The sequence below is a fragment of the Adiantum capillus-veneris genome, chromosome 27 (genome assembly GCF_014529385.1).
Source record: "Adiantum capillus-veneris isolate H3 chromosome 27, ASM1452938v2, whole genome shotgun sequence".
NCBI classification, from domain to species: Eukaryota; Viridiplantae; Streptophyta; class Polypodiopsida; order Polypodiales; family Pteridaceae; genus Adiantum; species Adiantum capillus-veneris.
Genome location: NC_140957.1, coordinates 45,166,431 through 45,238,519, shown reverse-complemented (window position 1 = coordinate 45,238,519; position 72,089 = coordinate 45,166,431). Strand labels below are relative to the sequence as shown.

At 43.3% G+C, this 72,089-nt stretch overlaps 1 protein-coding gene and 1 pseudogene across 8 annotated transcripts; one reads left to right on the top strand and one right to left on the bottom strand.

The window, feature by feature from the left end:
• Window positions 1-34,771: 34,771 nt before the first annotated feature.
• Window positions 34,772-50,249, bottom strand: LOC147421882 (pentatricopeptide repeat-containing protein At3g53360, mitochondrial-like). Of its 8 annotated transcripts, XM_086502534.1 has the most exons (9): window positions 48,108-50,249; window positions 47,962-48,017; window positions 47,878-47,906; window positions 47,738-47,803; window positions 47,544-47,610; window positions 47,393-47,460; window positions 47,217-47,245; window positions 47,037-47,129; window positions 41,559-46,914 (listed from the first exon to the last, which is right to left on the bottom strand). In XM_086502534.1, the coding sequence occupies exons 1-9, from the start codon at window positions 50,014-50,016 to the stop codon at window positions 46,805-46,807; spliced, it is 2,427 nt and encodes an 808-aa protein (XP_086358660.1). In that variant the 5' UTR covers window positions 50,017-50,249; the 3' UTR covers window positions 41,559-46,804. The 8 variants fall into 8 exon arrangements, 2 of the variants coding, with proteins under 2 accessions (XP_086358660.1, XP_086358659.1); XR_015186732.1 differs by lacking the exons at window positions 41,559-46,914; window positions 47,037-47,129; window positions 47,217-47,245; window positions 47,393-47,460; window positions 47,878-47,906 and adding an exon at window positions 34,772-34,967 and having other exon boundaries at window positions 47,738-47,867; window positions 47,962-50,246; XR_015186730.1 differs by lacking the exons at window positions 47,037-47,129; window positions 47,217-47,245; window positions 47,393-47,460; window positions 47,878-47,906 and having other exon boundaries at window positions 47,738-47,867; window positions 47,962-50,246.
• A 5,701-nt stretch (window positions 50,250-55,950) lies between these two features.
• LOC147421881 (endoplasmin homolog) lies at window positions 55,951-71,527 on the top strand (annotated as a pseudogene).
• Window positions 71,528-72,089: the final 562 nt, after the last annotated feature.

Sequence of the window (72,089 nt, the reverse complement as noted above, 5' to 3'; positions counted from 1 at the left end):
ATACTTTTGATTTTGAAAATCTTGCCCTCGCTAGGCCTATTATTGCACCATAGCTGGATACTCTCATGGAGGGTACCGTAGAGCAATTAGCACAGACAACAGCATAGAGCTGCTTGATCTTTAAGAATTTAGAGCATTGCAATCATGCATGCCCATTTTGGAAATGAATGTGCATGTTTGAATGAGAATGTCACTAAAATCTCTAATCTAGAAATATATGCATGAGTAGGCCAAGGGCCTTGCAAGTGAGCAATCTAGGAATTTTTCGGCCTCTAGGCCTGAAAATCCAATCCCAAGCATGCCAGAGATGAGATTTTGAAAAAACATGAAACCATCAATCTTTTCCAGAGAGGAAAAAGAATGCAACAAAGATATTTATCTATGTGGTCAGGGTTTCATCAAGTAAGAATTATGCTTGCTAATTTACCTTAAAAGTCTTTTTGAACAAGGTTTGGAATTTAAGAATTTTTGGTTATGCCTGTTGGTTTGACCGATGTGTCATCTGCTTTTAGGACACCTATGGATACTGCCTTGAAACGATACTATATAGACGGGAGGGCCCATGGCAATGTCTTTAGGTAAATGCTTACTTTTGAATATTCTCCTTATGGATGGCTTTTACCTTATTGGGTTGCAAGGTCTAATCTTGCACTTTATCCCATAGAGATGCTTAGACCTTTTAGATTTGTATAAGTTAGTCTGATTTAAGGAACAACCCTATTGCTGCATTGTACGATCAAAGAAATTCTGGCTAAATACTTAATATACATGTTACTCTTGTCATGGCTTTGGAAGTGCTTGGATTGTAAGCATGGCTTACTAACCCCGATTTATTGTTTACCAATGGGAGTCTTTACTATATGTTTTGATGTGCATTATTTCAAATCTAGTCCCATCGGGTAGATAAACCTTTGGCAAAGGTATCTTTGGTGGTGACTCTTGATGATGTTTGATTGATTGATTCTCTAATAACTCTTCAAGCTTCTTCCTCCCTCCATTGATCTTCTATGTTCCTTGTTACTTAGAGACTTTAAGATAGCTAGTCCCTCTTGGGTAATTAAGTTCACTCTGATTTTTAATTGATACCATTTGCCTAAATATGTTAAGAGTCCCCTTGAATCAACTCCAAAACTTGTCGCCTTCACTAGTTGACCATAATTTAATAGGTTGATAGTTGCACTACTCTTTAGTGTTGATATGAATATAATAGTTCTCTTTTTTACTTGCTATTCTCAAGAAGCATGAAGGGTTATTTGTAACGGTAAGGGAGTAATTTGTGTTGCTAGGGGCTATAATAGACCTGTTCTTTAACAATATTTTTCTTGGACACTCCTGGGAGTTTGTGATTTGAACACTACTCAAATCATGAGTAAAGATTTATTAAGCTATTGAGGTATTCTTAACGGGTTGTTTTTTTTTAAAGTTGATACACCACTTTTTAATTGGGAAATCTTGGTAAGTGTTCATTTTGGAATACTGATGATTTTTAACCTCATCAAATTGACTCTTAAGTATTCTTAGAATAATTAAACTTGAAGAATCTGTTGGTGGTTTTTAAGAATCATAGCATGGTGATGACCCAAGATTACTTAAGTTGAGAACCTTAAGAAAGTAATGACCGTATGATTACTTAAGCTGAGAACCTTAGGAAAGTATGAGTGGAAAGGTTTTGTATTGCAAATTTGAACTTGTATTTAGTCATCGAAGCTTACCTGACACCATAAGGTAGTGACACCTATAGCACATGTGGATAGATTATGGCACTTACAATCCAACATTAATAAAATATGTTTTGATGGGGATTGGTAATAGCTCTCCCAGTTTTGGCTCCAAGGTCTTTGTTGTGCTACTCTAAGATCCATTTGATTGCAAGCTCCTCACTACTACTTTTGTTTCCAAAAGAGTTGCATCCAAAACTTAGCACACCTACTTGGATTTTGTATCTCCTTCTAACTCTATAATTCTAAATGGTTGAATTTATTGATTCTACGTATTATATGGCCCAAACTCAAAAGAGGCAACAACGTGTCATAAATTTAATGTGAGCTTACATTACTCTCTGGTATACGATAACAAACACTGAACAAAATCTTCCCCAAACACAACATCTAGTGAAACCAAGATACGTTTTGTTTGTGGATAGTATAACCTATAACCTTTACTTTCAATACTATAACCAACAAAAATACATCAAAGCATAAGCTAAACAACCAAAAACGTGCATGTGATCAATAGATGGTTTCTTATCATGTCATGCTTCATAAGGAGTCATAGTCTACAAAGCTTTTGTAGGACATCTGTTAAATACATAAAAAGCACACATGATAGCCTCAAGCCAAAATGAATGTGCCAAAGATTACCTCTTGATCATACATCATGACATCTCCATAAGTGACCTGTTTTTTCTTTCAACAACAACATTTTGTTGAGGTCTATACAGAATTGTACATTGGTGTTTATTCCATGACTAGCCAAAAATGCATTAAACTCATGAGACATACACTCCCCCCTTGATTCGAATAGAAGGTGCCCATGCTACATTTAAAGACATTTTCAGCCATAGCCAGAAATTGCTTGCAACATATGAACACTTCAAACTTAGATTTAAGCGGATACACCCATGCATACCTGGAGTAATCATCGATGAAAGTCACAAAGTATAGGTAATTGCCTAAGGACGAAGATCACATAGACCCACAAATGCATTAAACTCATGAGACATATACACCCCCCTTGATTTGAATGGAAGGTGCCCATACTTCATTTAAAGACATTTTCAGCCATAGCCAAAAATTGCTTGCAGCATATGAACACTTCAAACTTAGATTTAAGCGGATACACCCATGCATACCTGGAGTAATCATCGATGAAGGTCACAGAGTATAGGTAATTGCCTAAGGACGAAGATCACATAGACCCACAAACATACCTATGCACAAGTTGCAACTTGCATGTATCCCTTACTCAAATGACTTTGGTTGCCAAAAAGAGTTGCTCATTCATATCCTTGATACCAAAGAGACTCCTTAGCTATAGGCAAAACAACTCTAGCAGTCTTGCCACCAAAACCCTGTATTCACTGAAGACGGGACATACATTAATGCCTTGCACAACATTCTAAATACCCTTTGACACAAGAATAGGTTGCATCAAGTAAGCCCACGTTGGGTAACTATCCCCATCCACTTTATCCTCATCAGCGAATATCTTGAAAACATTTGTGTTGTTGTCAGCCATGGCGAGCGACTGCACCTAATGTGAAAACTACTCGAAAAGAGGAAAAAAGGAGTAGGACCAACACTTCCAATATAGCACTAACAAAAAAAATTCACAAAAGAACGGAATTTCCTGCATAGTATTGCCTATAGTGGAAACAGAGGCCAAAGTAATTCTCAACCATCTGACACTCACCAAAGCTCACCCATATCGAAGAAAGTGAGCAAGTGGGTGATGGCAATGCTAGTGACCATGCACGGGAGGACACAACTTGCTTTGATACCAATTGTTGGAAATAGGGTTTCACAGGAACACACACAGCTTGAAGAAGATGAAGAATCTCAAGGCACACTACAGAGGGTATATTGCTTAGTGCACAATGGAAAGTATGTTAGCCTTAGAGTGATGAGTGCATATACAATGCACGGGGGATATTCAAACCCATGTTGTAAATGCACACCTTGCCACCACAAACGAGGATGCAGCTAAACTTGCCCACAAGAAGACCATTAACAACATTGAAGAAGAATTGCTCTCACTCCCCAAGGAACAAACCATCAAAGAACTTGTTGAACAAGTTGTCACGAAAAAATTCCATTCATTACCCCCCAAGTATCAGGCCTCCCCTCCCGCCTCCCCACCTAAGCCGCTCTTGTCGCCCCCCCCAAAAATCCACCCAGCCATATCCTAAAAAACCCTTTCTATCTCCAAGAACATCCCTCCCCCCCCCCCCCCCCCCCCCCCCCCCCTTTACACACCACCACCCCCGTCCCCAACCCTTCTATGTAACCTCCAATAAACGGCCTCTTCAACCATCCTCCAAACCCGCCCTTGTAAAACCATTCCCCTTATCTAAAAAACCTAAATTTTCTCCCTCCCCCAACACCCCTGCCTATCCTATGTACCCTCTTAAAACCCTCAATCCTACACCCATCTCTCTTGGTTCCCCCTCTTGTTTTTCACCACAAAAAATCATCAACCACCCTTACCCGCACCCACAATAAGAATCACTCCCGTAATGCTACCATCTACCACAAGGCAAACCACTCGGGAAAAGACAAAGGGAGGAGGGATTAGGGTTTAGCCACCCATACACTTGGGTACACCTCTACTTCTCTAAACCACCCCTCCTCCCGTATATATGGATCTCTAAAACCACTCCCGAGCTCCCATTTTACGAAGGAAGAACAAGAAGAAAGATGTGGCTCCCACTCACTAATCCACAAAGCTACAAACTCATGCTCTTTGGCAAATACCAAGTCTCTACTTTAGAACAAGACATCTCTAACTTTAAAATCCACAATTTGGCACCTCGAGCTCTCTCTCTCTCTCTCTCTCTGAAAGACGATGCTTGGCCTTAGGCTTAAAATACATCCCTCCCCCTCTAAACCCCTTCCCCTCTCTTACTCCGTAACTCACACTACAATTTGTCAAGAAATCTCAACCTCAAGTTCTTTTTCAAAAACCTAAAACCCTCCTCCCCCTCTCCTTTTAAGGAAACCAACCCCCTTTGGAAACCACCTCTTTTAAATCCAAACCTTAACCAAATTTTGTCCTCTAACCGACATAACTTTAACCTCATTTTGAATGCTTGCAATTTTCCCTTCTCAAAACGACCCCGTTTTGTCAATGAAGCTTTATCTAGCCTCTCCCTGGACCCTTCAATAATCATAAAACCTGCCGACAAAGATCTTGGTATTATTATCCTACCATTAGATTGGTATGAGAAAGAAGCCCTCTCACATCTCAAGGACTGCTTCACCTATGAGCCTTGCCTTAACATTCCTTTTGCCTTCTTAGCTTCCCTTCTTTCCTCTATCACACTCCGCTACTCCACCCTCCCCTCTATTGAACGCAACTTTATCCTCTTCCTCCTTAACAAACCACCTAAACCTTGTCCTATCTATTTCATCCATAAACTACAAAAACCATCCATCGTCTCTCGACCTATACGTTCTTATAAAGGCTACCTCTTTGAGAAAGCCTCTATTTGGCTCCATGTACAGCTCTATCCAATCCTCCTCTACCAAAAACAACACCTACAAATCTCCCTCGCCCTAATCCAAGACTTGGACAAACTTCCCCTTCCACCTAACACCCTCCTTTTTACTTTTGACATAGAAGCCCTATACCCTAGCATCCCCATTTCTCAAGGCCTCACCGCTCTCAAATCTATCATCTCTCATTTTTTTGACCCTCACAAATCCTATTTTGTCTTCTCGCTTGCCGCCCTTATCTTATCGCATCATTACATCACCTTTAAAGGAAAACTTTGGAAACAAACCAAAGGCACCGCCATGGGCTCAAACTTTGTTGTAGTATATGCTTGTCTCTTCCTTTGTCACTTGGAAACCTCTTGCCCCGTCTTACTTAACCCTAACCTCCTCTATTTCAAGCGCTATGTTGATGATGCTTTTGGATTATGGAAAGGATCCCGCAGTACCCTTACCCATCTCTTAAACTCTTACGGTAAACCTCTTCAAGAACACATTAAAATCTCTAGTACCATCTCCCATACCCGTGCAATTATCCTTGACATTGAATTCTTTAAAGGTGCCAACTTTACGTCATCTAGCCTCTTGGACTCCCACTGCTATCAAAAACCTTTGAATGCATACAACTACATCCTTGGATCTCCTGGCACCCTACCCATCAAAATGTTGCCTTCATCATCTCAGAGCTCAAAAGGTATATTATTCGAGAATGAACCTTGAAGGGATACCTCCACCTTCGCAACCTTTTCTATCTTCGCCTTCGGGCTAAGGGCTACCCGGCTAACTTTCTTCTAAAAGTTTTTATCAAAGTCTCTTACCTCAATCGCACCTCACTCCTCCTACCCTCGCACAAAATAACAAAAAATCCACCCACTGTGCTCAAAATTCCCTTCACACCCACCACTAGAAAAATGCTACCCTCCCAATGTATTAGCAATCCCATTTCTAAGGCTTGCCAACTCAATGCCGATCTTTCCCACCTCCCTAGACCTACCATATGTTGGACCTCCAGACTCAACATTCATAGCCTTCTGGTACATAGTTTACACCCCCCTTGATACAAACTTTTCACCCCCCAAGTTTTCTCTGTATGCCTTCCACACCACCCCAACCCCTCTGGTCTACTCTTTCGGTTTCTTAAAGCATTTTCAGTTTTTCCGTATCTTCTCTTACACTTTAACCCTTATAGCTAAAAAAACTCTCAAATTTTTTCAGATTTTGCGTCCATCTTTCCTCTTAAATTATACCCCTTATAGCTCAAATGTTAAACAACACTTGATTCCTTACCCCTCTCCCCTCGTATTACCTTCTGACTCTTTATGCCACCCTCATGAAGCTCACTTTGAACCACTTTAATTTTTACATACCCTTCTTAGCTGAAGAATCCCCTTATGCACTTTTCTACCCCACCCTCTCATTTCCAAAAAATCCTACTCTCAAATTTGTACTCAAAGTACCTTGGATGTTGACCTGCAAATCACCTTAACTCCTCTTAACTCCTCCATGTACCCCAATACTTAGTCCAAAAAACCTTTCCTCTCCATGTACCCTGGTACTCAGTCTTAAATTCCACTCCTTTCAAAATTTTGTTAGCCCTCAAAAAATCTTAACCAAGCACCCTTTATAAAACCCTACCTCCTCCCCCTCCCTTACAAACACATTTTACCAACACCACCACTGATGAGCTCTTAAGAGCGAAACGCGTTTGGTGGTATTTCCCCTAACTTTACCAGCCATTTTTAACACCCATCAATTCGTGCTAATCTTATGCAGTCGTTTCGCACGCTTGAGTATTGTCATTTTTTTAACAAATACATTAAACTCATGAGACATATACTCCCCCCTTGATTCGAATAAAAGGTGCCCATGCTACATTTAAAGACATTCTCATCCATAGCCAGAAATTGCTTGCAACATATGAACACTTCAAACTTAGATTTAAGCAGATACACCCATGCATACCTGGAGTAATCATCGATGAAAGTCACAAAGTATAGGTAATTGCCTAAGGACGAAGATCACATAGACCCACAAATGCATTAAACTCATGAGACATATACACCCCCGTTGATTTGAATGGAAGGTGCCCATACTTCATTTAAAGACATTTTCAGCCATAGCCAAAAATTGCTTGCAGCATATGAACACTTCAAACTTAGATTTAAGCAGATACACCCATGCATACCTGGAGTAATCATCGATGAAGGTCACAAAGTATAGGTAATTGCCTAAGGACGAAGATCACATAGACCCACAAACATCACTATGCACAAGTTGCAACTTGCATGTATCCCTTACTTAACCATCCTTTGGAAACTTTGTGAACTCTCAAAAATGACTTTGGTTGCCAAAAAGAGTTGCTCATTAATATCCTTGATACCAACAAGACTGCTTAGCTGTAGGCAAAATAACTCTAGCAGTCTTGCCAGCAAAACCCTGTATTCACTGAAGGCGGGACATACATTAATGCCTTGCACAACATTCCAAATACCCTTTGACACAAGAATAGATTGCATCAAGTAAGCCCACGTTGGGTAATTATCCCCATCCACTTTATCCTCATTAGCGAATATCTTGAAAACATTTGTGTTGTTGTCAACCATGGCGAGCGACTGCACCTGATGTGAAAACTACTCGAAAAGAGGAAAAAAGGAGTAGGACCAACACTTCCAATATAACACTAACAAAAAAAATTCACAAAAGAACGAAATTGTCTGCATAGTATTGCCTATAGTGGAAACGGAGGCCAAAGTAATTTTCAACCATCTGACACTCACCAAAGCTCACCCATATCGAAGAAAGTGAGCAAGTGGGTGATGGCAATGCTAGCGACTATGCACGGGAGGACTCAACTTGTTTGATATCAATGGTTGAAAATAGGGTTTCACAGAAACACACACAGCTTGAAGAAGATGAAGAATCTCAAGGCACACTACAGAGGGTATATTACTTAGTGCACAATGGAAAGTACGTTAGCCTTGATGAGTACATATACAATGCACGGGGGAAAAAACCTCCTAGTAAGGGAAAAAATGCATCGACAGTCCTAAGTGTGTTCGCACACATCACTACCACATATATATGGTAACACAACTTGGTAGCACTAGAGGAACACGAGGAGGTGATATTGATTTTACTTTCCATGGATGTTGTAGTGGTTAGCAATGTCATTCAAGTTATGTATACATTGCATATGTGACTATAGAAAATCAATAGGAAAACTATCTTAAGAAAATCATGGACTAAAACATATGGTTTACCCTGGAAACACGACACTCATCATTAAAAACAAGAAATTTGTTCATAACAAGCAGAAATATATCTGGGACAGTCTCACTGACTAGGAAAAAATGTTTGTCGAACCTTTTAGTATGGCTTCTCTTAGACTCTCTATTTACTAGCAATGATATCAAGTGGTAACAGATTCTATCCGTACCGTACATCCGTATAGTATAGTTCAATACGTACGGAAAGGTTCTGTACACCTTTTTTTGGGGGGGGGAGGGGGGGGGGCGGGGGGGGGGGGGGGGGGGGGGTTGCTCTATTTCAACCGATTAGGCCTCTTTTTGAAAAACTCTTTGCTGCAGCTGAGAGTGACCGGTTTTAGCGAAGATACAGATACAATACAGTCTGTGCTCCTCTCTTTCAGGTGCCAGCTTTGAGTGCAGTGTGCGGTTTGTAGTACTTACTACTTATTAGAGTCAGGACTTCAGACTTCAATCTTGGATTATGATGATTCATTATGTATTTATTTTGATGCTCTTAGTTTTATGTGACCATGACAGTAGACATCCGACACTATTTGGTTAGCTAAGCTCAGCTTTGTGTTTTCATTGTTCGGTTAGAGTCGTGGACTTTAGCTTTTGCCATTTGCAATGGTCTATTGATAATTTGTTAGTCTTTATTAAAAGTCTTGGTGAATGCATATAAAAATGTATGAAGTACTCAAAGTTTTAGGCTTTGTGAAAAGAAGTACAAATTTTTAAGTACCTAAAAACTCAATCCATTCTGTACTACGTACCTTACGAACCGAATGTGTACCGAACAGTACGTACCTAACTACCTTAGTTTCCATGCATGCAATGATGTCCATGGTGCACCGCTTTTGCTATGATGGGAATAAGTCCACGTTGTGGCCTAGCAAAATACGACAAACTTATTGTTTTTTTTGTGACATGAGAGGACGTCTAGATTGGCACTGTTGTTGCTGTGATGGTACTATACGCATGTTGGCTCAACAAGTTACTTGTTGAATGGTATGGGACACTCAAATAGAGCAAGGGTTTTTTAAATAATGTATATACAAATATGTTCTGATTGTATAAGAAGAATTTCTAAGAGAGAACCTATTTCAAGAGTGTCTTGGAGAAAATTGATCTGACAAGCTTGGTTTTTAAAAGAATGTTTCAATACTATTTGAAAAGTTGTTGGAACGAACATGTGATATAAACTAATAAAGAACTTGAATGTTTTCCACAACGTGGTAGTAATTAAAAAACAAAAAGAAAACTGATGTGAGTATAGTGTGGAAAGTGGGAGAATGATACCACAATGGTAACATTCTATGGACGGATGCACCCGATCAGTCGAGTAAATTTCCAAAGAGTTTGTTTTTTCATTTGTTAGCTTAGCTAGTGTTATGCTCTAGGGACTAGTAAAAACTTGATGGATGTATCTCTAAGATCTATGAAGAAAAAAGGTTAGCTATCTTAGAGTATGCACTTTTTGAGTTGACTTCTATTCAGATGTGTTATGTTGTAAGGAATAGTGAAGTTCAATACTCTGTGTGATCTATGGCATTGAGACTCATGACCCTATGATTTATGTGTAAACTTTAGAGAGTAGGATGTCAAGTGTTGGGTTATGGTTTTCCCTTAGTTTTTGCGATGCGAGATGAGACCAACCCTTCACTAGTTTCTCATGCCTAAAACTACAAGTGTAGCAAGGGCAATGTCCACTGGTTTCTCCAAGTCTATGGCAAAAGGTTTGCATACTTATCAAAGGTACCCCTACTTAGATTGGTGAGGGGGTGGGGACCTCACATTGGTATTAGAGCATGGTTTTGTAATCCTAGGAGAATGACATGTTCTCTTATAGTAGGGAGCAAATGTTTGACATTTAGTTGGCTTAGGAATACTATTATTTTCCATCATGTAAGAGGTTTCTTGCTGATAGCCAAAATATGGTTTTCAAAAGGCGGTGATGAAGACTCTTGACAAGTCATTTGTATCACCTACCTCAAGGATTCAAAGAGGACGGAGGTACCATATAGTGGCATGTACTACATTGAAGTAGATTGACTATGGTGTATGGCTGATAAGTTTAAGAATCTTTGTTGGGCTTACGAGTTGAAAGCCATTGACGTCTACTTCTTTATTTAGTACCACAACGACCAATGCAACTATCACAGTTGCAGGCAAAGAAATATGTGAGACCCAATGGGTTTATGATCATATCAATACATTCATTCCTGGTGATAGAATTAGACATATGCGTGTGTCTCCTAATTTTTGAGGATAAGTAGATATTGTGTTTCTTGATCCTATAGTAGAACCCCTGGTATTTAATAGACTCCATGTAAAGGGATCATGGGACAAGTTGATTGTGTATCTGAAATTGGCTCTAACAAGTCATGTAAAGAATTATACATATGAATAAAAATCAATCCATTGAGCCTCTCATTGATTGTGGTAATACTCATTCAATTACGCCATTGTGTTAGCAACGGTGAGAGCTACGCACAGATACCAAGAGTGCGCGCTATCGGCTTCTACGTGTGGTAAGTTCCTACGAGCTTCGGTGTGAGTTTTCTTCCAACTCGTGTATCGGAATAGAGCGTGCAGCATATCTATAGAACCACAACGAGTAGAGCTACGCATTAGTATCATCGGGGTCAAGTTTCGGTCACCTGTATTTTTCGGCCTGTCTTCATACGCGTTTGCCGCACGGAGTGGTTATAGGTTGATTTTGCAGTTCAAGTCTTTAGGGTGTTGTTCTTACCTAGTGTATAGACTTCCCCTTGAGTTTGAGATCGATTCAATGATTCTAGATCCTGTTTCGTATAGCATTTCTCTTTCAATGTCTGAAAGGCAGTCACCTCTGTGGGTCCCCACGAAAAAGGTACTCCTTTCTGTGTCAAGGTATGCAAAGAGGAAGCAACCTCTGCAAACTTTCGTATGAACCGCCTGTAGTACGAACACAGTCCCAAGAAGCTTCTAACTTCATGGACATTCCTCAAATCGGGCCAATCACGGATAGTCTCTATCTTGGCCGGGTCCATTTGCACTCCTGCTACTGACACAATGTGTCCCAATAAGTGTATCCATGGTAGGAAAAATTCACTTTTCTTTGCATTAATCACTAACTTGTGATCTCATAATGCCTGAAAGACCTGAAGCAGATGATCTCTGTGTTCTGCCTCATTCTTGGAGAAAACAATGATGTCATCAAAGAAAGTGCCAACAAATAGCCTGTACTCTCGAAAAATCTTATCCATCATCCGATTAAATGTCGCAGGAGCATTGGTTAAGCCAAAAGGCATCACCAAAAACTCAAATAACCCAAAAGTCGTCCGAAAAGCTGTCTTATAGACGTCTCCCGGTGCTATTCTGATCTGATGATATCCACTCTTCAAGTCAATCCTACTAAAACATGAGGATCCCTGTAACCTGTCGAGTATATCATCGATCCTAGGAATCGGAAATCTGTTCTTGATGGTGATTTTGTTGAGAGCTCTATAATCGATGCACATTCTCCAAGATCCGTCTTTCTTCAAAACCAACAATACTGGAGAGCAATACGGTGAAGTACTAGGCTGGACAAGACCCTTTTCCAAGAGGTCTTTCACTTGGTTCATAATCTCTTCATTCTGTGCTCGGCTCACACGGTAGGGTGGCCGGTTCGGTGGCGTGCTGCCAGATATCAGATCAATGGTATGATCTTCAGGCTCTCTCAAAAGCAATCGGCATGAGCGTGGAGAAAAAATCTTGGCGTTCTTTTCTTCAGGTCAAAACATATTCAACCTTTATCCATCGTTCAGTTCTCCCAAAAGAATGAGTAAGAAAACTGAAGTTCATCAAGTACAATCTCTAAGCCCTTCATTTATCAAAGTGGCTTTCTCGGCCCGGTAGTCAACCACGGCGTAGTTCTTGTGGTACCAAGGGATCCTGAGTAGAACGTCACTCGCGTGCCCTGAACACCCCTGTCATTGCAATCAAAGTTTGCCAATGCTCGGTGTAATGGCAACATCCCATCCGGGTGCCAGTCGAACTACCTCCGCCTGTGGCGTCGGTCTGTCAGGCGTAGTTCCAAATCGAGCCGCCAATTCCAAGTGAAAAGAAGTTGGCCTTGGCTCCTTCAAAAGAGCTTCCTGATCCTTCACTTTGCCCCAAAAAAAAGCGGCAAAGTTTGTACTTTCATTCATTTGATTCGGTGCAAGTCCCACGCCATGTGGTACCAGTTCTACTTTTCTATCTGCCTTTTTTTTGCCACATTCCTCAGCTGCTCTCAAACTCTTAGGCCTGTCGTCGTCTTTATCATTATGTTCTTTCTGTGCCTTATCAGGGCACTCTGCGGAGATATGTCCACGTTCCCCGCATCCAAAGCACTTCCCCTCTCTGATGAAGCGAGCTCTCTCCTTAGGAGTAAGCTTGGGTCGTGCATCCTTTTTTTTTTCTCTGGGTTGCTCTTTTTCATTCTACTTTCATTCCCAGAAGTCTGTTCGGCTCGTTGTGTCATGGCCTCATCTGTGGGGTAGGTCAGACTACCAGAGTGAATGGCAAAGCCCCGCTTCGCATGACTCATCAACTCCTGAATAGAAGCCGACTTCTGTTCCAAGCAGTGATCTCGGATCTCTGTAGGTAGACCCAAGGTAAACCGCTCAATCTGTTCTCTGAACGAGATCTTCTTGAATGAAGAGGCGGGTAGAAAAGAGCTCCACAATCTTTCACAATAAGCATTGATTGTATCTTTCTTGGTCATCCGAAGATGGTTCCAAGCAGCTCGTACATCTCGTTCATATTCTTGTGTCAACCAAGAAGAAATAAAAAGCTTCTTAAATTTCAGCCATTTAACTGGCGCACTCTTGTTAAAAGAAGCGTGGACCACCAAGTACGAGCATTCCCCTTAAGGTAAGAGGTAGCTCTCTGAATCTTGGAGTGCTCTGAATAGCGTCCTCCCGCGAAAGTGATGTCAAACTGCTGAATAAAAGACAAAGCCTTCGAAGCATCTGAGTATCCTGAAAAGTATCAAACTTGATCGAGTGGCCACCTTCCTTAAACTCTCGGACTTTCTTGCTTTTATCTTCGAGAAAGTCATACTGGTTGGCTTTGTAAAAATTCTTCTTGTTCGCATAAAACTTTCCGTCATCGGAATCTGAGCTGTCTGTAGACGAGTCCTCAGTAGAACTGTCAGTCTCAGGGCGAGATGTAGCCTTCTTTGCCTTTTCTTGCCCTTTCCAAAGCGTTGCTTCTTGCTTAGCTTTTTACCTTTTCTGTCTTCTTCGCTCGAATCCGAGGAGCTAGAAGAACTGTCAGAAGAAGAAGAAGAAGAACTGGGTAGGTCTTCAAACTTGACGCGCTTCTTCAATTTCTTTGCCTTGTCAAATGTCGACCGACGACCTAAATATCCCGGGAAGTCAGTGCCTTTCTTCTGCTTTTTGCCGTGCTTTTTGGCTTTCTTTTGCGTGTCAAAAAGCTGAGCAATCCGTGCATCAACCACGTTCTCCAGTTCCTTCTCCGTATATTTCTTGGAGGCAGAAGGTTTCTTGAGAGCGGGTTTCGGGAGTGGTGTTGTGGTTCTCTGCCACTCCATCTGTACCTCTTCCAAAGAGGTCTGGTTCATATATTTTGCCATCTTCGCGTCCTTGGCAAAATTGAGCATCATCTTTGTTGCATCACCAATCAATTGACGACGCTCCATCTCTCTTTGCTCCGCCTGAGTAGGCCGAGGCGGGCCATACTCTCTGTCTGAATCTTCGTTGTGATCCCAGCCCGCATCTCCAGATGCAGAGGGAGTCGACTGATCATTGCCTGAAACCATAGGTGCCGCGGAAAAAAAATTCGGGGATCGGATTTCCCGTAGAAGAGAAATCGGCCGTGCTCTGATACCACTGTAACAGACTTGGACACTCCAAGTCAAGAATCAACCGCGACAGCACCAAATAACCACTTCAAAACAATTCACAGATCACAATAGGTTTGCACTGGCCCGGCGGAGTTCCGTGCCTAGAGATATTGGCCTCAAAGACTGGCGCCCCTTTCGGTATTTCTTTTTGTATTAATCAATCATTAAAGTACAAGAGAGCGGTTAGGATTTCACTCTCAGACTCTGCGTCCAGATGCTCTGAGAAGTGAGGCCCTCACCACTAATTTAAAGGTTACAAGGGATGCCCAAAAGCAGAGCCCCAAAAGCTTTTAAAATCAAAAGCATCAATTCTCTCTCTCTCTTAGAGAGTCTTTTCTTTTTTTTTTATAAAAAAAAAGCAAAAGCAAAATTCGCGTCGCTCATCATTTTCCCAAAAAAAAAATAAAAAAATTAATAATCCGCCTCCGCGATTTCCGGAATTTAGGGTTTTTGGCAAAATTAGGGTTTGCAGGAATTTTAGGGTTTCTGTTGTCCGCCACGTCATCACTTTGTGACAGCACGTCCTCGTCAAGCTCCCCATCATCAGGCACATCACCTTTGAAAGGTTTCAAGAGACTCACATGAAATGCATTGTGAATCCTCCAAGTGTCAGGCTGTTTCAATCGGAAGGAGACATCGTTGATCTTCTTGGAGATCTGGGAAGGTCCGTAGTATCTCATACTAAGCTTTGGAAAAAGCCTCTCCTTTCCCTTTTTCTTTATCACGTGTGCCTTCTCAAAACGTAAGAGCACCCAATTATCCTCCTTCAATTTCAAATGCGACGATGGTGATCCGCTGCCTTTTTTTGTCGTTCCTGAGATTTTTGCAAAGCCTCGCGAACCTTGGCAAAAGCCGTGTTTAAGTGACGCGTACACTCATCAGCTTCAACAATCTTATCTTTCGTGCTTAGGATGGGTGGAACAATCTCGAATGGCGCCTTCTCCGTCGAAGAGTGTATCGTGTTATTGTAGGCAAATTCCACCAAAGGTAGATACTTTTCCCATTGAGACTTCTGATCCGAGATATAAGACTTCAATAAATCTAAAACCACTGAATTGGCAATCTCAAATTGCACGTCTGTCTACGATGGAAAGATGACGAGAATTGCAACCGCTTGCCAATGTTCTCCCAAATTGCCTTCCAAAACAAATTCGAAAATCTAGGGTCCCTGTCGGAGACAATCGTCTGAGGCATGCCATGTAATCTGAAAATCTGGGCCACAAAGAGTCTCGCTAAGTGATCCGGCTTGACTGTTTTCTTCACTGGCATGAAATGAGCCTATTTGCTAAATCTGTCAATAACATTCCAGATACCATTATGGCCACTCTGTGTTCTCGGAAGATCAAAAATGAGATCCATTGCAGTACTTTCCCATGGGCGGGTGGGTATGAGCAAAGGCTGTAACAATCCCTGTGCTTTATGCTTGTCAAACTTCACCTTCTTGCATACCAAGCAACTGCGCACAAACTCGTCCACATCCTTCCTGAGTCTCGGCCAAAAGAAGTATCTCTCTACCCCTTTCATGGTGGTAGCAATGCTGTGGTGACCCGTAAAAGGCGGACAATGGCATTCAGTCATAACCTTTTTCCTCACCGGCTGTGTAACACACAACATGCTTTTCGGCATCAAGTAGCCATCCCGAATGGAATATCCCGCTACTGTCTCTCCATCCCGTATCCGTGTGAAAACGTCTGCAAAATCTGGATCTGTGGCATACTGGTCGACCATATCCTCGACGCTCCTATGAAAGATTGCGGAAATAGCCAGAACCAACGGCTTTCGAGACAAAGCATCTGCCACAAACTCTTATGTCCTTGAACAAGGACAATCTGGAAGTGAAACTGTGACAAGATGTTCGCCCACCGCATCTACTTTTCTGATAACTGCTTCTATGACAGGAAGTAGCGTAAACTCCGATGGTCTGTAAAGACAGTAAAATCCGCTCCGAGTAGGTAGTGACGCCACTGAGTAAGAGCATGGATAACCGCCGTGCCGTCAATTCCAGTCTTGAGAACAATCGGCTCTCGTAAGCAATGACATGGCCTTCTTGCATTAAGACCGCACCAAGACTACGACCAAGAGCGTCACAATATACTTCAAATGACTTCTGCAAGTCCGACAAAGTCAAAACTGGTCCCATAGTCAATTTCTCTTTCAAAGTCTGAAAGGCAATCACCTCTGTGGGTCCCCACGAGAAAGGGACTCCTTTCTGTGTCAAGATATGCAAAGGGGAAGCAACCTCTGCAAACTTTCGAATGAACCGCCTGTAGTACGAACACAATCCCAAGAAGCTTCTAACTTCATGGACATTCTTCAAATCGGGCAAATCGCGGATAGTCTCTATCTTGGCCGAATCCATTTGCACTCCTGTTGCTGGCACAATATGTCTCAAAAAGTGTATCTCTGGTAGGAAAAAATCACTTTTCTTTGCATTAATCACTAACTTGTGATCTCGTAATGCCTGAAAGATCTAAAGCAGATGATCTCTATGTTCTGCCTCATTCTTATAGAAAACAATGATATCGTCAAAGAAAGTGCCAACAAATAGTCTGTGCTCTCGAAAAATCTTGTCCATCATCCGGTTAAATGTCGCAGGAGCATTGATTAAGCCAAAAGGCACCACCAAAAACTCAAATAACCCAAAAATCGTCCGAAAGGCTGTTGTCTTGTAGACGTCTCCCAGCGCAATTCGGATCTGATGATATCCACTCTTCAAATCAATCATGCTAAAGCACAAGGATCCCTGTAATTTGTCGAGTATCATCGATCCTAGGAATCGTAAAACTGTTCTTGATGGTGATTTGGTTGAGAGCTCTATAATCGATGCACATTCTCCAAGATCCGTCTTTCTTCAAAACCAACAACACTGGAGAGCAATACGGTGAAGTACTAGGCTGGAAAAGACCTTCTTCCATGAGGTCTGTCACTTGGTTCGTAATCTCTTCATTCTATGCTCGGCTCACACGGTAAGGTGGCCGGTTCGGTGGTGTGCTTCCAGGTATCAGATCAATAGTATGATCTTCAGGACAAGCGGGTGGTAACTCGCCTGGCAGGCCCTCTGAGAAGCAATCGCATGAGAGTGGAGAAAATCTTGGCGTTCTTTATCAAGTTCAGACATGTTTGTCCTATCCTCATCACTCAACTCTTTCATAAAGTTCGAGTAAACAAACAGATTGGATTTTATTAACTTTGAAATGGCCGAAGCCGATACAATAGGGACACACTCGCCCTTAAGTTTAATATCAAGTACAATGGTTCTGCCCTTCTCTGTAGTCAATGTCGCTTTCCTCCCCCGATAGTCAACCACGGCGTTGTTCTTGTGGTACCAAGGAATTCCCAAGAGGACATCACAACCTTCCAAAGGCATTATGTAAAAGTTCTCATGCCCCAAATACCCCTGACAATGCAACCGAAGTTTGCCAATGACAGGTGTAATGGCTACGTCCCTGCCGTGTGCCGCTAGAACTGCCTCCGCAAGTGGTCCCATCCGATCGGGAGTGATCTCGAGCCGTGCCGCCAATTCCAGTGAAATAAAGTTGGCCTTGGCTCCTCCATCAAAGAAGATCGGGGCTTCTTGGTCTTTCACTTTGCCCCAAGCTCAGCAAAGTTCTGTACTCTCGTCCAACGTGCTAATAGCGGTACCCACGCAGTCTGCAACCGTCCTGTTTTCATCTTTCCTTTTCTTCCACGTTCCTCAGCTGCTCTTGAACTCTCAGGCCTCTTGTCATCCTTGTCGTTATGTTCTTTATGTGCCTTCTTAGGGCACTTCGCGGAGATATGTCCAGTTTCCCCGCATCCAAAGCACTTCCCTTCCCTGATGAACGGAGCTCTCTCCTGAGGAGTAAGCTTGGGTCTTGTATCTTTCTTTTCTGGATTGCTCTTCCTCTTTCTACTTTCATTTGTCGGTCTGTTCAGCTCTTTGTGTCATGATCTCATCGGTGGGGTAGATCAGACTGCCAGAGTGAATGGAAAAACCCCGTTTCGCATGACTCATCAACTCTTGAATAGAAGTTGACTTCTGTTCCAAGCAGTGATCTCGGATCTCTGTAGGTAGACCCAAGGTAAACCGCTCAATCTGTTCCTTGAACAAGATCTTCTTAAATAAAGAGGCGGGTAGAAAAGAGCTCCAAAATCTCTCGCAATAAGCGTCCACTGTATCTTTCTTGGTCATCCGAAGATGGTTCCAAGCAGTTCGTATATCACGTTCATACTCTCGAGTCAGCCAAGAAGAAATAAAAAGCCTCTTGAATTTCAGCCATTTAACTGGCGCAGTCTTACTTAATAGAAGCGTGGACCACCAAGTTCGAGCATTCTCCTTAAAGTAAGAGGCAGCTCTCCCAATCTTAGAGTGCTCTGAGTAACGTCCTCCGACGAAAGCGATGTCAAACTGCTGTACAAAAAACAAAGCCTTCGAAGCATCTCTATATCCCAAAAACGTGTCAAATTTAACTGACTGTCCATCTTCCTTAAACTCTCGGACTTTCTTGCTTTTGTCCTCCAGAAAGTCATACTGGTTGGCTTTATAAAAATTCTTCTTCTTTGCATAAAAGTTGTTGTTGTCAGAGTCTGAACTGTCTGTAGACGAGTCCTTTGTAGAACTGTCACTCACGGGGTGAAATTTAGACTTCTTGGCCTTTTTCTTGCCCTTTCCGAAGCGTTGCTTTTTGCTTTGCTTTTTGCCTTTTTGGTCTTCTTCGCTCGAGTCAAATGAGCTAGAAGTACTGTCAGAAGAAGAAGAAGAAGAAGAAGAACTGGGTACTCCTTCAAATCCAACACGCTTCTTCAGATCAGTGTGACATGAAATGTTTCGTGGTTTCGGTCGTTTCGAGGTTTCGAGGTTTTGACACGTTTCGTTTCATAGCGTCAAAAACATGAAACGGGTTTCATAAACGACATTAAATTATATATTATAAAATATGATAAATATGTATACAATGTAGCACACATGACTCTAGACTTTAATGTTAGAGAGAGAGAGAGAGAGAGAGAGAGAGAGAGACGTGCTCACTGCTTAGAAGCGACTTCAAGCGAGCACGATCAAAGAGATGTTCAGTATTGATGAAAGTTAAAACATAGCCACTAGTTTCATGAATCATAACTGATGCATCATTGATTCATTTAGCAAAGTACTTCTATTGAACAAAGTTTCTGGAAAAAAAGCCCCAAGTTGAAACGTTTCATAAAAAATGCCTGCTCGTTTCATGCGTTTCGGCGAAACGTTTCATAGGTTTCGGGGTTTCGGGGTTTCATCTGCATGAAACGCGTTTTTATGTCACACTACATCTTCTGCTTTCTTGCTTTTTCAAAAAAAGACTGACGACCCAAATAACCCGCGAAGTCAGAGCCTTTCTTCTGCTTTTTGCCGTGCTTTTCAGCTTTGTTTTGCGTGTCAAAAAGCTGAGCAATCCGTGCATCAACCACCTCTTCTAATTCTTTCTCTGTATACTTCTTGGAAGCAGGAGGTTTCTTGAGAGCGGGTTTTGGGGGTGGTGGTGTTCTTTTTTGCCACTGTGCGTGCACTTCCTCCAAAGAGATCTTGCTCATATATTTTGCCATTTTCGGGTCCTTGGCAAAATTAAGCATCATCTTTGTTGCATCGCCGATCAATCGTTGACGCTCCATCTCTCGTCGCTCCGCCTGAGTAGGCTGAGGCGGGCCATACTCCTTGCCTGAATCTTCGTTGTGATCCCTTCCGGCATCTTCGGATGCAGAGGGAGTCGACTGATTTTTGCCTGAAGCCATAGGTGCCGCGGAAAAAAAAAATAGGATCGGATTTCCCGTAGAAGAGAAATCGGCCGTGCTCTGATACCACTGTAACAGACTTGGACACTCCAAGTCAAGAATCTACCGCGACAGCACAAATAACCACTTCAAAATAGTTCACAGTTCACAATTGATTCGACACTAGCCCGGCGGAGTTCCGTGCCTAGAGTTATTAGACACTCACACTCAGGCTCTGCGTCCAGATGCTCTGAGTTGTGAGAGGCCTGCTCACATATTTATAGAATACAAGGGTTGCTAAAAACATAGCCCCAAAAGCTTCTTTTAAAAGCTGCCCATAAAAATTGCCTTTAAAAATAGGCTTTTTTTAATAAATTAAAGCAACTTTAGTTTCTCTCTCTCTATCAACTACTTCCGTAGCATAGAACAATGTCCAAAAGCTATTGAAGCTTTTTGCATGGATTTTCTCTTGCGTAGACAACAGCAGCCCGAAAAGCTAAACTACTGTGTACTGCTGCCACGTCATCGCCCGTGAAAAGCGCCGCAAAACGCGCTAGCATATGTACTACCACGTGGCCGGTCCTCCGCAAATTCTGGGTACACCCAGCCACGTCAGCTGTAGCCACCAAGCAAATGTACCATCGGGGTGGGATGTGTGTGGATGTGTACTGGCATGCCACGTCACCGGTTTGTCCATGCACTAGTGCAAGGACAGGCTGTAGAATAGAGGCCATTGAACGATATTGCTAATGTATGGTCGGTTCAAGAGTCCGGTGCACTCTTCCACCTTCCAGCTAGGTTAGGAGACCCAGGTAGTGGTTTTGGTGCTCGGCATCGAGTTCATGCTCAAGGGATAGACTTAGGATAGACTAGGTGATCAAAGAGTGAGCAAATTTTGGGCAGGTTCGACCACCCACCTCTGTCATCTTCTTTTGCGTTTTCTTTGTTTTCTTTGTTCCTAGTTCGCATTTTGTTTTTGTTTTTGTTTAGGAGTAGTATAGTTAGCTTATGGTTTTGGTGATGTCTCATGCTTGCATTCATGTTGCAGTTGCGAGCTATGTATGTCCATATACCTTGTTATGCAGCTTGCTTTTCAGGGACAGGTTCAGCCTAGAGCAGATTACAGGTCACAGGTTGAGATTCAAGAAGTGGAACTTGAGAAATCTTGCTTCCATACTTCTGTCATCACCAGTGGTTTGACTTGTGCTCATTTGGTTACCATTTGGTATCATATTGACCATATCGGCGTTTTTTGCATTTTTTGCAGAAAACAGCCTAGAGCACACACAGAGCTTCAAGAGTGATTGGAAGTGCGAAAGTTGGGAATTCCCGTTCTCACACTTGCAATAGCATCTGGGGATTGAGCCCTACTCATTTGGTTGCCAACAAATGACCATCGCAATGTCCATAGCGTTTTGATGCCAGAAATCGCCTACGACACAATTTCAGTCATATCTAGAGATTCAGAGCGGGGAATTCAAGAATTTTGCTTTGTGTACTTGCATATACATTAGGAAAGATCATCTGAAGATTTTGGTTGCATTTGGAGTGGAAATTTTTGAGCTAGGCCATTGTTTGCATTTTTTGACAGAGTAAAGGCGGAGAGCTTGGTTTTGTGTAAAAGAAGTGTCCAAACAAGCTTTGCAGGGTGTCATTGGAGAGCCAGAGAGTAGGGGAATCATCAAAGACCAGCTAGCCAGTGAAAACTGACAAGTGGCACGAACCGCAATTGGTGCCAACAGCTCCATTTTCAGGGTCAAACCATCCCCACAGCTTATACTAGGTGCCTAGAGTGATTATCTACCAGAAAAATCCAAAAAGTGAAGAAAACTCCGAATTAGAGCAAGAAGGAGTGTTTTTTTGGCTCCAAACAAGGTGTGGACAGGACCAAAAGACTCCATAGAGGGTGGAGATGTCACGTGCACATCTAACCCTATGTGTACGTCGACAAGCTATTTCACAAGCCAACAAATAACATCCATGCTTCAACGTTGCTAAAATTCAGCCCTGTAAAGGAGAATCAACCATCCATCGATCTCAATAAAATTCGCAATGCCAGATGGAGGAGCAGCAATCAGTAGCCATTAATCTAGAGTCAAAAGTGTTCCAATATGAGGCAACCACCACGGGAGTCCGCAAGCATCGTGAGCCTACATTTGGAACCACATCTTTTACAGAGACAAAAATTTATCTAGAGCTTCCATCTTTTAGCAATCTAGTCACAGCCCCAAGATGAGCCTCTATCTATGGGGTGCCTATAAGGCAAGACCCCGGCCTAGCTATTCCACAAGCTGATAGATAACGCCCATGCTCCCACGTCTTTTGTAGCAAGTTTTCAGTTGTTCATTCCAACAAAGCTAAGTCTGTAGCATTCAACAAGTCGCCAAAACTAGAGAAGATACTTCATCCAATTAGATCCAAAAGGTTTCATGATGCCAAACAAGAAAGATATTCTGAGGACTAGTCACCTAAAGGTTGTTAATCCTTTTACATAGCTAAAGCAATTCAACCTACGAGATGGTCGTAAATCGTGGGGACATCCCAGAGTACGACACCAGAATGTTGTCAAACCTTCCTCCAAAGCTCCTCTCTATGGCGAGAGCGGTCTACTATTGATTGCACAACTTTCTACAATGCAATGGACTTGTCGACGATGTCAACAACGATGAGGACAACGACAAGACAGGCTGAAAACTGAAAATGCCAAGGGCTGAAATCTGCAAATCTTGTATCTGCTGAATTCTGACTCTACGTCGGTGACGACGGCAAAGACGACGACGCGATGATGATACGCTGAAAACGCAGATGCTGAAATCTGCGAATAGCGGGCTGAATCTGCAAACGGTAGCTGATCGAACCGTACGACGGGGATCTGCTGCGTGAAGGTGAGGTCTGCGAGGTTTGGGAGCTGCAGTACGGAATCTAAATGCTGAAAATTGAAAACGTTGATGCAAGGAAGGTAAGTAGTTCCGTTGTTTTCTATCATCGGCCTCATTGAAAGCTGCATTTTTAGCCCTCGTTTACATGGTAAATCTGTTGCATTTCCTCGCCACATTAAATACTCCCATTGTTTTCTATCATCAGCCTCACTGAAAGCTGCATTTTTAGCCCTGCTTTACATGATAAATCTGTTGCGTTTTGCCTGCCAAATCTATGTTTTTTGTAGTTAGCTTTCAACTCTTTAAATCAACGTTGGTACCTTTAATTATCCTAAACTACTCATTTCTCCACCACTCTTCTAGTGTGGTACCCGATGACCTTACCTCGAGTAAGGCTATAACACACAATACCGTCGTCATTACTAACAGGTAGACAAGAAAAATCGTGTTGAGAGTCTCCACAATGAACTTGATGCTGAAAAGGGAAAGGCCTGGCAGATAGCAATATACCAGTAGAAACAGGGAAGTGAAAGGGAACATGGCAATTTGAGATAGGCAATGAGCAACTTCATTCGGGATCACCTTACCTCCAGTAAGGCTATAACACACAATACCGTCGTCATTACTAGCAGGTAGACAAGAAAAATCGCGTTGAGAGTCTCCATAATGAACTTGTTGCTGAAAAGGGAAAGGCCTGGCAGATAGCAATATACCAGTAGAAAGAGGGAAGTGAAAGGGAACATGGCAATGTTGAGATAGGCAATGGGTTGTAGCAACTTCATTCGGGATCCAACGAGAAGACTTGCTGCGCAAGAAAAAAATTCCTACAGAGCCTATGGCCCAGTGGACTACTTGGTAAAGACGGTCAGTGAGCAACAAATTTACTCATTACAGTGGTGTGCATCATGCCACCAATGTTTGATGTGGCGCTCTTCTCAATATGGTTCAGGGTATCAGCACTAGGCTTTTGGCCACATTTCAAAACGCTGAGAACAATCCAGGGATGATGGAAGACTTACTGGAAGGTGATGCGATACTGGGGTTCCTGTTGTAGTGCTTCTGACCACATTTGAAGATGCTGAGGACAATCCAGGGATGATGTAAGACTTGTTGGAGGGTGATGCGATGCTGGGGTTCTTGTTGTAGTGCTTCTAACCACATTTCAAGATGCTAAGTTAACACCCTCATGCAGATCCGAAATTCAAAGCCTTTGGATGGTTGGAATATGACTCGAACAGAAGAAGGAGGCTGCCAAAACTTTGAGTGGTCCCAGTATTTTGTCTTCCATAACGTGGATTTGACACGCAAAAGCAACAGATTTATCATGTAAACCAGGGCTGAAAATGCAGCTTTCAATGAGGCCAACAGTAGAAAACAACGGAGTACCGGATCACCACAAAGAGGCTAGCGAGGCCAGATCCAAGCAATCCGACGAGGGAAGGGCTGAAAACTAAAAACGCTAGGGCTGATCTCGAGATGCAAGAAAAAAGTGCTAGGGCTGAATGCTACTGCGGAAAAGTCAAGCTGATCTAAATAAGCACGCCAAGGAGCTACTGCAGAGCACGCCAGCTGATCTAGAGCAAAATGTTAGGGCTGATCCGCTCCTCCACCTAGTGTTGAGAATATTGCTGAGATTGATGGGTGCTTGGTCTCCTTTATAGGGTTGAATTTTAACCAAACGTTGGAGTATGGGCGCTATCTGCAAACTTGTGAAATAGCTAGGCTGGAGTCTCCCTTTATAGACAAGTTTTCCACACAAGGATACATAAATCCTAGTTTGCAGAGTAATTCTGTAAGTATTAAACTAGCTGGCGCAGATGCACCATGACTATGAGAACTATCATTAGAGCTACATGAGGTGCTGTTGGCAGGCTTAGGACATGTTGCACAGTTGGAGCATCCTCGACAAAGGCTTGATGACCCCTATGTTGTAACCTCGACCTTCCGCGCGCCTGAGGTCATCCAAGGATGCTACAACCATTGTGTTGATATCTGGAGCCTTGGGATTCTCCTCTACCTTATGCATTGGCAATATGCCCTTCATCTAGCACCTTGCTCACAATGCATACAACAATGACATCCATATTGCCATCCTCTCCAACAAGAAATCTATGGATGGCTCCACCCTTACTGCAGTGGCCCGAGGTGGACATCATCATGGTCGGGTTCTTTCCTCTCGGCGCTTTCCAGATGTGCAACCGCCCATGGCAAGTACTGCTGTGTATTTTTGAATCGAGTTGAGGAGGTTTTCCATAGCTATCCTGATACCTATTGTATGCATTTCATGCATGGTGGCAAATGGCTCCATGTCCTACTTAACTCAAGGCAACATTTTGAATATTGATCAATTTTTGTGCACTACAAAATGTTGTTAAGTATTCAGAATGTGAGGCTACAGTAAAAGCCTATGGCCCTTTCAGAGAAGCGATGAAAAAGCGGGGTATCAATGACATGGAGGTGGTGATGGTTGACCCATGGTAGCTTTCCGTTGGGCACATATTTTGAGTCATTTGATCACTAAGCTTCAGTTTTGAACAGGATGTTGGTCTTGCTGCATCGTCTACAGGTGTGTGGGCTATTATAGTGAAGCTGAGTCGCCAAAGAAGTGGCTAGCCAAGCCTCTGATATTCTGCAGGGCCGAACGTAAACGTCCTATGGAAAATGGCTATGCTCAACCTGTGGGGGCATTCATGTACTAATTGACATGCAGCATATGAAGGTGCTTGGGTTTTAAAGGATCGAGAACTTACACATCTTCCTCCTCCTAATCCCCTTCAAAATTACACAGCAGCTAACTCGCATGGTGAAGTTGATAGAACTGATGTAAAGCCTTTGCAAAAAATCCAACCTAGCTTCCGAGTGCGAGGCTACTGACAATCCAGTGTCAGGCAGAAAACGGGTTACAATCTTGCATGGCTCACAGATCTGAGGACCAAGACTCTCAATCTTGACGTCTACATCAACTACCTGAAAGGCATCAGGAAAATTTGAGGGACCTGCAAAATTGCCAATCCCTTTTGGGAGCAGCTAACTCCACTTTACCTGATTACATGCTTCACCAGGCTTGCTGCCAACCGCCATGTTGAACCAAGCCACAAAGAAGTGTTGGTGAACAAGAGCATATAGGCCTGGAGCAATGACAATACCATATTTCCAAGACGCCCCTCCAGAGAATCCCCTAGACTAAGAATCCTAGTTATCCTAACCTCGGCCTCAATCTTTCCATTCAATCACCCAGCATCATCAGCATTTACTAACGGTTTGTGAGAAGTTTTCTGGTCGTACTTGGTACTTAGTAGCTTCCTATCATTGTGCATGTAGTATTTCAAACATTTGTTTGTTAATACTTTACACTAAGCTCTCAAGAGCAGTCGCCAAGTCAGTTCAGGCCTTGAACAAGAGATCGGTTTCTGCTTTCCTTCGACTGCAAGCTGGGCATAATTCCATCAGCAGTCTTTTTCTCGTCAACATGAGCACTGCGGCCTGGCTAAATATAAGTGATGGTGTGCATGTGTTGCTGGAGGCTGAGGATGTGGGAGAGGATTGGGACAAAGGCGACATTATGTTTGATCTTGGATCGGCCCGCAGCAGCAAGGAGCGAGTGGAGTGGTTACAAGATGCTGCTCAAATCTGTGGCTCCATCTACTTCTTACACCAATCTCTTTCAGATGTAGAACAGGAAGCATGTTTGATAGCGCTTCATTATAATTTTCCTGCAGTCAGTGGACCAAAGCGCATCTTCTTCCTTCATGACTTCGCCGATAGTAACTACACCTTGCGACAATACAATATCTTTGAATATATTCAAGCCAACAACAAAAACATTCTAAAACTGGTGATCTACAACAGTGGTCAGTGGCTGTTAGGCCCAATCGAAGACCTGCGTTTGCGAAACTTTCACTTGGAGGGCATTTACATAACACCTCAGGTTATGGACTCTCTGGCCAGCCTAGACAAAGGATTAATCACACATAGTCTTACTCTTCACCCTCTCCCTCGTGAGTTTGAATATGGGCTTTGTTTATGACTACCTTCATTCAACAATTTCCTGGAATGGCCTCTTGAATACTTATGATACTTCATCACTAGATGAGGAGCAACATCGACTCCACTTACAAAGAGATTATGATCAACGCACTCCGCCTCAGAGTCCAACACAGACACTCACCTCGCCCAGCCCTTCACATATCTCTTCATATAATTGCTCTATCCAAAGATCACCAGCAGCTAGCCCTCAACACAGATCATCAACATCTGGCGAATCGCTAAACCTAGAAGACAATTTATACCAGTTGATCACATCATCTCGATCTTTAGGGGCCAGCATGGCACCCTTGTGAGTTTCCCCATCTCACTCAAGTCTGGGAAGCATCTCAAACACAACTACGTCTACTAAACCATAGTAGCGGACCAAGGCAACAGTTCTGAGGATCTCAAACCCAATGTACACTCTCTAGCCGCTTGCATTGTATGACTTTAAACAATTTCCTGAACCCTACAATGATATTTTAGAATGTACTTGACAGTAAAACTGGAAAAAGCATTTCTACATGCTTACTTGAAACACGCAGACACAGTTCACACAATCAAGATAATAAGAAAGATTTACTGCAAAATTCATGCACAGAACCCCTACTTCTGAGTCCAAACATCAACAAAAACAATTGACATTCTGTTTTTTGAGCACGGTTGCAATTGCTTATAACTTTACAACGGTGCTTCCGTTCGGTATCATTGTTGTTATTCTTCTGATATGGACATTAGTAACATCGCCTCTGCTGGTCATGTGTAGGATTGGTGGTAAGAATAGTAAGGCAGAATTCCAAGCACCATGTCGCACATTGAAGTTCCCAAGAGAGATTCCACCTTTGCCTTGGTATAGGCAAACCATTCCTCAAATGACTATGGCAGGGTTTTTGCCTTTCAGTGCAATATATATCGAGCTTTATTATATCTTTGCAAGTGTTTGGGGTCACAAGCTTTATACAATTCACAACATTCTTTTCATCGTCTTCATTATTCTGATTATCGTGACAGCTTTTATTACAATTGCTTTGACTTATTTCCAACTTGCTTTGGAGGATCACAGGTGGTGGTGGAGGTAATCTCTAGTATTCTTATCTCTTTCTTTGCATCTGCTTAAAGTCCATAGTGACATGTCAATAACTGCTATCTTCATTGTGTTGCTAAATTGGCTTTATCTGACATAAAAATAATTCTAAATGAATTATTTCATTTATAAGTGAGAGGGTTTTCTCGCTTGGAACACCAGGAAAATAATTCTAAATGAATTATTGGAATTTTAAGTGAGGGGGTTTTTCTCACTGGAGACATCAAAGTACAGAGTATCCCTAGTGCGTCATTCGAAGTAATGACAGAAGCACTGTGAAAGGGAATATCTGTAAGGACACCAAGAACGGGTACTTCTGATGCGTCACAACGGATGGGTGAGAGGGAGCATCAGTAAGAAGTATCCGACTATCCAGGAACGGACATCTCTGATGCGTCATAGGATGGGTGACATAGAGTATCGTAAACAGGATTGTACCGTAAGTTCGATAGGAAAGGACTAGGTGATGGGTATTTCTGATGCGTCACAAGGTGGGTGACGGGTGCATCAGAAAGGGGATATCCATAGTCGAGAGGAAATCCAAACTGGAAAGAGGAATACGCGTAAAGACGCAAGCACAAGAATAAAGATGGGTTCTGAGAAGCTTTTCTTAAAAAGCAGAAAATTTTAACGAGTTTTCCAGGAAGAGCAAACGCTTTCCCGCGAGGAATCTATGTCTGCATTGCATTTGTGCATGTGGTTGCATCCAGGGACGTCTGGGAAGTGTTGTGAAAAGCATTGTTTTAAACTTATAAGGTTTTATTGAGTTTTTGGGCAGATTCAGACCAATTTTAAAATATGCCGGCCGCCCACTTAATAAGTGGGCAGCCAAAGCAACAAAACCAGCCAGCGAATTCTCTCTCCCTATTTCGGGTAGAACAGCAAAACCAACCAACCAAAAAAAACGGCCGCGATCTCTACGCGAGCAGCTATTCGTGCCGTGGCCAAGGAGCTATAAAAGCACCACATGCCCTCACCGAAAAAGGGTTGCCAGTGCCAGCAAGAGAAGACTCTGCCGCCAGAAGACGCAAGAGATCGCGAGACTACGAAGCACGAAAGTCGCTTTTCCCGCACAAGAGCGACAGGTATCTAATGTGGATTCGCCATATGAATTGTTGTCGCGTGTTTGTGTGTGTGTTTGCAGGTACTTCATCGTGAAGGAGAAGCGAGAAGGCTTCGGCCTACGCTTGGGAATTCCGAGAACGGAACTGGGAAATTGTCTGCGGAGTCTCGACTCTGAGTACAGACAGAAAAAGGATTGAGAGCTCGTCTCTCGGATTTCCCTTACGGGAAGGAACGACCATCGAGTCAGGGAATTAGAACGGAGGGGTTTTCTCCGGTTCTTGTGCTTGTAAAAAGATTCTCCCTAATAAAGGATTCTCTTTAAGGGGGAGGGACCAGCCCATCTTCTGGTCCCAAATACTGTGTCGAACTTCTCCCTCAACTCTGTTTAGTTGAAAGATTATTTATTTTCATCTTGTTTATTATTCGTGTGCGCTCTCGTTTGTGACAGTGGTATCAGAGCATGGTCTCCTCTCTTTCTATGTAAAGGAGGACGACTCTGGGAAGATACGGGAAGAAGCCATGACAAGCCAAGAGAGAAGTAAGCAGGCGGAAACCTAAGTCTTGCAGGAAAAGCTCGCAGAGTTGGAAAAAAAAAATTCTCTCTGCAAGAAGTCGACACAAGACTTGGGATTCTTTGAGAAGGCGACCAGAGCATGATGCTCAAGAACCTAGAGAATCCAAGGAGCGGAATTCTCAAGATCGTTCAGAACCCAGGAGATCCATGAACATCAATCCATAACCATAGCCAAGAAATCCCGTCATCTCGGGAAGGATATGAAGAAGGTCTCTAGACCTAGGAACACTCCAGTCAAATTTGATACTTTTGACGGAAGGAAAGATGTCCTGAAAGCTACTACTTTCATTCGACAGTTTGAAGTTTTTGCAAACGGCAATTTCTGAGAAGTGTCAAAGGTGAGGCATGTGACCAAACACCTCAAGGGGGATTGCAAGTACTTGGTGGTATACTAAAGCTCTGCAAGGAACTTACAACAAGACTTGATTCAATTCAAGGCTGAATTTTCCGACAATTTTTTTCCCTCTACGCTTTGAGGAAGACATCCAAGAAGATTGGGATCGGTTTGCCCAATAGGAACACGAGCGAGTCAAAGCAATTAGTGGAAAACACTGCTGGTGGTAATAACTTGCAAGAGGAAAAGATTGGAAAGAAGTGCTGTCGTACACAAGGAATCTTCGGATTGGAACCTTCCGCCTACGTTGAGCGACGGCCCGGAACAAGAACCTTCTTTAATGTGATCGCAAACTCTGTTTGTGAAAGAAAGACATCGAGTTTAATGCTCTATGACTTGGGCATTCTCTATGTGGGAGGACACAAGAGGTTTAATACCCTCAGGACTAACGGCGCAGTATTATGCGCAAGGATAGAGACCTAGATTGATTTCTAGGAGGATTATTCTTCTCAGGATTGAGAAGGTGGAATTGAGTTAACAGATTCTCGGATGAGGAAACTTCCCATCTGTTGGAAAGACGCAAATAACGAGTTCCTACATGGCTCGTGAGTTTGATAAAAGACGCGAATAACGAGTTCTTACATGGCTCGTGAGTTTGATGATTGGTGAAGGATATCCTCGAGGTATTAGAGAACGGACATGAACTCGTAAGGTAAGTATTGAATTCTTGAATTTTTGTTTAATTTAAATTTTAAGTTCTCTTTTAAGAAAGGACCAACTCAACTCACCATTGAGAAAGATTTGGAATCTTTCCGGTTTTTCCCCGGCAATTCAGTTGGATCTCTACAATTGAGGACAACTGTTTATAAGTGAGAGGGATGTTGCTAAATTGGCTTTATCTGACATAAAAATAATTCTAAATGAATTATTTGATTTATAAGTGAGAGAGTTTTCTCGCTTGGAGCACCAGGAAAATAATTCTACATGAATTATTGGAAATTTAAGTGAGAGGGTTTTTCTCACTGGAGACATCCGAGTACAGAGTATCCCTAGTGCGTCATTCAAAGTAATGATAGGAGCACTGTGAAAGGGAATATCTGTAAGGCCACCAGGAACGGGTACTTTTGATGCGTCACAACGGATGGGTAACAGGGAGCATCAGTAAGAAGTATCAAACTATCCGGGAACGGACATCTCTGAATGCGTCATAGGATGGGTGACATAGAGCATCATGAAGGGGATTGTACCATAAGTTCGATAGGAAAGGACTAGGTGATGGGTATTCCTGATGCGTCACAGGTGGTGATAGGTGCATTGGAAAGGGGATATCTATAGTCGAGAGGAAATCCAAACTGGAAAGAGGAATACGCGTAAAGACGCAAGCACAAGAATAAAGATGGATTCTGAGAAGCTTTTCTTAAAAAGGGGAAAATTTTCAAGAGTTTTCCGGGAAGAGCAAACGCTTTCCCGCGAGGAATCTATGTCTGCATTGCATTTGTGCATGTGGTTGCATCCAGGGACGCTTGGGAAGTGTTGTGAAAAGCATTGTTTTAAACTTATAAGGTTTTATTGAGTTTTTGGGCAGGTTAGACCAATTTTAAAATATGCTGGCCCCCCACTTAATAAGTGGGCAATCACTTAGAAAATAAAGCAACAAAACCAGCCAGTGAATTCTCTCTCCCTATTTCGGGTAGAACAGCAAAACCAACCAACCGAAAAAAAAACGACCGCAATCTCTACGCGAGCAGCTATTCGTGCCATGGCCAAGGACCTATAAAGGCACCACATGCCCTCATCGAAAAAGAGTTGCCAGCGCCAGCAAGAGAAGACTCTACCGCCAAAAGACACAAGAGATCGCGAGACTACGAAGCACGGAAGTCGCTTTTCCCGCGCAACAGCGACAGGTATCTATTGTGGATTCGCCATACGAATTGTTGTCGCGTGTTTGTGTGTGTGTGTGTGTGTTTGCAGGTACTTCATCGCGAAGGAGAAGCGAGAAGGCTTCGGCCTACACTTGGGAATTCCGAGAACGGAATTGGGAAATTGTCTGCGGAGTCTGGACTCCGAGTGCAGACGGAAAAAGGATTGAGAGCTCGTCTCTCGGATTTCCCTTACGAGAAGAAACGACCATCGAGTCCGGAAATTAGAACGGAGGGGTTTTCTCCGGTTCTTATGCTTGTAAAAAGATTCTCCCTAATAAAGGATTCTCTTTAAGGGGGGGAACCAGCCCATCTTCTGGTCCCAAATACTGTGTCGAACTTCTCCCTCAACTCTGTTCAGTTGAAAGATTACTTATTTTCATCTTGTTGATTATTTGTGTGCGCTCCCGTTTGTGACACATTGTAAGACAAAGAAGCCGTTCCTGCATTGTGCTGGCTACTGCTTTTATTACATGTAGGAACTTCCTCAATGTCCTGAGAAGGTAATTTTAGGATATTTTGAACATTGAGTGAGGTTGTGGTATTATTGCAACCGAAAAGCCAGGGAGGCGAAGACCTCTTGTACAAAGTCTCCTGGCAATGGACATAAACATGCCCAGTCAAAGACCTGCGTTTGCAAAACTTTCACTTGGAGGGCGTTTATATAACACCTCAGGTTATGGACTCTCTGGCCAGCCTAGACAAAGGATCAATCACACATAGTCTTACTCTTCACCCTCTTCCTCGTGAGTCTGAATATGGGCTTTGTTTATGACTACCTTCGTTCAACAATTTCCTGGAATGGCCTCTTGAATAGTTATGATACTTCATCACTAGATGAGGAGCAACATCGACTCCACTTACAAAGAGGTTATGATCAGCGCACTCCGCCTCAGAGTCCAACACAGACACTCACCTCGCCCAGCCCTTCACGTATCTCTTCATATAATTGCACTATCCAAAGATCACCAGCAGCTAGCCCTCAACACCGATCATCAACATCTGGCGAATCGCTAAACCTAGAAGACAATTTATACCAGTTAATCACATCATCTCAATCTTTAGGGGCCAGCATGGCACCCTTGTGAGTTTCCCAATCGCACTCAAGTCTGGGAAGCATCCCAAACACAACTACATCTACTAAACCATAGTAGCGGACCAAGGCAACAATTCTAAGGATCTCAAACCCAATGTACACTCTCTAGCCGCTCGCATTGTATGACTTTGAACAATTTCCTAAACCCTACAATGATATTTTAGAATGTACTTGACAGTAAAACTGGAAAAAGCATTTCTACATGCTTACTTGAAACACGCAGACACAGTTCACACAATCAAGATAATAAGAAAGATTTACTGCAAAATTCATGCACAGAACCCCTAATTCTGAGTCCAGCCATCAACAAAAACATTTGACATTCTGTTTTTTGAACACGGTTGCAATTGATTATAACTCCACAGCGACGATTCCGTTCGGTACCATTGTTGTTATTCTTCTGATATGGACATTAGTAACATCTCCTCTGCTGGTCATGGGTAGGATTGCTGGTAAGAATATTAAGGCAGAATTCCAAGCACCATGTCACACATCGAAGTTCCCAAGAGAGATTCCACCTTTGCCTTGGTATATAGGCAAACCATTCCTCAAATGGCTATAGCAGGGTTTTTGCCTTTCAGTGCAATATATATCGAGGTTTATTATATCTTTGCAAGCGTTTGGGGTCACAAGCTTTATACAATTCACAACATTCTTTTCATCGTCTTCATTATTCTGATTATCGTGACGGCTTTTATTACAATTGCTTTGACTTATTTCCAACTTGCTGTGGAGGATCACAGGTGGTGGTGGAGGTAATATCTAGTTTTCTTATCTCTTTCTTTGCATCTGCTTAAAGTTCCATAGTGACATGTCAATAACTGCTATCTTCATTGTAAGACAAAGAAGCCGTTCCTGCATTGTGCTAGCTACTGCTTTTATTACATGTAGGAACTTCCTCAGTGTCCTGAGAAGGTAATTTTAGGATATTTTGAACATTGAGTGAGGTTGTGGTATTGTTGCAACCGAAAAGCAAGGGAGGCGAAGACCTCTTGTACAAAGTCTCCTGGCAATGGACACAAACATGCCCAGTCGAAGACCTGCGTTTGTGAAACTTTCACTTGGAGGGCGTTTACATAACACATCAGGTTATGGACTCTCTGGCCAGCCTAGAGAAAGGATCAATCACACATAGTCTTACTCTTCACCCTCTTCCTCGTGAGTTTGAATATGGGCTTTGTTTATGACTACCTTCATTCAACAATTTCTTGGAATGGCCTCTTGAATACTTATGATACTTCATCACTAGATGAGGAGCAACATCGACTCCACTTACAAAGGGATTATGATCAACGCACTCCGCCTCAGAGTCCAACACAGACACTCACCTCGCCCAGCCCTTCACATATCTCTTCATATAATTGCACTATTCAAAGATCGCCAGCAGCTAGCCCTCAACACAGATCATCAACATCTGGCGAATCGCTAAACCTAGAAGACAATTTGTATCAGTTGATCACATCATCTCGATCTTCAGGGGCCAGCATGGCACCCTTGTGAGTTTCCCCATCTCACTCAAGCCTGGGAAGCATCCCAAACACAACTACATCTACTAAACCATATTAGCAGACCAAGGCAACAGTTCTGAGGATCTCAAACCCAATGTACACTCTCTAGCCGCTCGCATTGTATGACTTTAAACCGGTTCCTAAACCCTACAATGACATTTCAGAATGTAATTGACAATAAAACTGGAAAAAGCATTTCTACATGCTTACTTGAACCAAGCAGACACAGTTCACACAATCAAGATAATAAGAAAGATTTACTGCAAAATTCATGCATAAAACCTCTAATTCTGAGTCCAACCATCAACAAAAACAGTAATCCAGACATTCCAGAGATGGTCTCTATTACCAACTAAAAAGTACCTTCTCAGAAAGCAGAGAGAGCGGATTACAGCTCGAGAAAGCACAAACACCTCAATTAACTGAACCTGCAAAAATATGGAAAAAGCATGTGTGAAACGTAAGACACTACATTTAGTTCGCTAGATCCGTGCATGATAAATGTACTGAGCAGTATAGCTCCTTTTGAAGAATATAATTAACATTGCTTCTCTATTCATGATGTGCAAACTGGACACTGATCAGCTAAAAGAGAAACTGCATGACTACAGATTCACCTGCAAGCTTTGAATGCTCAATCTATGCAATGCCCATGCAACTCACCGGGAATTTTGTTTGAAATAACGTCATCTCTTTGAATTTAACTGCTACGTCTACTTTACTAAATTACCATACTTGACATTTTGTGCATGAATCAAACCATTGCTGCAATTGTGTAGATAGAATATGAACAAGTTTTCATGTAGCGATGGGTACTATCAGATCATATGCTACTGTCGAAATATCATTTTTGCATGTAGGATCAATTTCACTAATCACGGTGTCACCTCTGACAGAGCTCTCTCTCTCTCTCTCTCTCTCTCTCTCTCTCTCTCTCTCTCTCTCTCTCTCTGCTCTGCTGCTCGCGCGCGCGCCCTGCTGCCCGCACTGTGCTGCCGCCCTGCCCCCGCCCCCCCCCCCCCCCCCCCCTCTGCCCCTCGCGCCCGCCCCTGCACTGCACCCACGCGCCCGCCTCACTGCCCCCCCGCCTCTGCCCCGTGCTGCCTGAGCTGCACCACCGCGCCCGTCGCCCTGCCCTCCCGCGGCCCTGCCCTGTTCGTGTGCTGCACCCCCCTCTGCAGGCCCGCCCCCCCTCCCCGCATGCTTCGCTACGCGTAGGATGTCCCTCCCCCTTCCTCTACGCGTAGGGTTTCAAACCCCCCCCCCCCAAATGTTTTAACGCGTAGGATGTCCCCCCCTTCTTCTACGCGTAGGAAGTAATTTTTTTTTTTTTTTTTTTTTTTTTAATATTTATAAAACCCCCGCCCCCCCTCCCCCATTCTCTTTACCATACCTTAACCCCCCCCCCCCCCCCCCCCCCCCTCATACTCTACCCCCCTCTCTCCCCCTCTCTCCCGTCTGTAACTACCGACGCCCCTCTCTAGTCGTATCGCCTCACGCTCCCCCACTCGCTGCGCCCGCCGCTAGTGTGGGTGTACACGCGTCTTCTCCCTTGCGGACGGCTCCCCCACTCGCCCAGCTGTCGCGCCCGTTGCTAGTGTGGGTGCACACGTGCACACATACATCTAACCCCCCCCCCCCCCCTTGCGGACGGCGATCAAGCATGAGGAAGATGAACGATAAAGCCGACCCCCTGGAGAATGCCATTCAAAAATGCAAAGAGGAAATGACGGAGACCATTACCAAGATGAACCGCAATCTCTAGGGTACAATAAACATGCTCGAAGGACGCGTGTTGATCCAAGAGAGCAAGATAAGCACGTTGGAAGACCGAGTGACGACCCAAGAGGAAGATATCGCGTCACTCAAGAAAGATCTCGCAGAAGCACGATCAAGAAACACACTAGAAGAGGGCGAACTGCAACCCTCAGTAATCGAAGAAATCAACACGATCAAGGAGCAAGTACGGGCCATCCAAGAGTGAGAAGAGCAGCACAAAGAAATGACGACTTCTTGGGTGGATGTTCTTACCAAAACTCAACAGAAGGCAGACGAAGCCGAGAAATGGATCAAGGTGGCCAAGAAAGGGAAAGGCAAGGAGATAACGCCCACGTCCACACCCAGCAACATCATTAATCAGACACTTGAGGAGGAGCAGAGGAGAAGGGTGCGCGCTTTACATGTGAGAATTTGCGATCTTAAAGACAAAGGCAATGTGGACGAAGAAGTAAAAGAACTCACAGCCTTGATGGGGATTCATGAGCCGACGCACGCAAGGGCATGGAGAGTGGGCAACATAAAGAAAAATGGAAGCAGTGGAGAAACCTCAAAAGAAAGAGCACTCATCCTCTGTTTTCCCTCCATGGAAGCAAAGAAGTCCTTCTTGAAGAAAAGACCAACTCTTAAAGAGACTGGCATCTTTCTCGGGGATGATCTCACCCTCTCGCACATCGCTCATATGCACGAAGTAATGCCGGAGATTAGAGCGGCAAGGGAAAAAGGCAAGATCGCTTTTTATCGAGACGGAAAAGTGGTAATACTAGAGCGACGCTCCACATGACGGTGCGAGACTTATGGGACCACACTCAAAGTAGCTGCCTGGAACTGCAATGGATCTATGCATCTTGATGTGGGAGCTTTTGAGGATAGCTTTACTGGAAGAGACATCATCTTTTACTCTGAGACACACCAGGCCCCTGGGCAATCCATGCCACACATCAGTGGATACAGGTGGGAGACAGCCTACAGACAAGAGACACGCTCAAAGCACAGAGGGCGGGGCTCGAGGGGAGTGGCAGTGTTATTTAGAGAGGATCTGCAGCCACTGATACACATAGCCCGTAGGGACGAGCAAGCTAGGTACATGTAGGTGAGACTAAAAGCAGAGACAGGCAGATACCTCTATCTAGCTATTTGCTACTTTCCCCCGAGTACATCAGTTTATGCATCACCCAGAGGACAGTCCCCTTTCTCTATTTTGGATGATGACATATGGGAGTTCTCTAGGGATGGTGACATCATCATCCTAGGGGACTTCAATGCTAGGACTGCCCATCACCAGGCAGTGTTTTATGATACTTCATAGGAGATGCTAAGAGAGCTGGATGTAGCAGAGACGGGCCATTCCAGACTATCACACGATGTGGAATATACTGAGTATGGGCGACGCCTGATAGACATGGGCACTGCACATGGATTGGCCATCTTGAACGGCCTACAGAGATATCCTGCTTGCGGGAGGTTTTACATGCTTCCCACAAAGACATGGAGCTAGCACTGTGGACTATGTCATGGCACAGCCGAATCTCATCTCTAGTATCCAGGATCTCACAGTTGGGCCAAGACCGGTCGGGGTGGCAGTGGATCATGCTCTGGTGTCGATGACCATCTCCTTCAAGTTCAGTGTAGCACACAGGCCACGAGTAGCAGCCCCCACTCGCTACACATTCACACGAGAGACGGATTCTGTATACATGGACGAAATCTACAGACGCCTATGCACTGAGGACCCGGGGCGACCTCTGGAGGAGCTAACTACTATACTGACACAAACATTACATGAGGCAGCAGCAGAAGCATACCCACACACCAAGCCTGAGCAGAGCCGCCGATCAGGGAGCATGCCTCAGAACAGCTGGTACGATGAGGAGTGCCGCCAAACTAGAGCCAGACTTCAGAAGGAGGTGTTGTTGGGGGACGTCACTCACAGACAGTCACAGATTGACTTCCGACGCCTGGTGCGGCGGAAGAAGAGGGCTTTTTTGGCTCGACTCGAGCAGGATCTATATCAGCTATTCTTGAGTCAGGACTCACGTGAGGCATGGCGGCTCTTTCATGAGCAATCCCCCCCCCCCCCCCCCCCCCCCCTTTCTGCGATTTCCTCCGCAGAGACCTGGGGTTAGTACGCATCATCTTTGTACACAGTATCTGGACAGCTGCCCCTCCCCGACCCCCCCGATCCATGCCTACACGCATGTGTCTTTTTCACCGCTGAGATGGTGAAGAAAGCTATTGACAGGATGAAGACTGGGAGAGCATATGATCATGACGGCCTAGTCGCTGAGCATTTCATGCATGCCAAAGACCTACTAGCAAAGCTTCTAGCAGTCATGTTTAACCGTGCCATGTGTGAGGGCCTACAGGACACTTGGAGCCTATCTACGATCGTACCTATCTTCAAATCAGGAGACCCCATGGAGCCTGGGAATTACCGCACTATTATGATTGGGCACACACTGGCACGGTTGTATGCATCCATTCTTGAGCAACAGCTGAGTAGATGGGCAGAGAGGGAGGGAATACGTGCAACTGGACAGGCAGGATTCAAGAGAGGCTTCTCTACTCTTGACCATATCCTAACACTCAGGGCCATCATCGAGGAAGGCAGATCTCATGGGAGACAGATCTATTGTAGCTTTGTGGACTTCCGCAAAGCTTTCGACACAGTACCCAGAGCTAGACTGATGCGCAGACTACAGGAAATGGGAGTACCCACAGAACTCATTTGGGGGACCATGGCATTTACAGATCAATAGTAGGGCATGTATGCACCCCGGAGGGACTTTCTACACCGGTTCACTCCACAATTGGGGTGAAGCAGGGCTGCCCGCTCTCTCCTACTCTTTTCGGTATATATGTGGATGAGATTTCTGACTACATTGACACCGATGGAGATAAAGGGGCTCAGTTGGCAGGGACATGGATTCCACTTTTGTTATATGCTGATGACATAGTGTTGATCTTCGAATCCCCAGAGGGAATGCAACGTCAACTGGATGCTTTGCATACGTTTGCCCACGAAAGTGGTTTGTCTGTCAACCTGGGTAAAACCAAGGTTATGGTGTTTAATACCACCCCACAGAGGATCAGGAGGTCAGCACCTACATTCACATACGGCCAGGAGACTGTGGAGTACACAGACGCTTACACTTACCTTGGAGTGGTTTTCAGCGGACCTGCATTCTCACTCAGAAGAGCAGCTGAGACCAGACTTACTAGAGCCCACGCAGCATTGGGTAGATTGGAAAGGATGTGTTCGCACGTTCAGTTTCACGAGCCCCGGACGAAGCTCTGGCTCTTTGACACCTTGGTGGCTTCAGCATTGCTTTATGGAACAGAGATATGGGGACCTTCACTGGGAACATGGAGAAACCTCTCGTCTCTATGATCTCGCGGCTCATTAGAGCCAAGGCATCAGTACCGCGAGCCATTATCCGAGCAGAGCTAGCGGCCCCCCCACTAGTGGTGGAGGCACTCACCAGATCAGTCTCCTTCATAAGCCGCACATGGGAACTTCCTAGAAACAGATATGCTCGCATAGCACTTGAATCCTCTCGACAGTTAGCCATACAAGGAGATACAACATGCTGGTATGGGGAGATGACATCATGGTTTCAAGCACATGGGTTCAGCATCGACAGGCTGCCACCATCCCATTACTCATTGGATGCACCATCTCTCACTCTTACACAGTCAGAGATCACCAAGCTCATCCGCCAAGACCTGACCCAGCTAGACACCAGGAGGACATGGATACAACCAGCACAGGAATTGGGCACGAAGATGGCTTTCTACAGAGACCACCTTCTCCAGCTTACGGAAGATGGTTTTGTGACGAGACCCAAATACATGGATACCCACTTGTCTCATGGGATACGATGTGCTATTGGCCAGTTACGCACATCCTCTCACCAATTGCGGATTGAAACTGGGAGATACAGCGGAGTACCAGCAAAAGACAGGACATGCCCCTTGTGTAACATGGAACCTGAGACAGAGCTACACTATACATGCCGCTGCCCCGTCTACTACGAGATACGAGGCCGATTCCACTGCCTGTTCAGAGAGGGTTTTGGACCACTCTCAAGAGTCATGGGATACGAAGATCAGAGATGTCTGGGTTTGTTCTTGCTCGAGCTACGCGGACACAGAGATAGCCTGATGAATGGAGAGGCTAGCCAGTCTCAAAGACGGATCACAGACTTTTTCACAGTAGACACGGGACAGCCGCAAGAGCCACTCCCACAGCAGAGCTCCCCCTCGTCTCACACCAGAGGCACACTGATTGACCGAGCGATTGAATTGGGGAAATCCAGGCGCCCGCGACTGCGAAGAACTACACCACATCGACGGAGGCTACGACAGAAATTTCGGAGCACGCTGGCCAGGCATGCACGACGCCCGGTCAGACTACTAACCATGGAGGAAATTGATGAGATTCGCCAACGACCGATGATAGATCTCTTGTGATTCAGCTATCCCAACAAGCCGCCCTTTTTTTTTTTTGCTTAGTTTGTTGCTTGGCTCACATCGACCAGCTTAGGACCCCATAGTATATATCTTTGTTTTGTACTGTTGGTAGGTTATTAGGTTATTTTGTTACTCTGACTTTGCATCAGATCCACCACTTTGTAACTTTCGGGTCTCATAGGTCATTATGTCCTTTTGAAGACGTTAATATAACATTTCATTTCTCTCTCTCTCTCTCTCTCTCTCTCTCTCTCTCTCTCTCTCTCTCTCTCTCTCTCTCTCTCTCTCTCTCTCTCTCTCTCTCTCTCTCTCTCTCTCTCTCTCTCTCTCTCTCTCTCTCTCTCTCTCTCTCTCTCTCTCTCTCTCTCTCTCTCTCTCTCTCTCTCTCTCTATCAGTATCTAGAGCAGAGTCATGTACCAGCACCAGGGGATCCAACATTCCAGAGATACCTGAGCAGGCCACCACCGATGTACCACATTCTCTACCCTACATATGTTGCTTGTTTTTAGATACCCTCCCTATCATCTCATGGTTGTATCACCTTGCAGCCCCTAGTTGAGCCTGATGATGCGTGAGCACACCTCGACACGAGGACCCACACTATACATTGTACACCACATGCACCACCCTACCACACCCTTTTGCATAGTATAGGCTCATTTCAGTTTGTACCTTTTTTTTATTTTCCGATGCCTAGAGCATCAACACATGTATATGATATTGTCTCACAGGTCGAGTTCGGCCTTTCGAAGACGTTAATAAAGCTCTCTCTCTCTCTCTCTCTCTCTCTCTCTCTCTCTCTCTCTCTCTCTCTCTCTCTCTCTCTCTCTCTCTCTCTCACACACACACACACACACACACACACACACACACACACACCAGCTGGAGATTGAGACGGGTAGATTCAGAGGGATACCACCGGAGTATAGGATATGCCAACTATGCGATAGAGAGCCAGAGACAGAGCTACACTACATATGCCACTACACTGTGTATTATGAGATACGAGGGCGCTTCCATTGCTTATTCAGGGAGGGTTTTGGACCCCTAGATAGAGTCACGAGGTATCAGGATCAGAGATGCCTTGGCCTATATCTACTTGAGCTACATCGACATAGAGATAGTCTGCTGAGGAGACATGGAGTACGACAGTCACAAAGACAGATCACAGATTTCTTTGGATCGAAGGAGCCAGGAGACCAACCACCAGCACAGAGTTGTACCCACGTACATACCACAGGCACCCTCATTTACATGGCGACTGAGCTCGGGAGATCGAGACGACCACGACCGAGACACAGGAGCACACTCCATCGATGGAGACTCCAGCAGAGGATCAGAGGCATTCTAGCATGATACCTAGAGTGTCATTGAGGGCCTATTCTACATTTCACATTTCACATCTCACATCTCACACTTCATTTTTCATTTTTCACATTTTACATTCAGTACTTTTTATACTTGTACTTCAGACATTGTATTAGATTCACCACTTTGAATCTGATGGTCTCATAGGTCATTTTGGCCTTTTGAAGACATTAATATATCATTTCATTCTCTCTCTCTCTCTCTCTCTCTCTCTCTCTCTCTCTCTCTCTCTCTCTCTCTCTCTCTCTCTCTCAAGCTTGCAAGGTTCACTCGTGGAAGCAAGGGGCTTTCAACATATGGGACTTCCCTATGGGAGTAACAACCATATACAATCCCCTTTCCAGATAGTGTAGGAGTAGTGACTGTGATATACTAGCTTTAAATTGGAACCTATATGAAAATTGTTGACCAATACGAGCAAGTAGGTAGGTGTTCCAAATTTTGGATTTGGAGACCTGCCGCTAACTCTGCAATACAGAATTAACGTCATGCTACTTCTAAAATATGTCATGCATCTATGTACTTCCACCCACATGCATGCCTAGGCATCACTGCATTATCTACAGACAACCATGAACGTTGTGTTCTCACATGGCTGCACTAATTAATGGATAAAAAACGATCCCAAAAACACTACTGCAGAAATACTTGCAATTGCCTCATTGTATGACCTACTAGATACTGACAAGCGTTGAATACGCAGAGAAAACGGTATTGTCTATGCATCGAAACTGTAAATAACGTAGATGATAAAATACAAAATAACATGGATGATAAGAGAGAGAGAGAGAGAGAGAGAGAGAGAGAGAGAGAGAGAGATACAGCTCTTCAAAATTGCATGAACCTTTCCTTCCTCTCGCAACCTCGCTATCACCTGCAGCAAAGAAAAAATACACACACACACCCCCAAATTTCTACGCCCAAAATACAACCACATGGAACAAAAAAAGAAATTTGACGCATCCCCTCCACCCAAAAAACACCCCCTTACTCGGCCACTCCCCATAGGCCTGATCCCCTATGGCCATGCTAGCAAATTTCCTCCCTATAGACCCTACCTTACGGCAGTGCCAATAAACTTGTGACATAGGTCACTTACGGAAAAAGAAAGGGGAGCTTGTTTGTTTTTGTGTGTGTGTGTGTGTGGGGTGGGCAAAGCACTCGCATAAGAATTTGCGTACTTCCCTTTGACTCGTGCTTCGGCGAACCTTTTGGAGCTCTTCGTTCTTCATTTTGAGTTGGGCGGAGGTAAGCGCTTCACTGATTCATACCTTTCTATCTCTACCTGAGGAGAGCTATTCGATTGGCCTTGGTCTCGAAAATGAGGGTCTTTTGATTTGTGGGGTTGTTGTGATGGACAATTTCCATGGAGTTCACGTCAAACTTGGTTGGGTGAATGGCTTTGTTAAGATTTTCAAGGGTTGCAGGGAAGTCGTCACCCTCTTCCCACCAAGTTGTAAAAGAGCCACCAATGCGGATGGAGACGGCAAGCCTTCATGGCATCAACGCTCTTGCATCCACTCCTCTACCTTGGAGGGAGCGTTGGCAGTGCCTTCTTTGACCTTGGCAGCTATGACAGCCATGTTTGTGGTGATGTTCTACTCAACCTCCTTTGACTTAGCGATGAGGTGCTCGTCGTTGATGCAGTTTTGCTTTTCCATGTCAGCGAGCCGATTCTCAAGCGCAGTGAGATGTGCTTTGAGATCATCATTTTCTTCTTGGACAAGTCGGAGTTGGGCTTGTGTCTGTTCCACCGAATACACCCTCGGGGTGGAGGTGAAGAGGCGGACACGTCCAAGTGGGAGGGAACTACCCCCTTGAATGAGGGGAAATTTTTGTAAGCTTGAAAATAGTTTATTTTGAAGGTCTTGAAGGTTTCTGTGTAGTAAATCATGGAGAGTCGATGGCGAGCAGTCCTTTGAGTGTAATGGTAAAGTCAGAGGCATCTAATGAGGGCGATGGGGACTCATAGGTCTAGGCTCAAGCAGGACTAAGAAACACCTTTTCACGTAGGACGAAGAAATGCCTTCAAGGAAAGCTGACATTGTTCGTTTCTTGTTAGAGTGCAAGGGGAAACGCTTGGATGCTTAACAACTCCCCACAAGGAAGCCCCTCGCCCAAGGGAGCCTGGCAGGGTGGTGAAGCTTCTTGTTTCTAGGGTTGCCTGGCGATAGACACACACACACACATCTAGTCTTCTAGTGCTATATTATCATGCATAAACTAGTCCAAGTAGCATTCCTAGATAACATGTACATAAGAGTAAGCCATAATTTACTTCCTAGAGATGCAATCTACAAAAAATCTATCATTAAGGATTTCTTTAACTTATATCCTAAGGATTGCAATAGTCCAGCATTGGTTAAGAATACCATTAAGGTGTCTCAACTTGTGACACATTCCTTTTTTTTTTTTTTTGCAAAACTCACAATTGTAAGTGATTGTATTAAAAAGTCACCACAAGAAATATACAAATCCGCCTCAAGCTCCTGCCGAGCCTAGAGGCACAAAAGGTTACATGTACCTAGAACCGCACTATTACCCATAGCCCAATCCTTTATACAACAAGGCTCAACAGGATGACGAGGGTTGCCCTAAGCCATTCCTTCGTGTTATGCCTTTTACCAACAACATATATAATCTCCTTACTCTAAGAAGCTAGCCATAGAGAGGTCGTTATCAAATATCCGGCAGTTCCTGATCTTCCAGATATTCCTGAAGAAACAGTATCTGACAATTATGACGCCCAACGATGTTTGAACAACTTTTAAACAGCTCGCCTACCTACCACTCATCCCCCAAAAAACTGTTAGCTTGAGAAAAAGCTTACTTGAAAGGATGAGAAGGCATGTGGCCCTAGGAAATCTGACGATGTCACTCATGCCTGGGATTCTACAAAGGCCACCGGTTCTGCCCCTTGCAAAACATTGAGACTTTTGCTTGCTGTACTTCCTACCATTCTCGAGCATATTTTTATCACTATTCAATCAAGAGCGGTATAGCGATAAGAGCTCATCTCTCCAGCACCTAAAAATCAGCTCTGCAAACATTGAGAAGGCCATATTTTGGCATCTCGTATTCTCTCACATCCTTGAGCCCTCTAAGAGAGAGCCGTACCATTGTCAAGGGCCTAGAGTCCAAGTGTGGTGATCACACACGATGTCTCACAAATAAGACCCGAGTCCTATTTATAAAATGCAATTAAGAGGTGGCCATGTTACCACTTGGCCGAACATAGCTCAGGTGCCCATCTTGATGTCTGGGGGTGTAACAGGCAGCACTACCACTGCCAATGGCAGCATCTCAGACTCTTCAAAATACATAAATTCTCGAGAAGCCTCCCGCATGTACTCACTTAGTTCTAACTGAGTGGGTGCTCTTAAATTAAAGTTTCATGTCAAAAAACCACATTAAATACATCCCCCAAGAATGACCTGTGACAACAAGCCAACTAGAGCAAGTTGCTGAGAGAATACATAATGCCAATGACTAGTCTACCATTGTAATCATGAAACTTGATGCAGCCAGTTGTCCAACGGAGCTAGCTTGGTTGGTTGAGTACTCGACCTCCACGCCCGGGTCATGCGTTCAAGTGCGGCCAAGCAACCCTGTGCGCCCATAAGGACGTTTGCTTCGACTCGCACGGGATTTGTGCGATTGGAACAAAAAAAAACTTGACGTAGCCAGTGGTGTCAGTGGACTCCACTGGCATAATAGAGTCTCACACACCCTAGCTTTTACATTTTACTTTTTCGGGCTAGAGCTGGCAAGCCGACAAGGGGAAAAGAGTCTCCAGCCGCCCTAGGCTTCATGTCTAAGTGGAGATCCTGTTGAATGCAACAAAATTGAGTTTCACTTTGCAACTTAATTCCATCCATCATGCAAATCTACAAGAACAAGAAAATTACCATGATTCTTACCAGAGAATCCGTTCACAAGAGAGATCCCTTTCTTTACTTACAGTTAGTTATTCTCCAAGGTTTGGTAAGAAATCTTCAAAAGATTTCAAAATAAAGATTCAGAATCACATACTACCTGCAAGATCAGGCCTTTTTCAGTTCGACAACATCACCATTGGTACATTGGATGGCTTGTTGTACACACATCTTAAGTGCCGACCGTCGGAGCTTGTTCACATCTTTGCAGCACTTAATGATGCATCAGCTGACTATTCTTAGGTAGCAGAGCATGGCATTGTGACTTTCTCACATCTTGGGTACCTTCAGGATTCATGCAGGTAGTCTGAGTGGCATTAATCACTACCGTAGCCTCACTGTAACTGCAAGACCCTCGCTCGTACCAAAATAGATTCATGCCCTGTCTCACAGAGCAGAAATATCTGCTTCAATCCAAAGGGCCCTGTGGTAGGAATTCATCAGTCTGGTCTGAGGTCTCAAACTGAGCTCCAAAGCAGCCTCTCCCCATTGGGAAGATGTCCACGATACTGATATGTGGCTTGCTGACCACAAAAGCCTTAAGATAGTCTCTGAGACAGTCTATAACCAACCACCTTACAAACCAAACAGCAAGCCTTCAACGAAATTGCTGAATCATGGACCATACGAACACTGTCCAAAAAAATCTGATACCAACAACTGAGCTTCCAGACTCCACAGCACTGCCAAAAGGCACCACGTTGATGAGTTATTAGAAAACTGAGGCCCTCATATGCCTCACAGCTGTCACCAGTATCTTCTCAGCAGACTTCAAATGCTTTGTTCTCTGAAAAGCAACTCCTGTGCTACGAAACAGATCATCTGCAAGCGAATGTCCCCAAAAGAAGGTAAATGCACACTGATTCACATCCTCTCAACAGAATTCACAACCTCATAACCATCGAGCAATCTTTTAAAGAATGCACTGCCAAACAAAGTAGCACCTAGAGGCTGCCAGATATCATCCAGTAGGACTTGCTCAGCCTGCAATCTGCAGAAGATTACCGACGAGCACCAACAGCCGTGGGTGTGGTTTGCTGCACACAATAGACATCGTGGCCATCAGATACAGTGGTAAAAGTGCAGGCTGCTGCACTTATTGACCACAACACAGGGCCAGCTACCTTCGGGAGGGCAGACCTGCTGGAAATGCCTGAGTTGGCCAGAGCGCTATGTGCCAGGCAGGCTGCAATGATGAAAGTGCAGGTCATCTGCGGTAGGCGTGCACAGCTGTAGCATTAAGAATAGGGCAGGAACGCGTATGGCTTAGAGATCAGCAATGCACAAAATTCTCTCTCACAATTTTGATTTGACTATCCTGTGAAGTCTGGCGTTTGGGCCTTTGGGAGAGTATATAGAGATACAGTTCTGTTTCCCACAAATAACGAAACAGTCTATAAATCACAGATACAATTTCAATAAAACCACAGCCTTTAGAGTTGGTTTGTTACCAGGAACTTTTCATCTGTTTCTATGTGACTGCATGGGCGCAGCGCTTTGAATCTCCAAAGCTGATAGCTGGTAACAACAAAAAATTCAGAAGTTATGGACAATAAGGAGTGTATAAAGCAATTGTAACACATAATCTGAACTTATGTAGTTAAAGCAACATAATTAATACACAATTAAACCAAGAATTTTTTACCTGAAATAGAAGAATGATGAGTTCCATCTCAACTTGCATGGTGATATGATAGTGATGTCATCACACCTGTCAACAGACATTCATAGCATTCCTGTATCCATTCGGCATAACTCACAATCATTATCGAAATCTGCATTTACCATAGCAAGTTGATCGGCACACTTGTTTGCTAAGTTGTAGTTTCCATACATTTTACAAGAGTTGAGCAGGGACCTCCAACTCACATTGTCTGTTACACCAGGCAATGCTGCCGCTAGCTTCTTGGCCTCATCAAGACATCCTGAACGACCAAGAAGATCAATCATGCTATTTACATGTTCGATTTGTGGTATCATTCCCTGGGCTTTCATGAATGCAAGAAATTGATAACCTGCTTCTAGTGCTCCTATGTGACTGCAAATGGCAAGGATGCTGGTGCATGTGCTAGCATTTGGCTGAATGCCTTGCTTTTCTAAGTCGCGCAAGCACTGCATTGCAAGTGAATAATTTCCTTGTTGAATGTAACCTACAATCAGTGCATTCCAAGAGACCACATCTTGGTGCTGCATCGCAAGAAAAACCTTGTGTGCGTCATCAAGATGTCCACAGCTGGCATACATGTAGACAAGAGCAGTTCCAGTGACCAAATCCATTTTGCAACCACTTTTCACCATCTGCTGAAAAACTTGCTTGCCATGTTCAAGAGCCCCTAGACTTCCATACTTTTTGAGCAGAAGCGTGAAAGTGACCAAATCTGGCGTTATGCAATCCCGATACATGCTGCCAAAAATTTCAGTGGGTGATAAGTCCTGGAAGTCAAGCATAGAACCTGCTATTGCAGTGTTCCATGTGACCACATCTCTACTTGTGGAATTGCTATGAACTTCAAGTGCATCTCTAAGTTTGCCACATCGAAGGTACATGTCAAGAACAGCATTTCTAACAATAATGTCACTTTCAAAACCATCTTCCACTAACAGATGATGGATCGATCGACCATCCTCAACAGCTTTCAACCTTCCACATGCCTTCACGCCACTTAACAAAATAACTTGGTCTTGTTTGATGCCTTCTCCTTGCATTTCCTTAAAAACATCAAGAGCAGTAATGCCAAGTTCCTGGCTTAAACATCCTGACATTATCACATCCCACGAAACGACATCCCGACCTGGCAACCCCTTGAATATGTTATAGGCATCTCTTATGTTTCCACACTTCACATACATGTGAATTAAAGCACTTCCAAGCACTAGATTTTCTTCAAGTTCATTTTCAATAACCTGATTGTGAACAAGTTGACCTTGGTCAATGGCTTCTCTGGTGCTGCACGCCTTGACAAGAGACAAAAGAATAACCTCATTCGGCCTTTTCCCCTCTTGCAAAAAGTTTCTAAACACTTCTATTGCAGGGATCCAATAAGCATGTTGGGCATACCCAGCAATGATTGTTCCATATGACACTAAGGTTCTGGCAGGAAGCCGTTTGAAGGTGTTACATGCCTCCTCTAAGCTTCCGCATTTTGCGTACATGTCCAACATGGCATTACCAATGGCTCCATTAAGTAAGAAACCCCCTTGCATGATCTTCTCATGTATCAAACGACCAAGCCAAATGTTACCAATGCAAGTGCAAGCTTTCAAGGCAAATAGAAACGAGACTTCATCAGGCTGGATGCCAGCCTCTTCCTCCATGGCTTCAAATAACTCGAGAGCAAGAACCCCCCAACCATGTTGCACATATGCTGCCATCATAGAACTCCAAGCCACAGCATTCTTGCATGGAAGAGCATCAAATACAGATCGCGCCTCTAGAGGGTACCCACATTTACCATACATATCAAGTAGGGAGCTCCCGAGGACTAAGTTGGACTCGAGACCTAACATAAAGATGTGGTCATGTATGGTTCTTCCATGGTGTAAGGATGCTAAGCTAGCACATCCTTTGAGAACCGATGTTAACACAAATTGGCATGGCATAACACCCTCCCCTTGCATGTTAATGTATAGCTTAAGAGCATGCTCATGTTGACCCATTACTGCATGAGCAAAAATAATGGCCTGCCATGTATAAGATTTGGGGTGTGACAATGCACAGAAAACAAGGCTGGATTCCAGTAAGGTGCCACCGCAAGCTGCAAATAAACGGATGAGGTGGTCTCCAAGACCTGCAAACCTGTCAAGATCAACCATGATCATGAGGGAGTGCAATTGCCTTCCATGAGCAAGGTCCTTGTCCTTGTAGCAAACCTGCAGAAAGCGGTAGATGGCGTCTCTTGAGAGGGAAACCCCTCCCTGCAACATTGCCCCTTAGCATTGGGCTTTGTTTTGCACAGCCAGAGAAATTATTTGAAGCTGAAAAACGTTCAGGATTACGGGAGAACTACAAGCGTGTGCCTAAACGATCTCGGATCAACCCCATTTCCAGACAAGTAGAAATTCAAGTTCACGTGAGGGGCGGGGAGCCCGTCTCTATTACTGTGCTAGCCATGACGGGTTCTTTGGGCGATCTGACCCAGAAATTTCACAAATGTAATCAAAGCAGCAGGTCTAACTGGACAGTGTGAACGCCACTACACTAAGGATGTGGTCACACAAAGTATAGCTTTCACTCGCGCACCGTGGTAGGATGTTACTTGTAATGTACATACTGGTAGGTTTGATATTAAACCGTCCCAAGATTCTCTACGTTAGGCTCGATTTACTGATGTAAAAGCATCAAATCATGAGTCTTCACCCCTTGCCATGAACGACCTGTAGGTCTTACACTAGCCAACAAGCACAGGATCAGATCGTGCCATCTCGTGCAAGCTTTTATCTCAAAAAAAAGGTTCAATTGCTAACGACAGCTGCCAGCTCGCGCCTCCTCTCCTTTGCCTGTCCTGGTTTCAGGACTATATGACACAGGCATGGGGGCATGGGATCTATGGTGAGAGCATCGAGCGTCGTAGATCTTGTCGGCACCGCAAAAAGTAATCTCGGGTACAAAAAGTAATCTCGGGTACCTGAGATTACTTTTGGTCACCTTTGGTATAAGATTAATCTCGGGCCCATACCATCACAATAAACACGCGGGTGCTCGTGGTTAGGGCATGGGAGTCGCAAAGGTGAGGTCAAGGGTTCGAGGGTCGGCCTAGAAGTAATCTCGGGTGCGAAGTAATCTCGGGTGCAAAGGTACTTTGCCGTGATCTACGGCTCTCCTTCATCCCACCGTAGATCCCACCCCCTCAATGCCCGTGTTAGATAGTCCCCAGGGCAGACCACCCGCGGGCGTGCCGTCCTCCGTTTACCCTTGCCTGCACGTGCGGCGCCGCTTTCCCTTCATTATCTTTCGCTGCTAAGGCAGAATCAGAGTTCATTCCGTCTATTAACGATTTTCCCAAAATCGTTCAAGAGGCTCGTCCCTACAAACACTTATGCATTGTAGGGTAAAGGAGCCGGTTTAGAGGCGCCTAACTTGGGTGAGCAACCGCGTTAGCTGTGCTACACCATTTTTCGATTGAGGATGTGCTTTCGAAAGCCCTGCGCAACAGCTATCTCCAGTAAAGACGTCATCTTGAGTGGCAGTTGAACGACGTAGAAAGAGATTGATTTGTGACTCGTGTGTAACAAAAAGTAGAGCCGATTGCAAGAGTATCGGCGGCCTATTTAGAAGCGTTGCTTCCAACACAGATCGAACACAAATCGGACGACTGAGTGTCCAACCTGGCTGCACTATCCACGAAAACACTCGTGGCTTGGTGTCTCTAAAGTGAGGCTTGCATATAAAATATTGTGGAGGTAGACAGGCCTCTGAAAAGGGGCCCGTCTTTTAATTGGGATGTTTACCCTAGAGGGGAAACAGTGTGTGCCTTCTCCTCCTTTGCAATAGTTGGTACTGTCACGGCAAGGGTACGACCAAGGGACATGGTCCTAAGCTATGCGTGCAGATTCACGGGTCTCCTTGAAAAGAGAGGTTGGCTAGAGAATGGTATGCAGTAGCCCTTGGCCTTTCACCGATATCAAAGCTTCACGGTCTTGGGAAGGGAGAGAAGAGGGCATGGAGGTGTAGCATGGGAGGCTTCATGCACTTGCATGTGCAAAATTGGGCACGTTGTCTCTCCCACAATGTTTCCATGGCGAGCTTGAGGATGTCACGCGGGAGTACACTCTTACGGAGAAGGTACGCACTAGTGAAAGTCCGTCATTTATGGCAGGAGCAGCACCAAAAGTGGTCACCCCTCCTGTGAGAGCGACCTTTTCTCCTTTTTCACCATGCAGGTTGAAGACATGCAACTGCACCTTCTTGTGTGCGCAAGGTAAATGGGTGCCCTCTGTTTCCTAGCTCAAGTAGGCCAAGTAGCCTATCACCCACAAACGGATGGCCAAAGTGAGATAGCAAATTCAACTATTATTGATCTACTCAAAGCCTATGTTAGGGAAATAGATCAAAGAGATCAATGGGAAAAGTATTTACACTCAGTAGAGTATGCGTACAATAACATTGTCCATACTTCTACAGGAAAGGCACCCTTCGAGGTAATTGAAGGAAGACCCAAGCTCCCATTGAGTATCAAGACACTTGGGTAGATCTTTGCTACTGATGAGTACACTAGGGACCTTAAAGAATCTTTTAATAAGATTAAGGAAGCTAATTTTCTATCTTCGTTCCTCTCCTTTTCAACAAAGTGTTGTGCTAAGCCGGCCATATCTAGCAAGATCTTCTTTCTCTATTCGAATTGAAGGTATTTCTGACAGGGTTTCAAGCTTATAAGCAAGTTTTTTGAGTGGATGGTGACTTTTGGCATTCAAGGTCAGCATCGGCAATTAATTACAAATTGACAATTTCAATTTAGCAAGTCTTATCGATTTTGTTTGCAGTTGCTCATAGTTAGTTACTATTTATTTTCCTTGGGTAACTTTTTTCTCTTGCTAGCATAGCATGTTACGCCATGGATTCGGATATTGACATGTAGCATATGTTTGATTTTGAGAGTCCTACCCCAGTTCCGTCTGCTGCTACCCGACGGTCGACCACTCTCACGGAGGGTGCCTGCGTGGCAACAAGGCCAGATGATAGCATCAAATTGCGTGACATCCAAAAGTTTAGAGCCATGCAAACACGTATGATTTTTATAAAGTCTAATTTTGCAAAGGCAAATACGAATGTCACTAAGATGTCTGATATGCTTGTCCAATTCATACAATAGTCGGCCAAGGGCCAAGTTAATGAGCAAACTAGAATTTTTGCGACACCCGTGCCTGGCGGGAGTACCCCTGGTTTGCAAGAGCAAGGCTCCAATACGGGGCGGGAGTATCCCTGGCTTGCAAGAGCAAGGCTCCAATACGGAGTAATTTCACCTTCTCTCTCAAAAAGAGGTGGATGACTTGTTAAAGAATACCAAGCCACCGATTTTTAGAGGAGAAAGAAGGAATGCAACAAAGATATTGTGAATATATTCATAAGAAAATGGGATGGTTTTTGCGATCTTAGACACACTTCAGATACAGTGAAGGCACTGCAAACAAGTTTGGCGCTAGAGGATAAGTCATACAAACGGTGTATGTCACTCAAGGATAAGGGCATCGTACCACACACTTGGGAAACCTTTGAGGATGTGTTCAGAAAGGAATTTTTGCCCACAAATAAAGCGGATAGAAACTGGTTTGCATGGGACAAGTGCTCTATGCATCAGCATAAGACATTGTTGGAATATATCTTGCACTATCGTGATGTGATTCTCAAGCTAGAGGGTCTAGACACCTTTCAGCATGTGTGTGGGTTCATCCGTGGGTTAACACCAAAGCTAAGACGCTTGAGAAAGCTATAGTGCAAGTGCACATATATGACGAACTTGACAAAAAAGCATTGCATAACACTCTCATGTTTGACACTGCACATGTAAATGTGCAACCACTTCATGGACATGATAAGAGAAAATTTATAGTAGCTGTAGCTGATGTGTTCAAGAATCCCAAGGGGTCGAGGGTACATCTGTGTAATGAAGATTTTTTAGAAAGAAAAGGAGGAAAATATATGTTTTACATGTTTAGGAAGTGGACATGGAAAAACGGATTGTTGCAAGGATAAATCTAATGCCCAAGAAAAGGAGAAAGCGGTGCACATGATGCAATTGCTGCCTCTCGAGTCCTCTTCTCGCTTTTCTAGTTTGGAAGTTACACACATAGAAGCGGTGCATGAGTACTGTATTACAGCCTCAATGTGAAAGCTGACCTTTGGGTCCACATGAGTTGGCGTGCATGCATGTGTTTATCCGAGGTCACAAGGTGAGAATCTTAGTAGGCAATGGTGCTTCGTGCAATTTCATTAACTATAAGTTTGTGAAATGGCTCAATTTGCCCAAGACTCCTAGTTCCCACCGTTACAAGCTAGCGATGATTAACGGACATGATGTTGAGGTGTAGGATACACAAGTAAAGGTTGTACTACTGGAGATTCAAGGGTATCACACGTCCTTGAATTTTCAATTCATGAATATGGATTGGTGGATAGATGTGGTTCTTGGTCGAAAGTGATTATATGGGTTAGAGTCATCAATTATTTGATGTTCAAATCCAATGGTGTGCATATGTTGTTGTTGGGGGAGAAGGATGTTCCTTCCTTGCCACTTATTTGTACAATTTAAGCTTATGACGCTCTCTTCTCAAGATAAAATAGAAGAAGTCTTTTTGAGTTACTCGTCGTTTTATTTTTTGTCAAATGTCAATAATTTTTTAAATGAAAGTTCCCCAATGTCGTATTCTTGTCTCTCTTCTCTTCCAACTATCTCTCTCACCCAAACAAGCAACTGTTGCTAGTAAGTTAAAATAATTTTAATGTAATACAAGAATGTCTTTCCAGATGGTTTGCCACTAGGGTTACCATCGTTACGATATGATGCTCCACGTCCACTGGAAGAAACACAAAATAATAGTAGGGTTTTGTTAACTTCTTATTAGGGGACTATTGTTTTAATGTGGTGGTTACATGTATTGAAAGAACTTTGGCTACTTTTTTGCACTGGGATAGACTATAGATTGTATATGGTGACGTGATTTGGTTGAAGCATGAGCTGAATACGATTTTTTTTAGTAAACACTGCTTGCAAAAGTGTGCTCGGCAAGTTGTGGTCAATATATATGATTACTTTGGTGTTTTACAGTATTTTGGATGATATGCATGCCGAATATTGCTCTTGGGTTGATATGAAAGCAAAACGAGGTGCTCTTGTGAGTACACAAAAAGGACTTGGCATACTCAGATATGAAGGGAATATCGTTTTCCAAATACAATTATCTATGCTTGCACCTCAAAGGGATGTGCTCGGTAATGCTTGGGTTGATACTTAGGCTAAGTGTGGTGCTCGTACAAAAGCATAGAGGTTCTTGGTGGGCATCCTCTTTGGAGTGTCATCACTTCGAGTGCATTGGTTGTAGGTATACTCACCATAGGTATGGCAGGAAAGTTGTTTCTCTGATAAGCTTAGCCCGGCTTGCACCTTGAAGGCCAATGTCTGTGAATGGATCCCTTAGGCTAAGTGTGGTGCTCTTACAAAAGCATAGAGGTTCTTGGTGGGCATCCTCTTCGGAGTGTCATCACTTTGAGTGCATTGGTTGTAGGTATACTCACCATAGCTATGGTAGGAAAGTTGTTTCTCTGATAAGCTTAGCCCGGCTTGCACCTTGAAGGCCAATGTCTGCATGTGAATGGATCCCACGAGTTGTAATATTACGAGCTAATCTTGAAGGTAAAATTTACAGGGCTAGAAAAATGCATTTTCCTTACCGAAGAAAATAAGGGCAAACTTGAAATTCTGTCGGATTTTAGGTCAAAATTTGAAGCTTTAGTCGGTATTTACACTAAAAGTTGTGTAAATTTTTTGGTTTTAGGCAAGCTCAAAATCTAATCGGGATTTTATGAGTTTAGCCGATTAAAATACACAATACCTCGGTTTTTTCCTAACAAAAAATTGTATTTTTTTAAGGGTTGAGCTACAATAAATATAGAGAAGGCAACCTGTAGCATAAATAACAAGGTGGATCGGAGATAAAAGGGCTAAGCAGAGCGCGATCGGAAGGGGAGTTGAGTCAAAGAAGATGAACCAAGGGCATTGGAAGAGCCTTGGGAATCTAGAGGAGATTGCACAACTCAGCAAACGAGGCTAGCGTGAGAAACTGTAGAGCGCTACAAAATTGACGAGCAAGGAGATAAAGGAAGAAAAAGCACCGAGAGGCAGTGAGTTCAGGAAGGCACCGAACATGGAGTTGGGAAGCAGGCAAAACTTCATCAACAATGTTAAAAAAAGACCTAAAGAGCTACAACAAAAAGTGGACACTAAGATGAGCGGCATTAGGGAGAGGAGATTGACGGGCTGGCAAGCGTTGCAGTGTTGTGTTTGAAGGACGGGTAGCTTTGGCTGGAGGACAATAGAGTGAGTTCGATTGGCAAGCAAAATTTGGAGAGAAAAATCTCCATCTGCAAGCATCTCTCTCTCTCTCTCTCTCTCTCTCTCTCTCTCTCTCTCTCTCTCTCTCTCTCTCTCTCTCTCTCTCTCTCTCTCTCTCTCTCTCTCTTTGATCGGGACTCGACAATCAATGAAGATTTCCCTTATATTTAAGCATTTAAGGGCTTTGTCATGCAAACAGGTGTCAGTGGGTGGGCGTCCATAACTTGGGCGGTCAGGCAAGGTACAACGCAATTATCCCAATAATCTCCCACTTAAAGGAGAATGTGCCAATAAGTGGGTCCTACTAGCTAAACTACTAGTATGTACAAGAAAACAGGCGAGAGACAACTCTCAACCTACTCCCATTGGCTCGCTCAGTGGATCTATATGCAGCCGTATTGGCTCTGGTGGTAGGAGAGTATGCGTACCCATGCTAGAGCCTGCATGTAAATCCCGCAAACTACTTTGTATTGTCTGCAAAACTCCATTATGCATCATGCTAGTGTCAGTCACCGTACGCCTGACAATCCCTACTGCAAATGCCCGAACATTGACGAAATCTATGCAAACCTGAATGTACTCGCCTCCCCTATGCTATCTGCATGTACTACATCATTAGGACTACCCATTGCGTATGGATGTGTCAATGCCGACACTGGGATGGCTAAGTCCCTCTCACCCATAGGCGGAACTGTACATCCTAGCATCAACTCATCAGCCTCTAGCATGAGCATATCAAAGAACTCCATGTCTGTTATCTCTACCCTTGTCTCTAGCAAGAAGATCCGCTCTACCTGTGCCTACACAGACTCTGACAACACCTCTTGTGTCTCACTAGAGCATTGTCTCTCTACCCTTGTCTCTACAGAGTCTACTTGCTTGTCATGCACAGCTAAATGCTCTGTCTTGTGAGCATGGTGGAGCTCACCCGCAAAGGAGACACTTCTTGTCTCTCGCTCAAAGCATGCCAGCAATAAACCAAGACCATGCCGTCTCGAACCTCAGACACATGCATAGGATATACCAAGCCATTGCGGGCTCCTCTGGCAATCACTAATGAACCGCAATGCATCTGGAAAGACTGCTCTCTAAGCAGTGTCTCACACCCAAAATTTTCTAACTGTTTCATTGAGATCAAGCTCTGTCTCAGCTGAGGAACATAGCGCACATGTCATAGCGTATATGATGCACCACTAGGGAATGACAAGCAAACATCTCTTGCACCCTCAATGTCAAATGTCGATAGTCAAGTAAACACAACCAAACTAGAGAAGGTGCTAAACCACTCACGATGTGGCGTGACATGGAAATCTGGATCCTCATCTAACAACCAACGAGGAGAAGTGTCACAGCTCAAAGACATGTAATCAAGAGGAACTCTAAAGGAAAACGTGACATCACCATCACTGGCATATGAAGCTATCACTCCAGTATGTGTCAAAACTTCATATGCACCATGCATAGATCTTCGTTGTTGACGCATACGTCTGAAACAACGATGCCTAATGTGCCCTGTGTGACCACAATGCCCACATCGCATATATCAACAAGAACGAGACCATCGTCTCTCACGAGTCATCATTATAGACTCTAAACTGTCACACATATCTGCAACCATAAGTAAATTACTAGAAATCGAACTATGGCGAGAAAACCTGGGAGAAATCTGCTAGAATCTCCCCTGTAAATTGAGTAAAAAACTCAAGTACAAGCTCTACCATAAACCATGTCAACTTGCCAACAAAGTGGGAGATAACTCGACCAATACACAATCATGGAGACCAGATCAAACGCAACAAATCCGATGCTCACATATGCATAAAATTAGCTCCATAATATGCTATATCTTTAATCACACGATGTGGACAAATAGCTCAACTAAGCGTAAAGCGCATAACCATATACGCAAGTAGTGATCAAACTAGCTCAAAACACATCCCACAAGAGAAAGTGTTTGCAAAGGTCTACAAAAAACCTGTGACTGTATGTCTGTAGACACACAAGCATACACGATCACTGTCAAAGTGGGAGTCAAACTTGACCACTAAACCATCAAAGAGTAAAACTACAGATACGCATAAAACATGGCAAAAATCTGGGAAAAATTTGACAAAGTTTTCCTTGAAAATTGAGTGAACACTCAAAAAATCTCACCAATACCGCATAACAGATCCACAAATGTTATACATGCACTGCCAAAATCTTGGCAAACAAGCTCACTCTTGAATTGACGACTTTGTGGACATGTACCTGTCCAAAACGCTGTAAACCTGTGAGCTTGGTACCTGCAAGCTATACCTAGCTCAGCTATATCCGCACATGCATACATAGCATGAAACTGCACAAAACCATGCTAAAAATTGCTCTCTGGAATTCCCCACACAATCATACATAGTGTGCAATGCAAGAAAGCACAAACTACGAGGAGAATTGCCTAGAAACTGGTACACTATGTCATTAGTCGGTAAGTACGTCGATCGAAACTAAGCACAAAGCACGACTAGCCGCCTATGGTCAAAATCGCCATCCGAGAGCCGTGCTCGCGAAAAAAAATACTCCAAAATGGTTTGTCAGAGCTGCTATGCATCATATGCGTCACCAAAGCTAGAAACTGGGGGTCATCAAAGCCAAAATGCTAGACCAAGGCCAGGATGCTCGGGGATGTCCGTCAAAGTATATCTACTCTAGAATGGGGCATGCAAGGGTAGTCGTTGTCGAAGCTACACTGGAGGAGAGCAAAAAACGTTCTCACTATATTGAGATTGAGAAAAAAACCTGGAGCTGCCAATGCTCGAAGCCGATGCCAAGTCGTCAATGCGAGGCCGTAGAGGAAAATCATCGAGAGCTAAGTCAATGTCTAGTTGTCTATGTCGGGCTCGTCAGAGCGGGGAGCCTAATGCCGATGTCAATGATCGAGAATTGGAGAGATGCCGAATCTCTCTTGCTCTCTACCACTCTGGGCTCGATGCCGCAGTACGAAAGTGATCGCCACACTCGGGAATCATCCAATACTGGGGGGTGTCGAGAGATGCTCGTCGTGTGTCCGTCAATGTTGAAAATTGCACAAAGTTTTCATTTGTCAGGTGTGTGAGAACCCACCTTGTACACAAATTTAAAAAAACAAAGATCTCTATTCTGCTTCTGAACAAGCTCTGACGATTTTTTTTTTGTGTGTGTGTTACACACACAGACACACACACAATCCCTGATTTTCTCTCTACCTTGTAGTGTTGCCTAACCGGCTCAATTTGCAATGTGTCTTGCCCGATTCCCTACTTACTTGCCTAGTTTGCTCTTGACTCCATTCAAGTGCTCACAACACCAAGAGTTGCGTGATGATGCCTGCCTTGGGAGAATTTTGCACTCCTGCCCCGTGAGTTGTTTCCCGCTATCTACTACACAATTGGGCCCCCAATTCCTAGTGCTACTGCAATTGTTTGGCCTTGCTTACTTTCCTAGTGCTGCTCGATTGCTTATGCCTAGGCTTGATTCAGCTCGAGCCTACTGCCCTGTGCACTGCAGGTTCTTACTCAATGAATTGCATTCCTAATTAGTCCTAGTCCATGCCATGACTTGCTACTGGTTTACTTGCTTATTGATGACCTCAAGTCCTTTGCTCAATTTTAGCTTTAAAAAACTTTGTTGCCCATGCTTGCTTGCCTGATTTGGCAAGGCTTCCTCAACTTTAGTGCTCTACAAAATTCCCCCAATTCTCAAAAGCTCAATTTCCCCTTTGCTTCAAGCCAATTTCCTGCTCTGTTCTCCCCCGCTTACCTTGAATCTTCTCTCGATCTGCTGTTAGAGGGTTTATTCCAATGCTCAATTTCCTCAAATATGCACACATAGTGCAAATCTTCTTGATGCTCCAAGCTCTGCTCTGTGATCTTTGCAGATGCTCCAAGATCCCCAAAGCCCAAGAGGGGTTGCGTACGTCGGGAGTCCAAGATCTAAGATCTTGCTCGATGTGCTCCGAGTGCAATCGATGATCCACCCCGAACCGCTCCAATCCGGTGCCTTGAAGTGTCTAAGTATGTCGCTTTTGTGTCCTGTCGTTCGGCGGAAAACCGTCGCACACGCACCGCCATCAAAGCTCTGATACCAGTTGAAGAGTGTGTGTGCATGGATGTGTGTGTCCGTAGTGCGGGTGCGGTGCATGTGCATGTGCGAGAAGGAGAGAGAGAGTAAATACATCGTGTGTGGGTGGAGCAAGACCCAAATGAGGAGCTCCTTATTGTAATGTAAATGGCCTATGAACTTTGAGAAAAGCTGAATTAAGAGAATTAGAGTGAGAATTTTTGTGAGCTTACTTTGAGAACAGTAGAGAGTGAACTTGATTGATGGTAGCAACATAAACATAGTACTTAATTAAATTGGCATGAACAATACTTTTGCAAGAGAGAGAGTATTAGAGAACATGACAATAGTTGAGGACCGGATTTACTTGGAGCCGGTCCTCCCTCTAAAAGGCGTTTGTATTATAGATTCTCCCATCAAGAGAGTTGGTTCAATACAATCTTTGTGTTCCTTGTGACCTAGGTGATGCAATGAAGATGGAAAGCTTCATGCATCACAAACATAATATAAACTTTGCAAAAAACATTAACTATCCCAAGCCTCAGTCCCAAGGCCTCAAACACCTTCGAAGGTGGAGAGAGCTAGCGATGAATGACGGTAGGGAAGAGGAAGAAGAATCATCCATAGGAAAAAGAAATAGTTCCTTAGTTATCATCACTCTTCTTTCTTAGCATAGCATAATAGCATAGTAATAAAGATGAAGAAGATGGCAAGCTTAAGTATTGAAGCATGGCTCTTGGTTGGATTTGCATTCCATAGCCAAGAGTGTTGGTGTAGGCTCTCCACTTCTCAACAAGCTTGGAAAAGGCGATGGAGCTCTTGCACTTTGCACTCCACACAATGAGAGAATGTGTGTGTGTGTGTGGGAGAGTATACCCCCCTCTCATGCTTGGTCCACACCTCTCTCTCTCACTCTCTCTCTCTCTCTCTCGTATTATTTAATTATTTCATTTGGACATGTGTCTTCTTTTTCCTCTTTTAGAGAAAGAACTTAATTATTTATTTTTATGTATCTAAATTCTCATTGGACCCCTTTAAAACCCATCAAATAGGATTCAAGCACATCATGAGGGCCACATGTGGAGGATCATTTGAACATGTGTCTTTTATGCTTATTAAGTCATTTGGTTCGAATTGAATACTTCAAGCACTTAGGCAATCAAGCATGGACACATTGATGCCTCTTGAGAGTTTATCTTTGAATTGAACGCTTCAAGAACCTAGTCATTTAAGCATGTGAGAAGCACCTCAAGCATTTGGACAAGGTTCCCGCTAACACTTAGCAAGCCGACAAGCACCTCATGCTTGGGTAGGATTCCCACCTCAAAGTCAGACCTAGCTTGCTTGCCTAAGGTCAAAGGACTTCTTAACACTAACTTTTGGAGGTCTTTAATGAAGATAACCCTAAGGTCTTTAAGCTCCATTAGGTAGCATTGCTCTTTAACGGACCATCTCTCATTTGGACCCCTTTAACCTTGGCCCCGTGTTGAGACAGATCCATAAGCATGTGTCTATATTCTAACCCTTGTTCCCGTTTATTCTCCCACATTAAATGATCAATTTAATATGAGAAAATCATTTGGGTTGGTTAGATATTAGATTTTATGACATTACCTCTCTCTTGAAATCATAGTCGTCCTTGACTATGAGGTAGAAGAGATAAAGTCTTAGTCATTAGTCTATGTTTCTTAGCGGGTAGAGGATCCCTTTTCACCCTGCGACATCATTCCAAAATGGATGACTAGTCCATTTGGTGCTTGAGAGACGTAGTTGCCGCAAGCATATCTGCTCTTTAGTTCATATCATACTCCCAAAGTAGAGTGAAAAATTCTACTTGGTGTTTGAGTGACGTCGTCATCACCAACATGATTCTAAGCTTTTGTGCACAAAAGAGGATTAGTCTTATAAGACCAAAGCATTGTTCATTTAGAAAGCATTTACATTTGCTCTAGTGCAGCATTGTAAGCAATGACAAGGTTCATATTATCCTTAAGTTGTATTCCTTGCATCCATCTAGCATCTTCAAATGGATAATTTTTGAACTTAATAAGATACCATCGAATAATCTTACCATGCCATAGTACCTTCTCTTCATACCGAAGGATAGCTTCGGGTTGTAGCACCTCTTCTTGGTCTTCGATTTTTGGAGAGTCTTCCATAATTGGTTCTCTTGGTGGCTCTCCTTTGTAGGGCTAAAGTAGGCTCACATGAAAATCATTGTGTATGAGCCAATGGTTAGGCAGCTTGAGTTGAAAAGCCATGTCATTGATTGGCTTCAAGATTTGAAAAGAATGATAGTATCTTTTTGCTAATTTAGCATAATACTTTTGATGGCCTGTAGGATTTTTGCCCGTCGTTTGCCTCAATTGAGCTTTGGGAAACTTAAGTAAGACCCAATCATTTTCTTTGAATGTTAAGGCCCTTCTGTGCTTGTCAGCAAGCAGCTTTTTGCCTATTGAGAGATGGATATAGCCTCCTTAACCTTTTGAAAAGATTCTTGTAGGTCACGGCTATACTCATTAGCAGAAGCGAAGATCTTCCCATGTACTTTAAGTAGCAAGGGACTTTTACATCTTCCCTCTATGATCTCAAAAGCTGCTCTTCTCGTAGTAGTATGGACAATATTATTGTATGCATACTCTACAAGGGGTAAGTACTTCTCCATTGTAAGCGTTGATCTACTTTTGTATCATGAGTTTTTAGTAGATCGAGTATTGTAAGATTGGCTATCTCACTTTGTCCATCCGTTTGTGGGTGATAGGCCAAAGAGAAATTCAATCTTGTATCTAGATTTTCAAAGAGACCTTTCCAAAAATTACTAGTCATTCTAGGATCTCTATCTGACACGATGGATGTTGGTAATCCATGGTGTTTGAAAATATGAGATATGAAGATGGTTGCCACTTGGTGTGCCTTAGTAGTCTTTTTGACAAGAATAAAGTGTGCTTGCTTGCTAAACCTGTCAACTATTGTCTATATTCATGTATTCCCATGGATAGACTTGGGTAATCCAAAGATAAAATCCATGGATATACTCTCCCATGTGAATTAGGGATTGGCAATGGCTGGAGTAATCCAGGTTTCTTCCCTCTATCATACTTAGTCTTTTGGCATACCACGCATTTTGAAACATACTCTTGCATGTCCACTTTCATGGTAGGCTAATAGAAGTACGTCTCTACTCCTCGAAGAGTAGGTTGAATGCCTTTATGCCCCGCATAGGGAGGAGCATGGGATTCATACATGACTTTCTCACAAAGGGAGTGGGTAACACATAGCCTATTGCCATGGAGAAGATAACCATCCTGCAAGGTGAGTGGTTCCTCTTTCTTCCCCAAAGCAAAGGCTGACATTAGATCTTTAAAGTCAAGGTCAATAACATACTCATCTATCATAGAAGATAGATCATTGTGAGTTGCTATAGACATCGCATTGATTTTTGGTCGTCGTGAAGGTGCATCGGCCACTTGATTGTGCTTACTAGCAATGTGAGCTTTATGAAAATAAAATTGCGAAAGAAAGTTTGCCCACCTCATTTATTTGTCAGAAAGCTTGGTTTGTGTCATGAAGTACTTGAGACTTTGGTGGTCTATTCGTAAAATGAATGGAGTCCCCAATAAATAGTGGTTCCATGTGTCTAGGGTATGTAGAAGAGCTAAGAGCTCTTTCTTATAAATGCCCAAGACCCGTTCATCCGTATTGAGCGTTGGGCTCTCATATGCTATGGCATGCCCTTCTTGAAGCAAGATTGCTCCAAGGCAATCACCACAAACATCACATCGGACCTCAAATGACTTTGAGATCCGGAGGCATGAGGACTGGTTGAGAGGTAAGCTTCTCTTTGAGCTTGTCAAAAGATTTTTGCTCCTTGGCAGTCCATGAATACTTAACATTGTTCTTTGTTAAGTCATGTAATGGTCCTGCTATTTGAGAGAATTTTGCTATGAAGCGTCTATAGTATGCACACATACCAATAAAGCTTCTCAGCTCATGTAGATTCCTTGGATTAGGCCATGCTTTTATTACCTCTAACCTTGATGGATTCATACGGATACCATCTTGAGAGATAATATGACCTAAGTATTGAATCTCTTGAAGGAAAAACTCGCTTTTCTTTTGGTTGAGAAAAAGCTTGTTCTCCCTCAATGCTTGAAATATCACTTGAAGATGTTGCTTGTGTTCCACCAAGGATTTGGAGTAGATGATGATATTACCAAAGAACACTCCAGTGAACTTGCAGTAGGGGATAAATATTTTCTTCATCAAATGATTGAATGTGGCTGGTGCATTGGTCAAGTCAAAAGACATGACTAGATATTCATAAAGACCTAACGTTGTACGAAACACGGTCTTTAGCATATCTTCATCCACTATCCTTTTTTGATGATAGCCACTTTTTAAGTCAATCCTACTGAAGTAGGTAGAGCCTTGTAGCTTATCAAATAGATCTTCTACCCAAGGTACATGAAATCTGTTTTTTATAGTGATATGGTTTAGTGCTTGATAGTCCATACACATACGGTATGTACCATCTTTCTTTTGCACTAAAATGACAGGAGAACAAAAGGGAGAGGAGCTAGGCCTCACCATCCCTTTGTCTACCAATTCTTGTACTTGCCTCATGATCTCCTCTTGTTGAGCTTGGGAAACTTGATAAGGAGGTTTGTTAGGCGGTGAGCTTCCTAGTAGGAGCTCAATTTGATGGACATCATCCCCTCGTTTTGGAGGTAAGTCCATAGGGATATCATCGATGAAAAGACCTTGGAATCCATTTAGAAAAGTAGAAAAGTCTAACTCTTCTTGATTCCTACCATTTTCATTAGATAAACCATTATCATCATTAGTGGATTCCTTTGACAAAGATCATGTACGCAGAAATCGAGCTTTTCATTGACTTATCAAAAGCTGGTAAATTTACAATTGGTATAGTACGACCGGACTCATTAGCATCTATATGCATGTTCTTTCCCTTGTAGGTGAAGTAGATTCTCCTTTCAAGGAACTTCATGTTGGCAACCATCCGATCAAACCATGGCGCCCCTAGGATAGTATCTACATGTTGGAGAGGAGAGATAAAAAAGTCTTCTTTGTCGACATAGCTTTGGACTTAAAGCCTCAATTTCCCAATCAAGGGAATAACGGAGGCTTGCTATCCCTTGAAAGCTATGTCAGCTGGCTGTTACAATATCTTCCATCTCAAAAGCTTGAATGCCCAACTTGGTGGCCAACTCCGTTGATATGAAGTTGTGAGTAGAGCCAGAATCAAACAAGATGAAGGCATCATGCTCCCTTACCTTTCCCAAGCATAGGAGAGAGATGATCCTTTACAACAATGAGCATCCTCTTTTGGAGCTTCGAAGCCCTAGGAGTCTCATTGCGATCATTTTTCTTGGGGCAAGAACAATAGCCATGTCCTTGCTCCCCACACTTAAAACACTTATGGTCCTTGCAAAAAGCCACAAGCCCTTCATGAGAGAGTTTGTTTTTACCTTTGTAAACTCCCTTCTCCTTGGACCTATTGTTGTTGTCGTCGTTGTTGTTGTAGAAAGTGCCTTGGGAAGAATTTTGGGCATTGTTTTCCCCTTTGCATCATTTTTGTCTTTGTTTTCCATGGGTTTGCATTCCATCTAGCCCCTTGTTAGAAATTGATGCAGGAAGCAACTATGGTGTAGTGGATTACTTCGGTGATAAAGCCAGGTCGTTGGGAGTTGATATACTTAGCCATTTCTTCAGGTAATCCCACACAAAATTATTGCTTTTGCTCGGCAAAGTCTATCTTTTGGAAGACAGTAGCCTTGAGATGTAAATCCCAAAACTTGTCCACATATTTGTGAATAGACTCATGTGAGAGAAGCTTCTAACTGCACCATTCCGTAAGTACTTGTCCTGTGCATCGCTTGCAAGGAATTGCTTCATGATGGAAATTCATAGAATTTTCCATGTCTTTTGGGCTTCATCGTTGCCACGAAGGCTAGCCCACCATTGACAAGCCAATTTTTGGAAGTGCATAGCTACTTGGCATAGCTTGGAGGACTCCATGAAGCCCTCGTCTCCAAAGGCCACATCAAATTGCTGGATGAAGGCCAGTACTTTGTCAGTGATACCAAAGGTGCCATCATAGGTGAGAAAGAGGTACTCTTTCTTCCCTCTTTGAATTTCTTGAGCTTTTGTGATCTTCGCCATGCAGGGTATGATTTGTGATGCCCTCCCTTCTTGTACTCTCTAGGAGAATAGCCATAGCTTTCGTCGGGAGAGGAGGAAGGTGAAGAAGAAACAGAAGAGAGTGACCTCTTTCTTGAACTTTTCTTCCTTTGTTTCCTTTCTTCCCTTTTAGAGTGACAAGGAGAAGGACTGTATGTTGACCGTTTCCTCATGGGAGGAGTTGGCGATCGTCTAAACCGCCGTCTTCATGGAGCCACATCTTCAAAGGAACTTAGGGATTGATTACTTTCTTGTTCTTTGGATTTCTCCTCTTGTATGGGAGAGAGTCTTCTTTTGGGGGTCTCGTCAAGAGGCCTCCCATAAGCACGAAGTTGTTGAGTAACTTTGGCTTGCAAGTAGGGTTGCCCATAGCTTGATGCAACCTAGTAACAAGATAATTGATCAACATGGGGGAATCATCATTAGCACCTTCATTGCAAAGTTAAAGTTATCAATGTTCATTCTACTCTCTTGGTTATTATCAGCCATGCTAATTATACTTATGTGTTTACTTAGTGTATTCTTTGGCAATTCAAAACCTTAGTTGCTACTCCTCTTAGCCTGTGAAAATAAGCACTTAAGTATCTACACCCACGGCTTGAATTAGTTAATTATAGAGAGTAGTGGGGTGGGTCTAACATAGCAGAACTGCCAAGGGATAGCTCCTTTTGGACTTCTTATGGCTCAATAATGGTAAAGCCATAGGCAAGTCTAAAAAGACCCCATTATTAAGACCAAAGCTCCTGAGGTGTGCACCATATCCCACGTAGTGGGCTCAACAAAATCGATAATACATCCCAATCTCACTTACCCTAATATAATTAACAAAATCAACCATTAATAGGATACTTAAGGACCTCTCTTCTTAAGCAAAAAAAGAGAAACCGAATGCTCTGAGACCAATGTAATGTAAATGGCCTATGAACTTTGAGAATAACGAAATTAAGAGAAGTAGAGTGAGCATTTTTATGAGCTTACTTTGAGAACATAGAGGGTGAACTTAATTGATGGTAGCAACATAAACATAGTACTTGATTAAATCGGCATGAACAATACTTTTGCAAGAGAGAGAGTATTAGAGAACATGACAATAGTTGAGAACCGGATTTACTTGGAGCCAGTCTCCCCTCCAAAAGGCGTTTGTATTATAGATTCTCCTATCAAGAGAGACTTGGTACAATACAATCTTTGTGTTCCTTGTGACCTAGGTGATGCAATGAACATGGAAAGCTTCATGCATCACAAACATAACATAAACTTTGCAAAAAGCATTAACTATCCCAAGCCTCAGTCCCAACGCCTCAAACACCTTCGAAGGTGGAGAGAGCTAGCGGGGAATGAGGGTAGGGGGAAGAGGAAGAAGAATCATCCATAGGAGAAAGAAATAGTTCCTCACTTATCATCACTCTTCTTGCTTAGCATAGTAATGAAGATGAAGAAGATGGCAAGCGTAAGAATTGAAGCATGGCTCTTGGTTGGATTTGCATTCCATAGCCAAGAGTGTTGGTGTAGGCTCTCCACTTCTCAACAAGCTTGGAGAAGGAGATGGAGCTCTTGCACTTTTCACTCCACACAATGAGAGAATGTGTGTGTGTGTGTGGGAGAGTATACCCCCTCTCATGCTTGGTCCACACCTCCCTCTCTCTCTCTCTCTCTCTCTCTCTCTCTCTTGTATTACTTAATTATTTCATTTGGACATGTGTTCTCTTTTTCTTCTTTGAGAGAAAGAACTTAATTATTTATTTATATTTATGTAAATTCTCATTGGATCCCTTAAAAACCTATCCAATAGGATTCAAGCACATCATGAGGGCCACATGTGGAGGATCATTTGAACATGTGTCTTTTATGCTTATTAAGTCATTTGGTTTGAATTGACTACTTCAAGCACTTAGACAATCAAACATGTAAAAGTCGATGCCTCTTGAGAGTTTATCTTTGAATTGCACACTTAAAGAACCTTAGTCATTTAAGCATGTGAGAAGTACCTCAAGCTTTTGGGCAAGGTGCCCACTAACACTTAGTAAGCCGACAAGCACCTCATGGCTTGGGTAGGATTCGCACCTCAAGGTCAGCCCTAGCTTGCTAAGGTCAAAGGACTTTTTAACGCTAACTTTTGGAGGTCTTTAATGAAGATAACTCTACGGTCTTTAACCTCCATTAGGTAGCATTGATCTTTAACAAACCATCTTTCATTTGGACCCCTTAAACGTTGGCCCCATGTTGAGACAGATCTAGAAGCACGTGTCTATATTCTAACCCTTGTTTCCATTTATTCTCCCACATTAAATGATCATTTTAATATGAGAAAATCATTTGGGTTGGTTAGATATTAGATTTTATGACACTTATTCTTAGTATATGTACAAAAATTAGGTGGTATTAGTGGACGGGCGCCCATAACCTGGGCAGTCGGGCAAGGCACGTCGTCTTTACCCCAACACGGGTAGCTAGAGGACAATATAGCAAGTTCAATTGGTAAGCAAAATCCGAAGAGGAGAAACCCTGTCTACAAGCATCTCTCTCTCTCTCTCTCTCATACACACACACACACACACCACTTTCCTCTTAAATAAAAGATCTTGAGTTCAACTCTCCTCGTCAAATAGATCTTTGAGGTCTCTTGGGATAGTTTCCTATGACATTAAAATACTCTTCTTCTTGTTCTTCTTCTTCTTCTTCTTCTTCTCTCTCTCTCTCTCTGTCTCTCTCTCTCTCTCTCTATGATTGAGACTCGATAGTCAATGCTATATTGAAGATTGCCCTTCTTAGGGACCGTGGTATTGGTATGACAAAAGAGGATCTCATCAAGAACCTTGGAACCATAGAAAAATCAAGAACTTCAAGTGTGCTTGATTTTGTTGTACTATAGAGAGGCTACATGGTGTTGTTTGTAGGCATCACCAGTTTCAAGGACATTTCAATTTATCTTATAAGGTACACCTTGTGTTGGGATCAGTTTTGTTGGAACAGATGCATAACGGTGGGGATTTGACTTGATTGGGCAGTTTGAAGTTGGATATTACTCAATCCATCTAGTGGTGGATTACATGGAGGTTGTAAGCAAGCACAATGATGATAGATAGTTTAGCCTTTTCCCTGAGAGTCTCTATCCTTCCCTTTTTTTTTTTTTGGCAATGTAGTTATGATGACCAAATGATCATGTAGGTATATTTGGGAGTCAAAAACAAATGGGGCTTTTGTTGTTCTTAAAGATTAAAAAAATGAGCCTCTTGGTCGAGGAATTGAAATCGGGCTTCACTTGAAGGAAGCTAGTGACTTCCTTCAAGAGGACAAACTAAAGGTTTTTCTTCAATTTCATGGTTTGCCTTAATCTCCAGTGTTGTGTACATTGTTTCTAAAGGAAAGATATTATTCAAACTAGACGTTGTTCAAAGGGACTCAGAGTTATCAATTTTCCAATGTTTCTTTGGTCAAGCAAGGAAGTCGATGTTCAGGTTGAAGAAAATCTTGAAGAAGTGCCTGAGGATGAGGAAGAGAAGACAGTGGAGGTTGTAAGCAAGCACAGTGATGATAGATAGTTTAGCCTTTTCCATGAGATTCTTTGTCCTTTCCTTTTTTTTCTGGCAATGTAATTATGATGACCAAATGCTCATGTAGGTATATCTGGGAGTCAAAAGCAAATGGGGCTTTTGCTGTTCTAAAAGATTAAAAAAATGAGCCTCTTGGTCGGGGAATTGAAATTAGGCTGCACTTGAAAGAGGAAACTAGTGACTTCCACAAGAGGACAAACTAAAGGTTTTTCTTCAATTTCATGGTTTGCCTTAATCTCCATTGCTGTGTACATTGTTTCTAAAGGAAAGATATTGTTCTACTAGACGTTGTTCAAAGGCACTCAGAGTTATCAATTTTTCCAATGCTCTTTGCTTAAGCTTATGTGGTAGTTTTTTGGCTGCTAGAAGCTACTGAATATGAGGAGTCTAAAGAAGATGCCAAAAGCAATGAGTTTCATATTTCTCTTTGTGTTTTTTGATTTGTTTATGTGGACTCGCTGGATGGGTAAATACATGTTATAGAACCCAAAAGAAAAAAAAGGTCAAGGAAATCAATTGGGATTGGCAGACAATGTGATAGCTACTTGGTCAAGGAGTCCCAAAGAAATTTTTGATGAGGATTATGCCAAATTTTTGCACTCCATTGCAAAGGTTTGTGTAGGGTAGATATACACTCTTTTGCATATAAGCCTCTCCCACATTCTCCTTTGCATATGTACTGAGTGCGTTTTGTTTGTGGGCACATGATTTGACTCGAGACACCCACCAAAGACTCCTCATGATCCTTATGAAAGCTACTATAGAAACAAATTGTTTTTGAAACTTTATTCTTCATATCAGATGAGTTCGAAGAACTTCTTCCCAAGTATCCCCCATTTTTAAAGGTATCTTTTGTGAACATACAATGATGAATAGATTGTTTTGCTGGAATGAAAGTAGTCAATCTGATGTAATTACCTGGTGTGTCTTGTCAAAGTATTTTTGATTCAAACACATTACCCCTTAATGTCTCCCGAGAGATGCTTTAGCAACACAGTAGCCTTTAGCAACTATCAAGAAGAAGGTAATTTGTAAGGTGTTGGACATGATTCAATGCATAGATGAGGATGATCTTGCAGAATCAGATGACAAAGAAGGTACTTTAATGTGGTTAGACATTATTTGTGCCTGGGCTTTATGAAAAGAAGTCTTTTAATTTAATTATGCATCCAGTTGCCTGCCTACCCTGATCATGTGTATCTTTGTCATAAGTGGAAGCGCTCTTTTGAAAATTGGCAATCTACCCTTGTGCGCCCCCTTATATCGATGTGTTCCTCTTTCATATGTTGAGAATCAAGCTCGTGCTCGTGTCTCAATAGTTCAAATTGTGTTTCCCAGCTAGTGTAAATATATGGAGTAAGTTGATCTTTTTGGCTAGGTCTACAGTTTTGTCATGGCTATTCCCTAGTTATACGAATTAACAGGGTGCAACAATCTTGTTGAAGTGAATTTGTCAAGGATTTTAGAAGATAGAAACTCAACAGTAAGTGCGTTTTCACGCTCTCAAAAGTTAATTGGGGTTTAATAGATGATTCAAAAGGTGAAGATGAGAGAACCTAAGCAAATATGAGAAGCAAACTTTACAAAAGCTGTAAGCAAGGAGCTTCTCATGGAAGCTTTGTATTTGCCCATGAATATCATGCTCCGCCATTATAAAGGTGTGGCCAAAGGACATGGCCTTTAGATAAGTGAACTCTGACTCTGAAGACATTCTCTTCATGCATGAAAGCTCAACGATCAGTGGCCCACATGTGGGTCCATCAAAAGTGGTGAAGTCTAAAGAGCTAGAGTTGAGCAATGTGTATGAACGGGCATGAGGTAAGTGCATGTGGGAGAAGGAGCAGCCTACAAAGCAGCAAAATAGCAAGCTTTCTCTTCAATGAACATGTCCTTTTACTTAAGGGTGCCTAAAGGGGGGGGGAGAGAGAGAGAGAGAGAGAGAGAGAGAGAGAGAGAGAGAGAGAGAGAGAGAGAGAGAGAGAGAGAGAGAGAGAGAGAGAGAGAGAGCAAACGTTTTGTGTGTGTGTGTGCATGTGTGTGCATGCATGTGTGTTTTCTTATGCATATAAGATGGAGACAAAGTGCACTAACATGCACAATCTATATGTGTGTTTGTCTGTAG

Coding starts and splice junctions, on each gene's coding strand:
- LOC147421882 (XM_086502534.1), bottom strand. CDS start 50,016: ATGTTGCAGGGAGGGGTTTCCCTCTCAAGAGACGCCATCTACCGCTTT. Junction 47,611..47,737: donor TCATCATTCTTCTATTTCAG/GTAAAAAATTCT, acceptor TGTTGTTACCAG/CTATCAGCTTTGGAGATTCA. Junction 46,915..47,036: donor TGATATCTGGCAGCCTCTAG/GTGCTACTTTGT, acceptor ATTCGCTTGCAG/ATGATCTGTTTCGTAGCACA.